At 38.6% G+C, this 52,021-nt stretch overlaps 10 protein-coding genes across 11 annotated transcripts; 5 read left to right on the top strand and 5 right to left on the bottom strand.

The window, feature by feature from the left end:
• Positions 1 to 15,492: 15,492 nt before the first annotated feature.
• On the top strand, positions 15,493 to 21,722 carry thw (thawb). Its single transcript, XM_068297610.1, has 5 exons — positions 15,493 to 15,523; positions 18,189 to 18,235; positions 18,297 to 18,563; positions 18,626 to 21,606; positions 21,647 to 21,722. Exons 1-5 carry the CDS (start codon positions 15,493 to 15,495, stop codon positions 21,720 to 21,722), a joined length of 3,402 nt encoding a protein of 1,133 aa, XP_068153711.1.
• A 2,854-nt stretch (positions 21,723 to 24,576) lies between these two features.
• On the top strand, positions 24,577 to 26,645 carry LOC137582265 (uncharacterized). Its single transcript, XM_068296738.1, has 3 exons — positions 24,577 to 24,613; positions 25,365 to 25,411; positions 25,471 to 26,645. Exons 1-3 carry the CDS (start codon positions 24,577 to 24,579, stop codon positions 26,578 to 26,580), a joined length of 1,194 nt encoding a protein of 397 aa, XP_068152839.1. The 3' UTR covers positions 26,581 to 26,645.
• Positions 26,646 to 26,831: 186 nt separating this feature from the next.
• Noc3 (Nucleolar complex protein 3) lies at positions 26,832 to 29,638 on the bottom strand. The gene is made up of 4 exons (XM_068297227.1): positions 29,507 to 29,638; positions 27,821 to 29,448; positions 27,128 to 27,751; positions 26,832 to 27,067 (listed from the first exon to the last, which is right to left on the bottom strand). The coding sequence occupies exons 1-4, from the start codon at positions 29,513 to 29,515 to the stop codon at positions 26,851 to 26,853; spliced, it is 2,478 nt and encodes an 825-aa protein (XP_068153328.1). The 5' UTR covers positions 29,516 to 29,638; the 3' UTR covers positions 26,832 to 26,850.
• Positions 29,639 to 29,662: 24 nt separating this feature from the next.
• On the top strand, positions 29,663 to 30,698 carry LOC137582618 (G patch domain-containing protein 11). Its single transcript, XM_068297228.1, has 2 exons — positions 29,663 to 29,819; positions 29,879 to 30,698. Exons 1-2 carry the CDS (start codon positions 29,773 to 29,775, stop codon positions 30,624 to 30,626), a joined length of 795 nt encoding a protein of 264 aa, XP_068153329.1. The 5' UTR covers positions 29,663 to 29,772; the 3' UTR covers positions 30,627 to 30,698.
• A 293-nt stretch (positions 30,699 to 30,991) lies between these two features.
• On the top strand, positions 30,992 to 35,146 carry LOC137581667 (PAX3- and PAX7-binding protein 1). Of its 2 annotated transcripts, XM_068295889.1 has the most exons (10): positions 30,992 to 31,199; positions 31,308 to 31,429; positions 31,494 to 31,813; positions 32,291 to 32,531; positions 32,595 to 32,777; positions 32,896 to 33,540; positions 33,599 to 34,147; positions 34,207 to 34,402; positions 34,460 to 34,783; positions 34,847 to 35,146. In XM_068295889.1, the coding sequence occupies exons 1-10, from the start codon at positions 31,087 to 31,089 to the stop codon at positions 34,896 to 34,898; spliced, it is 2,745 nt and encodes a 914-aa protein (XP_068151990.1). In that variant the 5' UTR covers positions 30,992 to 31,086; the 3' UTR covers positions 34,899 to 35,146. The 2 variants fall into 2 exon arrangements, with proteins under 2 accessions (XP_068151990.1, XP_068151991.1); XM_068295890.1 differs by lacking the exons at positions 32,595 to 32,777; positions 32,896 to 33,540; positions 33,599 to 34,147; ... (1 more) ...; positions 34,460 to 34,783; positions 34,847 to 35,146 and having other exon boundaries at positions 31,494 to 31,818; positions 32,291 to 32,472.
• Positions 35,073 to 37,954, bottom strand: Ufl1 (UFM1 specific ligase 1). The gene is made up of 6 exons (XM_068295891.1): positions 37,773 to 37,954; positions 36,704 to 37,707; positions 36,175 to 36,652; positions 35,801 to 36,111; positions 35,396 to 35,743; positions 35,073 to 35,338 (listed from the first exon to the last, which is right to left on the bottom strand). Exons 1-6 carry the CDS (start codon positions 37,847 to 37,849, stop codon positions 35,199 to 35,201), a joined length of 2,358 nt encoding a protein of 785 aa, XP_068151992.1. The 5' UTR covers positions 37,850 to 37,954; the 3' UTR covers positions 35,073 to 35,198.
• Positions 37,955 to 38,802: 848 nt separating this feature from the next.
• Positions 38,803 to 41,803, top strand: LOC137581670 (arrestin domain-containing protein 17). Its single transcript, XM_068295893.1, has 4 exons — positions 38,803 to 38,991; positions 40,262 to 40,417; positions 40,490 to 41,341; positions 41,408 to 41,803. The coding sequence occupies exons 1-4, from the start codon at positions 38,877 to 38,879 to the stop codon at positions 41,560 to 41,562; spliced, it is 1,278 nt and encodes a 425-aa protein (XP_068151994.1). The 5' UTR covers positions 38,803 to 38,876; the 3' UTR covers positions 41,563 to 41,803.
• Positions 41,804 to 41,833: 30 nt separating this feature from the next.
• Positions 41,834 to 44,469, bottom strand: Mst84B (Male-specific transcript 84B). The gene is made up of 2 exons (XM_068295892.1): positions 44,131 to 44,469; positions 41,834 to 44,066 (listed from the first exon to the last, which is right to left on the bottom strand). The coding sequence occupies exons 1-2, from the start codon at positions 44,330 to 44,332 to the stop codon at positions 41,941 to 41,943; spliced, it is 2,328 nt and encodes a 775-aa protein (XP_068151993.1). The 5' UTR covers positions 44,333 to 44,469; the 3' UTR covers positions 41,834 to 41,940.
• A 1,409-nt stretch (positions 44,470 to 45,878) lies between these two features.
• On the bottom strand, positions 45,879 to 49,671 carry LOC137582260 (uncharacterized). The gene is made up of 3 exons (XM_068296727.1): positions 47,210 to 49,671; positions 46,526 to 47,152; positions 45,879 to 46,123 (listed from the first exon to the last, which is right to left on the bottom strand). Exons 1-3 carry the CDS (start codon positions 49,523 to 49,525, stop codon positions 46,067 to 46,069), a joined length of 3,000 nt encoding a protein of 999 aa, XP_068152828.1. The 5' UTR covers positions 49,526 to 49,671; the 3' UTR covers positions 45,879 to 46,066.
• Positions 49,656 to 51,304, bottom strand: Sodh1 (Sorbitol dehydrogenase 1). Its single transcript, XM_068297084.1, has 5 exons — positions 51,167 to 51,304; positions 50,635 to 51,104; positions 50,234 to 50,452; positions 50,053 to 50,174; positions 49,656 to 49,982 (listed from the first exon to the last, which is right to left on the bottom strand). The coding sequence occupies exons 1-5, from the start codon at positions 51,252 to 51,254 to the stop codon at positions 49,799 to 49,801; spliced, it is 1,083 nt and encodes a 360-aa protein (XP_068153185.1). The 5' UTR covers positions 51,255 to 51,304; the 3' UTR covers positions 49,656 to 49,798.
• Positions 51,305 to 52,021: the final 717 nt, after the last annotated feature.

Raw genomic sequence — 52,021 nt, 5'->3', positions numbered from 1 at the left:
TTGGCCTATTCTTTAAATAGAAGTTATTTCAAAAACATTCAAACTCTTAAGATTAATGAAGTCTTAGGTTATATACTGAGGAATTTATCGAGGCTAAGACTGATATATAGATGTCGTCAAATGGAATTTGTCTTTTTATACCATGCGCTCATTGGTTGACATGGTATATTAAAGTCGGCCAAATGTATGTAACAGGCAAACAAAAACTTTTGCCATTTATAAATCAACCTGAATCGATCTAGCCATGTCCGTCTGTATGAACACCTAGATCTCGGAGACTATAAGCGCTGGAGCCACTAAATTTAGTAGGTAGACTCGTGATGTATTTACAGAGATCTATTTTGTTTAAAATGTTTGCCCCGCCTACCTCCGCCCCTGGTATTTGTTATCAAATAATGGTGTCCAAAAGGATCTTCTCTATTAACTTGATTTGTATGTGCGGAAGTTATGATTAGGTACTTATGATTGATTAAATCGAATTAGGAATATTCAAATGACACGCTTAATCGCATTTACTAGGCGTTCCATAAGGGCAGAGGTGGATTCTGGCGGTCGTGTGTTTGTAGTAGTGTGCGAGATACACATACATACATACATGCATACTTAATAGACATTTGGTCTTCCAAATTTGAAATATTTGCCCACTTTGTGCATGGTATACCGAAGTCGGGAGACGACTTACTTACTTAATTTTTGTGTTGTACATAAAATGTTTCAAAATGTTTTGCGATTGCCAAAAACATACATTTATGCTATAAATCAACTTTTTGGTGAATTTATCTTTAACTCAAATCATGACAAATTTGGGTTGGGTAAACGTGAACATTTTTGTGTGCCAAAGGTAGGCAATTCCAATGAACTACTTGTTCAGGAAAGTATGAAAGAGAAAACGATGACATGATTCTAAATATTCAAAAAACAGTTCAAGGATTTTCTTTCGAAAATTGCCATGAAGCACAACTCCAGCTCATGGCCATAACTAATTCTCAATAAAAGAAATCTCTAGTTTAAATTATACGATTTCTGCTGTGTATGGCAACAAATTGGGCAACAACCTTAAAAGGTCGTTTCTGAGATGTTGCCCAAAAAATGCAGCAAGAGCAGCAGCAAAGTGTCAAATCATCGCGAGTATCTCTAAGAAGCCATCTGAACCCTATATTTAACCCAAAACTATCCATCAAAAAAAGAAAAAAATAGAGAAAAATCGCAACAGAAGTAAAGAAGTAACTGCCTTTTGGCCTGAATGAAGTAAAATTGAAAAACCATTTAAATGCCGTTAATTTTATCGCCGCCCGGTTGCTCTATGTGGCCCGATTGCCACACAAGAGTTCGAAAACAAAAGCGAGAAGCCAACCGAAATACGTAATGCAAGCGATAATTATTGCCTACGGGCCACCCCAAAAAGAAAACCCAAAAAACGAAAAATAGATGCCAAAAAAATTACAAAAAGTTTGCCGCCAAGGCATCGTTTGTCGTTGTCGTCGTCAAAGAAGATTTGCATAGAAAACGTGCGAGTTTTGCTTAGCTACTGTTGGTACGAGTATCTTGTAGATACTTTTGTAAGTATCTTTTTTTTTGCACCCACACACACACATACATACATACACACACAGCACGATGGCGCTGTCAACGTGCTCACAGCAGGCATGAGAACAATCAAATTGCTCAGCTAACAATTTGTTAGCTGATTGCTAGTGATATTTTCTATATAAATATATTTTATTATTATTCACTTTTTTTTAACATAGCTATTATTGGCTATGCTATCGATTAAGCCATTCATTATGTTTGCATGCAATGACAACTCGGTGACTCTTAATGAGAACTTTAAAAACTCAATGTCATTTCAAAACTGATCAAAGAGTTTGCCATTAAAATCACCTTAAGCCAGGCACTTTTGCCGCTTCTAATGGAATCCAATCTCAAATTTCGTGGGAATATTTGGTAGGCGAAAACTGCATAACGATGCGCAGATAAAGTAGCCAAGTATTGGGTCGCTTTATGCAATCGACTCCATCGAATCATAGTAAAAATCAAAAACAGCACTGTCCACTGTCCCCTCTCCGTCGATATTTTCAACAGTCTTCTTCCTTTTATTTGCTTTTTAATTCGTTAACCAAGAAACGCCTCAAGTCAATAAGCAGCCTCAGCTGGAATCTTTAATTTCGCCTTCGAGTTCACGATGTAACCAAACGAAAACCCAAATGCTTAATCCTTATTATTAGCTGAGTTAACAAACAAACGAGTCTCTAAGTCAGCCTAAGAAGAATGTGCAATCATCTTCATTTCTAAACAAGTTTCTAATACTACAGAAATAAATATCAATTTAATTAAATACTGCAAATTTGAGCATTGGAAAGGACAATTTAGCGTATTTCCATTCTGTTTAATTGAAACCTTCAAAACCTTTAATGGGATATAGGTAGAACCTAATGATTATTTCTTTAAGTAATGAAACATGTCCCAAGTCGTCCTACTTGAGAGCTACCAACTTATAGTTAAGACACCCAAAAAATTAATACAAAATTCAGTTTATCAACTGCCACTAAATTGAATTGAAGTAAATTGAGTCCAAATTTTGGGGCTTTGCATCAAAAATCCCTTTTCCCAATATTTCATTCAATCATCTCAATAGAATAATCAACTCAAAGTAACAAATAAACATTCTAAAACACTCTTTATTCCAATTTATTTTTGGGCTCGGGCTTTACATTGAATTGTGAATTGAAAATGAGGCCAAAACATTTTTAGTCTAATTTCTTTTTAATATTTACTTGGAATTTAAACCGACTTGAGAAACTTCTACCTTAATCAAGTAAACTTGCAGATTTCTTAAGCTGCTTCACTCCTCAGAAATACGTTACATTTTTGAACTGGCTTCTGTTAACTAACAGAATGTTAACAGACTGGCTGAGTGTCTGCCGAAGATCGGCAACTTTGCCGAGGCTTGCTTTTGATTTCTTCTCTTTTTTGCCTTTTCTTTAGTCTCTGTCTTTGTGCGTTTTCGCTAACAAACAAAACCAAAAGCAACAACAAAAAGAGTTGTTATTTTTGTTGTTTTATTGTTGTCTTTTTTCGTGTGTCTTTGGAGTCTTTGGAGCTGCCATCTCGGCAGCCTCAACTACTAAAGTTGGATGCCGCATTTGCCAATTGAAACATTCAAATGTGAATATCGTACGGGTGAAGACGTCTTCTCTGCTGCTCTTCCGTCTGGCTCTTCAATATTTGTAAAAATCAAAAGGAATTTTATTGTGCTACAAATCCAAATTAAACACAATACACATAAAATAAAATTCAAAGTGTATCAGAGAAAAAAAGAATTTACTTTTTTTGTGTTCAAAAAAAAAAAATAATAATAAAAAAGGGATTCAAGCAAATAACAAAGCAAATAACGGACACTTTAGAATATCTTAAGAGCTGAAGGAGTTTAAATAATAATAATAAACAAAACATGTGTTGAAAACCATTAATGGATTGTTGAAAACAAATTGTGCTCGAAACATCAAAATCACTTTTAGATTTTAGACAAATCTTAAATTCTTTGTTTCCTCAATTTATTTTTATTCCAAAATTGTTTGCTAAACTTAAAGTGATTTTGTATGTTTGGCATAAATCGTGAGTTTTGTGCATTAAAAACCAAAAAAAGTTGCCTCTCTCTCTCTATCCCTGTCTCTGTGTGTAGAAAACAACAACGACAAGTAAAATAAAGATAAAGCAACATTATAACTAATATTCACGATTAGGCACAGCAACAAAACTCAAATAAACTACGAAAACTTCAACTCTCCGAACAACAATTTTGGTTCGCTTCAATCACGAAATTGAAAGCACCCAAAACAAAAATATACAAGTACTGAAAAAAAAGGAAGTTACTTGCCCAGCTGGCTGAATTATAATTGCCAACTTACTGATCCACAAACTGACATTCAATGCGACTGCCTCTGCTTAAAGGTGAGTGAATGTGATCAACAATTCGCGTCTTCATCATCATGATCATCGTTAACATCTTCTCATTGCTCGATGGCCGCCTTAACAAAATGCCAAACGCATTTCATACGCATGAATGAGCAAAAAATTGTGTCTTAGTTGTCGGTTACATGGCGATTTGTTGCCTTTCACAAAAAACACCAACACCAACACCAACAACAACAACAACACCAATAGCTATAGCATCATCGGTTGGCTTGTTAGATTTATTGGCATACCAGCTTCTACATAATTTTATTATCTTACTGTCTTCTGGACATATGCAGGCAAATGCTGGCTTCAGATTTCCATTTTTGAAAGGTTTTTTTAGTTATATTTAAAAATTGTGCAATGTGTTTTATATATGTTTATTGTTTTTGGAGATCTTTACAACTTTGGTTCCAACATGAACGAAGATTCACAACTTGAGGAATGTTTTATTTTTTTTAACTACTTATTGTAAGTAGTCTCAAATTCAATTTAAACTTTAAAGACATCATCAACATAAGTGACGTAATCATCTAAGTTAAATTGCATGTCTAAATATCTATTTTGAATGATAATTATTTTCATTAAACATTTATAATATAATAAATTCCATTTAGTCAAATTTGAAATTAGATAATTTGTCTTCTTTTTAATAGAATCATTATCAAAAGTCTCTCAAAATCAAAAATTTCCACATAACTAAGTAACTGAGTAATTATGAATATATTCTATTGTCCTTTGATTCTCATAGGTTTCTCATTTTAAGCAGACACTTAACGACTTAATTATATTATTTTATATTTTTCATTCGCTTCAAAGCCATTACAATTAAAATGCTAAAGCTCTCGAGATTCATTAACTAACAAAAAACTCAAAATTAATTAACAATTTTGATCAATTTTCGATTCTGAAAAAATTATAAAATTTGCATTCGCCTGAGGAAATTTTCTTATGCTGGCTGGCTGGCTGGCGGCTGCTGCTGCCGTTGATGATTAATTGAAAATTGTCGGTTAGCTTCGATCAAAATTGAGGGTTTCAGAATGGTTCAAGGATTCCGACGAAAATATTTTGAATTGCTGCAGCTGCTTAAACATTTTCTTGGTTAGATAATTTCAAATTGCAATGAATGAAAACAACAGCAACAAGAAGAGAAAAAATCACAGAAAGTAGTGCAGCGAAAAATAAGTTAGGAAATGGCCAAGTTAAATGTCAAGAGGTTGCACATAGTAAGACAAAAGAAAAAGAAGAAAATGAAAAAGTGTGGGAGGGCGGTAGTAAGGGAAGAAAAAAAAGACAAATTTGGGCCAAATGTGTGACTTAACTGTTGTCTTTCACACAAAAAACAAAAAATACGAAACAGAGCCCACAAAAAAGCCGAAGCGAAGGTGTTTTCCTTGTCTAAGTAAAAGGAGGTTAAAGTTTACTGGGCAAAGGAAAAATAAAATGTAACAATATAATTTTTGCTTACTTGTTGTTACTGCTGTTGTTGTTGTTGTGGGTGATGGTGTTGTCTGCAGATGTTCAGGAGAGAGAAAGAGAAAAGTTCAAAATGCTGAAAGAAATGGCAAATAAATTAAAAAGTCATTCAAGCAACAAAAGCAACACAATATACTCACTCCCCCACAAACCAAGAAAGGAGCTTCAACTGTTTGTGACTTGATGTTGCTTTTGCAGATGTATTTGTTGTTGTTGTATCCAGTATTCATTCAAGTGTTGATGCGTTAACTAGCCGCTGCGTGAGCTTCGCTGAAAAGCCAATGAGCCAGAGACATACAAACATAGCCAGAGTCCAAGACAGAGCCCAAAAAGACGTAGCTGGAGCTTAAGTAAAAGTATCTCAAAGATGCGAAAGATACATTTCAGAAAGCCTCAAGTAACCTTACAATTGCTTTGGCTGTTGTCCGATGTTGCTGTCGATGTTGTAGTTGTTGTTGGAGTTGTTTTTGTAACCCATCTTTAGTGATTAATGAAGTGTAAATAATGTACATGTTTTCTGTGTTTTTTTTTTCTCTTCTCGTGTTTTTTTATTCATCATGAAGATTTCATCATATTCTAAGCGTAAGAGCTTAGTTTTCTGTTGTGGCTTGTGTTGTTTGCTTCTGTTTTGTTATTAGCTATGACGACTTTGACAAAGAACTTGCTCAAACTGAACAACACCAAGAACCAGCAACAACAATGACAACATTTAACAAAATCATCACCTTTAGTTTTTCGATTCACTATTTGTGTGTGTTTTTTTTTTGTGGTTTTTAGTTGTCATTTTAGCCAAATGTCAGCTGTGTGCACTTTGGTACTATATAAATCATTTGTCAATTTTTTTTTTTGGTAACCAAAACAAAAGACTTAAGCAACGAACTTGAACTTTATTTACGTTTCCAGTAGTTAAGTTCGCTAAGGTTTCCATGCTAGGTAAATAAATATCAACAATTTCTGCCAAATTTAATGAAAATGCAAAATTACATCAAATAAATATAAAATCATTAAAGTATTTATTGAATTTGAAAATTTTTAATGGGTTTCTTTTAAATTCTCTTAAATTCTCACGATGTATTTGGGAGTCACTCGCATAATATTCTTAATAACCGCGACACAGTTTTCCTCGTTGATGCATCTTTTTATAAAATTTTCGTGCGTTAAACTGTTCAATTAACTCACGATTTAAAATATGATGATTATATTCATTATACAACTAAATGCCATGACTGAGGTTCTACAATTGCAGACAACCACAAGCAAATGCAAAGACAAAAATCATTCATCAAGCCACGTGCGTTGCGAATTGCGCGTAGAGAGGGTTTTCGGACAACCGAAGAGCCAAAACAACTTCATCTTAAAGACTCTAAGACATAAGGCTAAATGTCATGCCAATGTACTGACCTCCATAGCCTCTTCTCTTGATATGTTACCGCCATTTTAGGGCTGACATTTTGATCTTTATTCAATGGTTATTTATATATCCACATGAATGACTAATAATCCACATAAAAAGAATGAACAAATAAATGCCAAGCGGGAAAAACAGAATTAAGCAAACAAATAGTAAAACTAGAGTTTTAAACTCTCAATTATCGATATTCCACAAAAGCGAAAACATTCGTTTAGCAACAAAAGAAAGATAAATAAATAACAACAAAAGACTAAGCTAGAAAACAAGTTTCATATTATTTATTATTTTACAGTTAGTATTTTTTTTTTTTTTAATATTTCGATTCCCAAACTTGTTTGTGAGCATAACTTTTCGTTACGATTTATCAGGATCCAAAATTAAACTGATGATATCATTCTAAAATGGTTTATTAAAGTGTTAGCAAAAGGATCTTAATCATGATATTTAGTTTGTGGATATCAAAAGGGAGTGATTATATTAGGCTACTTCTGGCCTACTTCCTTTTACCCCGCTGTCTATTTGTCAATTCGTGTTTGAACCTGTCAATGACTACTTAAGTAGTCAACAGTTTCAACAAATTATATTTGGCCATATCCCATATCAAAAGTAAGTTTCAACAACACAGCCAATTAGAAACGCCTACCCCACACTCAAAACATCAAAATCAATAAATCAAATGAAGAAATATCAAACAAATAATTCCGCCTTTAATTCCTTGATATGTTCCACTCAGACTTATGGCATTATACTCAACTGAATCAAGCACAATTGAAAGGAAGGCAGCCAAAAGTGAACACAAAGCAGACAGAAAATATTAATATGACAAGAGCTTTTAGCCATCATAACCATGTTTCATTTTTAATTCTTCGTTTTGTTTTTGGTTGTTTTGGGAACTTGTTGCCGCTTACAAACAACAACAAAAAAAAAAAAGGCAAAGCAATCAAATATGTTTATTTATGCCAAAGTCAAGTTCGTTGCTTCAGTCTTTTGTTTTGATAATGTTTCGTTTTGAGCTTTCAGAAAGAAAAAATGTTCAGAATGTAAAATCGTTATATTTAAATAAGATCAGCATCCATGTGAGTCGGATTACTGATATAAGTATAGAATTGTTTATGAAAAGAAACCTAAACTTAAGTAAATGAAAAATCCAAGTACGTTTTGGCAGGATAATTAAAAGTCCAAACATTAATCGTTGTTGATTGTGAGCTTAGTCCCAGAACTGATTAAAATGTGGCCCTTAAAATAGTTGTTCCATTATTAAACAACTTTTAGTTAGAATATGGATAAGGTAATAAAAATATGGCTATAACAATAAAAACAGCGAATCAACGATTATTAATAAACAAACCATCTGCTGAGACTATGGAAAACCCGCAGACAAGTCTAGGGGCTTAAACCCCTCAAATAATCTATATTCCTTTGGCTTATGGAAATGAGACCGGAATTAAAAGCGAATTTTTTAACAAGATCAAGGATAATATTTTATGAACATCATAAAAATTGTATAACAGAATCTAATTAGAAGTTGTTGGAAACAAAACGATATCGAGAAACAAGAGATGAATACTAACATTTCATGAATTTGAAGTTCGTATAGTTAGGAGAGTGCAGTAGCAAAGTGTAAATAATTGATATTTGATGTTTATTTTGTTTAGCCTATTTTCCAATTACTCAATCTTTAACCTACAAAGAAATATTGTTTTTTGAAAACTTAATTTTCCATGTAATTTCCGCTTAGTTTTTGTTATTTTCCGCTACTGACACACACAAATACACAACATAAAATACAAACACAGACAACGAACAATGTGAAACGAAATTGTAACAAAGCAAAAACAAAACAAAAAGAAGAAAAGATGAAAAATCAAGAGTGACTTTCATTTACGTGGGTAACAGCAGCAAAATCCAAACCAACAAGAAACAATTACTTCATACAATAAGCGACTAATTCGCAGCTTCATTTTGATACACAAACACACATACCTACATAGATACATACATTTAGATGTCTGTCTCTATGTGTGTAAGCCAAAAGTGCATAAAAAGATGACTGCAGGCAACGGGAGATACCGGGGAATAATCATAAAAAGGCCATCAAAAGATGAGGATGATGATGATGACGATGTTGAAGACGAGGATGAGGAAAAGTGCCGAAAGAAAAGCCACAAAAGAAACAAAATTTGGTTCATTGTTTGTTGCTTCTAATTATATTATTAATCAACAGTAGCCTGATTATTTAACCAGGTGACATAAATATGCCATAAGTGCGATAAGAAAATATGAAAGAAAAGTTGACCCAAACCGAGACTGAACAATAACAAAAGAAAGAATCAAAATGCAATGGCAAAATGCAACAATTTTCAGACAACTGAGGCAACTCCCAACCGGCAACTGGTAATAGAGTCAACAGCAATTAGTTGTTAATTGCCAGACGTCGGCTTGGTACTCTTTTTGTTGCTGTTGTAGTTGTTGTTGCTAGTTTGGCTTCTGCAATTGTCTGTCGGCCGCGTTAGAGCTTGGTAGAGCAGATTGCCTCATATCAATTGAAACTTGTCTGGATTTTCAACGTTGATATTGCGGCTTTTGTTTGTTATCTCAATAAACAATAAAATTTGCACTTCATAATGCAATAAAATATCATCGAATTCTGACATGTCAAATTGTTTAATGTTCAGTATTTAAGGAATGAATTCTACTAGTATTTCAGAGTAACTTTCAAGTACAATACAAAAACTCGCGATAATAAATCTTAATTAATTTATTTGAAATCTTTATTGAAATATTTCCCGCTTGGATGATATCAAGCGTTAAAAAACTTTAACACACGTAAATTTATGCTAATTTCTTAAATTAATTACCTAAAAGTCAAAACAGCAGTCGCCATTTGGCTAAACTACTCTATTCATACCTAGATATATATATATATTTGCACAAATATATATATCGAGCAGAGAGAGAGAGAGAAAATAACGAAACACACAAGTCCAAATTAAAATGTTAAGCATTTATAAACAAAAGCTCAACGCACAGCAATTTGCGTTTTAACATTTAAAATGAATTGTGCGAAAACTGCCATTAAAAATGCATCAACTCGAGCCAAAACTCTTTTTTTTCCCAGGCTTCGAATTTGTTTGTTTTGAAAGTCCAGTTCCATTGTGGAGTATATTTTGTTTATTTTACTCTACAGTCAAATATTTGGCAATGCACCTAACCAAATGTTCACTGTGTTTAATCTTCTCTGCCAGGAAACAAAAAACAACAAACAATTAAAAGCATATTTCATATTGGCACATACCCAGAGATAAGCATCATCTGTTGAGCTCAGCTCTTAATTGTGACTTTTGCGAGTATTTGCTCAAACTTTCCCAAATTACGAATAAATTGTTTAACTACAAAATGTTTGGGTATTTCTTTGGCATAATTTAATTATGGGTTTTTTAATGATCAAATGGGATTCAGGTAACACGAAAGTTAACCAATTGAAGGGGGAGAAGATTTAAACAAAAATCACTCTCGATAATAGACGATAATAGAAATAATATGGAAAATTGAAAACTTAACTTTAATAAGTTTGCTGGAAGTTGGAATTAAAGTATTTTTGTTGATTTTTTTTTTCGCCAAATTCATAATTAGAACATATAAATCAATTTACCCAAAGACAAAATACAAAAGATTTTATACTTATTCTTAGTTTCCTAGTATTTTTAATTAAAAATTTTAGCATCTTGCATCAAGTAGTTATCTAGCAGAAGACGGCGATGAAGAAGAAGAAGAAGAGGCTTATGAAAAGTTCATGTGAAGAACCTCCAACTAAAGTGTGAATATGCATTAGACAAGCCCAAAAACCACGTAAATTTTGCAATAACAAAACTTTTGTTTTTTTTTTTTTTTTTTTATCTTTCTTAAGTTTTGTTGTTGTTGTTGTTGTTGTTATTGTTGTTGGTGGAACTAGAAGACGGGGAGCAGCGGAGATTGGTGTCTGAAGATACAAGCAAAAGGCACCCAAAAGCCAGACATGATGGCAACTATGCGTTGACCTACGTGCTGAAGATGCAGACGGACAGACAGACAGACACTCAGACAGTTTTTATGGCAGTTATTGTTGTTGTTGTTGTTGCCGTTGCTGCCACTCGTAGTACAACTTTGAGGCAACTTCACAGTTTTTTTTTTTTTTTTTTCGGACATTAAGTACATGCATACGTAGCCCCAAGGGGGGCGGGTAACCAAAACTGATTGCATTTACATAGCCGCCAGAGTTCGACGTGCTAATAGATTTTGAGGTCAAATGCAATAGGCAAACGGTTTTTTTACACAGTTTTGGGTGTTTTAGTTTTTCTGATACAATTTTCGTTAAGAATTCTTGTGCATTTCCGTGGCAATGTTTTTGTTTGTTTCTCTACTCATTTGCAATTTGAATTGGAATTTTTTCGTTGGCTGTTAGGTTTTTGTTTTTGTATTATTTTGGCTTGGTTCTTTAACGCTTCGTGGTAGTCCCGCTGTCAACTGGGTTCACACTTGAATCCATGTCCAACCAAATGAAGATGGAGACCGCCCATTGAGTTATTTTGTCTGGCGATTTGTAAAAGAGCAAACTAAATATTTGGCGTTAAATGTGCAAGATGATTTTGAATTTTTTGTGTGTTTCGTTTTGTTTGCGGCTTTGCGCTTCAGGAATTCTTCATGCAAGAGCTGCCTCGAGGGGGCAGTTCCATTTTCATTTCCATTTTCATTTGTTAACCTCAACCCCTTCCAGCTACCTTATATGCTACTTAATTATAACTTGGATGGGCTTGTTATTTCAGCACTTTGTTTACCAAGCCAGATCACATAAAGGGCTTCAAACTACCATATAGTGCCTGGATAATTATAGTTTTGGTTTGGTCATAACCGAATGCTCCTCAGATGTTTTGGCACCTGTCATCTTTAGCCAGTTCTATTAGAGTTGAGTTAACGGGTATCCCATTTCTCTTATTAATATTTATTCGATTTCGAAAACAGAAATAATGATCCATAAAAAGATCAATGAGCATATAAAGAAACCTGATTTTTTTCTCATATGTATAATCAAAAGACTTAAACAACAAACTTGATTTAATTTGCTGCATTGGAATAAACAAAAGTTGAATGAAAGCATTATCTCATGAGTAAATATAAATTGCCAACTCATTTTTTATGGTTTTTGCAATCAAAATCTAGAAAAACAAATACAGACAATTATTTCTTTCATTATACTTATAAAGATGCTGATTCTCAAGTGTTTGAAATACTTTCTAGAATCGTTCTTTGTAAAGAATTTGATTTTAAATTTCAGCATCTATTAATGAAACGATTTTATAAACTTTATTAACTCATTAAGGTATCAATTAAAATTGGTTTCAAATTCAATTCATAGTCTTTGTAACTGTGTAAACTTTCGTTGAGCTTAACCTTTTGGCCTCTTATCTTCGATCGAAAATTGCCGGCATATCAAGTAAAATTTCTCTCCCACCATTAGGCAAATGGCCAAATATATATATACTTATATACAAAAACAATTTAACAAACAAAAACCGCACCTGCAAAAAAAAACTATCACCAAACCCAAATCAAGTTTCGTTATTTGAAGATGCGGCCACAGTTTTTTTTTTATGCAATTTTTCCTCTGGCAACTGTGGTGATTCCTGTTGCCAATGGACAAGCCAGAGCCAGCTCTGTGTGTGTTTTTGCCATTTCATAATCAAGCAGAGAAGTGCACAAATTTCACATGCATTTTCCATATAAAGGTGAAATTGTTGTGCTTCTTAAGCGGTAAAACTTAACCCAGAAGGCCACACAAAAAGGTTCAACACAAAGACCACGAGAGATAACAAAAGCCAGAAGAAGAGACTCAAGTTAAGTAAATAAATCAAATTTACAAATAACACGTATACGACATGTGGTTGGCATACGGTTTAACAGTGGTATTTTTTTTTTCTCCTATTTTGTGGGTAAGATAAAGCGGTTGCCTTAGTTTTTGTTTCAACACCAACTGAAGCATCCATCGAATGCTTCCTTCATGTAACCGGTAAAGGTTAAGCGGCAACTTGACAAAAAGGTTAAAACGATTTGAGCAGACAGACAGTCAGAGGCAGTCAAGATACATACATACCTCGAGTACGGCGATGAACCAGGCAATCTCTTCAAGCATCCAACCATCGAACTCAACTCTTGTCATCCTGTGCCCATCTTCAGTCCTCTTTCTCGCCCCCCCCTTTCTCTTCCCCATCTGTCTGCCTCCTAGTTGTCGGTATGTGTTAAAGGCGGAACCAAAAAGCGTTTGATGTAGACCCTCTCCAAGGAAAAACTGCAACCTCAGGTCCAACACGTTGACTTGGCGCTAGCTTATTATTATTTGTATTTTTATTGTTGTTGGCGGTTTTTTTTTTCTTGTTGCCAATTGTTTTTGCCACCTGCTGTTAGTGTCGAGCTGTTGCCATGGCCCGTGGCTTGCAGTTGACATTTTTTGTTGATTTTTTTTCACCGTTGCGCCTTTGATAATGATTCAGCAGCATAACTCTTGACTTCCTTATTTGTCATTGTTGAAGTTGATATTTTTCTTTTCGTTTTTGTGTCATCTTTCTTTTACGATTATAATGTTTGAATTTTCTAACTCAAATGATTAATATAATGTCATAGGCATGACCAGATATATATACAAATAATATTGATAATATTAATACACACATTTTCTAGGTAGGAAGCATTTGAATCGTTCAGACAATGCGGAAATTTTAATTATAATGTGTAAACGTTTAACAATTACTAAGCCTAGTAATGGATTAAGGGCATTCTCTGCATAGTTAGTCACTTTATTAATTAGAGTTTCTTACAAGACATGATACCAAATCAAATGTGAACAGAAATCCTTGGCCCACAGTTAAATATTTATTGCCAAATTCACTTTGTTGTGCAGTTTCCTTTATATTGAGTTTAGAAAGTACATAAATTGTATGGACTAATGCATTCGTTCTTAGTTGATCATGTTAAGAATCGTTATTTGTATTAAACACATTGATTATTTATTACTCTTCTCTTTTCATTGTCTTCGTTCGAAGATGCCATCGATTAAGTTTAGTGATCAATTTGCTTATTTGCAAATCGATTTGAATCGCCGCTACAAAAGAACCTTGACAATGACAAAAACTCAAATCGCAAATGGCAAATTGCAAAACGTGAATGAAAAAAGAAACTCAAAGAGCCAGTTAATAGCTCTTGAACTTTAATCCAATGTTTTGCCTAATAATGTTTATTAAAAATTTCCATTTATTCATGAAATTTTGTCTTTTGCTGTTCCATTACAACAGAGTAATTTTTTCCCCCCTTTTTTTCTGATGATGAAATTGAAATTTTGGGTGTGAGAATATTTTAGGCGAAAACTCAATTTAACCAAGGCAATCAACTAATTTAAATAATTCAACAAAACACAAACAACAAATTTCAAGCCATAGAGAAGAACAATGCATAAAAGGAGGCGAAGAAGAAGAAGAAGACGAAATAGCTGCTGTTGAGGCATTATTTGCCACCTCAACACCCCCCGATCCCGTCCGCTCCGGCATCACTTTATTTTAATTTATTTGGACATTAAATAACTTTAGAGTTTTTTTTTTTGTTCGATTTGCATTGTTATTGAAAATGCAAACAAAAGACAAAAATTACGAAACAACTAGAAAATAATTTCAATACCCCGCATCGACTTCATGAAAGTGTATATAGGAGCCATTAAGGATTTACAACCGATCCATTAGAATTAAACGATTTGCTCGAAGTCAAAGATTGTTCGACTTGGCCCTTTTTCTAAGTGTGGCATGTTGGCTGATGTTAAGAATTGCCGTTTACTGGGCCACTGGGTATAAATAGGCCGGTTGTCGGTTGGTGCCAACTTGATATTGTTTGTTTGTCGTTGGACGAAAGAGATAAATTGTCCAAACAATTATATGGAATTATGCAAAATACGCAGAAACTACGGGAACAACAACAACAGCAGCTGCAGTAAACGAACTGACGGAAACGAGGAATATGGCCAAAGTGAATGGAATGCCTGACTGACTGACTGACTGTGTTACTGAATGACTTACTGACTGACTGAAAGCAGCTGCTGCTGCTGCTGCTGCTTTGGTTCCTTTATCAACTTTTACCTCTGGTCTCTTCTTTCGTTTTTGGTCAATTGAATAATTTATTGCTCATACGCCCTGTGGGCACATCTACATATAATATACAAGTAAGAAGACTTGGCTTCCCCCATCTGAGCCATCTGTCGACGTCTTTTCAATTATGTAATTCAATGCGAAGTGCATTGACAACTTGGCGCTCTGCTGTCTTCAATTTATTATTGTTTCTTGTTTTTGTTTTTGTCTTTTCCTCGCTGTATAATTTCTATTACTTAATCTATGTTGAGACTTGCCCTGTACGTGTACTAGAGGTACCTGATGGTGGCTCTGGCTGTGCTGAGTTTTTGGCCATAATTATTGTGTGTTTCTTATTTGTGTGTGTGTGTGTGTGTGTGTTTTTTTTTTCTTGTTCGTTCGTTGTTCATTTTTGGCATCCCACGAGTTTGTGCAATAAATATTCATAATTTTGTTAATCTAAGCAACAACTTTTTCTTTTGTTTACTTTAAGGCAATTTGGGTAACAAAATGCGATGGACACAATTCAGTTTGCTGTGTGGTAAGTTTCAAATTAAATATTTAATTTAGCTAAGTAATTAAAGGAAACTGCCCAAAAAATTGAGAAATATATAATCTAACCGGGGAAGAAACGATTCCCTTTTTTGCTTTTGTTCAACATTTCTTTTTGAGAACTTTTCTATGTAATGTCTATGGAAAACTTTACAGACTGTTGAGTTGACTGAACCATCTTGAGACGAAATTGCTTTTCCTTTGTATGCTTAATGAGCCGCCAATGAAATTTCGCGCAATTAAAGTGATTCTTGTTTAGTTTCTTTGTTTGCTTAGAACCATCAGCACCGTCATTATCTCTTTCGATTCTTGTTCTTTTTACTATTGCTGTGGATTCATTACTTGTGTGGACCTTGACTTTTTCCCCCAACCCTTTCCCCCTCCAGCCCATTTGAAGTGCAAGACGTTGCCAAATTACTTGCCATTGGCAACTCATTGGCAGAGACTTAACTGACAAGTTAACTGACCTCCGGACGGGCCCCAAAACCAAAAACCACTTGCAATAATTAAATTTTAAAACCATAAAGACAATTAAAATGTACAAAGAGCAAGAAAGAAAACTAAGCTCTTGCTGATGAACCACAACTTAAACAGGGGACATTAGATGAAGATGACACCATAGCCACATCCACATCGGCAGACACACTAACATCTATATGAGTATATTCAGAGGAGGTTATTCAATAAACAAATAACCACAAAAAATGCCACTCAAGGTCCACTTGCTGCAGCAGCATAATCACCGTGATTAAATGAATCACCATGGATAACCAGAAATCAAATGAGAAATAAAAAAATTAAATTAAATTAAAAAATCTCAAACGTTATGTAGGACTATGAACACGTTGATACCTTTTACTTTGCTTGGTATGACAAAAACCGTAAAGACAATGAGGTGAATGATTTACCAGACAAAGATGTTACGGCTGTCTTTGTGTCACTTATAACCAATATATGCGGATTCATGTTGGCGTATATAAAATGGTAGCCACCTTTCGTTTACAGGGTACATACAATTCACATGAAGATTCACGCACACATACACAGACACGCACAGGGTGTTGGTGCTTTGTGAAATTAAACAATTGACTATAATTTATAACCGCTGATTGGCAACAGCTTAAAGAAAAGCCATAAGCTGCAATACCAATTTGCCGTTAGGCTCGACCAGACCAGAAACCCACAGATCGTGACCAGATCAACGGGTGGGCTAGGAGCTGGGTGCTGGGACAGGGGCAAGTTAAGTCTGCCAACTTAATTTGTGGCAGCCGCATAATTAGGCTTACAGTTGGGTCAAAAGAAATTTCATTTTTCTGTTGATTTAATTTGATTAATTGAAGTTAACCAATTGACGGCCAATTGCGGTCTCCCATCCAGCCATCCTCCATTAGGCCATAGCCAAAGATTACCCATACAAAAACAAACCCGAAACTTTTGGCCTCACTTTTCTTTCTCGCTTTGTCGCACGCCAAAACTACTCACGCAACCGGCAAAAAGACAAAAACGCAAGAAGAAGAAAAACAAAGGCACATTAACGCCATCTTAAAGCCATTGCGCCCACGCCAATCTGATCCGGCTATCCATACGCATGCGGCGAATGCGTCAACTTGACGCCGTTGGGTTGTCAAGGGGGCGAGCGACTGTGACCCGTTAGATGAGATGGATTATGGGAAAATATCAAATGAAATCTATTATGAATCGGACAAGGTCAAGGGCGAATGAATTTCGTAAATCGTAAATAAATTTATCTATGAGAAATTGTAGCGAATTATTTGAATATTATAAAATAAAGCCAAAAAAAAAGTCTATAGGTTTTGTGAACTTTTTCAAGACTTTCTACAATTTAAACAAGAAGATCCTCAAATGACTCAAATGATTCTTTTACAGTAGCTAAAATGTAAGCCAAATAATTAGCAGTGAAACAAGTTACCTTAGTATTATTATTTAAGTCGAAGCAGAGTGGATGCTTAATAGCCCTGGGTTCATCTGTGTGGGTTCGTTTATGAGGGAGTGAAGAGAGCAAATCTCATCAGTTAGTGATTCATTTACTTACTAGTTCAGTTTTAGCAAATTGTTTTAAAACACTATATTAACTGAAGTCACAGGGTTTTTTTGAGTATTCTCCAAACATGCTCTTATTATTTCTGATTAATTGATTCGTCAGCTTAATCTATAGTGACAAATGCTTTAATCGTTCAAACTGTCAACTACATCTTTTCACAAGTGTATAAGAACCGATCAGGGATCTCACAAAGCAATATAGACAGTGAATTAGTGAGTCTGTGAATTAACTGATCAAGTGAGTCAATGTGTCAACTGATCAAGTGGAGAACTAAATGAACCTTTGGACTCGCTAAGAAGTAAGCCCATCACTAACATCTATGGAAGTTAGTCTTTCAGTTTTTAAGCCGTTTCATTCATAGTTCGAGTTTAGTTGTAATAAGTCAGGTTCTACCCCTACATCCTTTAACATGTAGATGGGAGAAATAGTTATACAACATTTACGTATGTGAATGTGGGTGGGAACAATTTTAAAGAATAATTCAATTCTACAGCACGTTAAGACACAGGATTATAGTAATTGAATGTAATAGGTTACTGACTTCATGGATATAAACATTTCTCACTTATAATTTGTGTTTTAATTTTTCTAGCGATAATCGTACTGGCATTTCTAGGCTATACAAATGCAGAGGGCAAAGTAAGTACTCAATTTAGTTTTTCTTTAATAAATATACTGAAAAAGGATTCGTTTTCTTTAGTATCGCACTCCAGCACGAATATTGGCCAAGCAAACGGGGGCCACACAATTCGAGGAGGAGCGCTACGAGACGCATACGAACTGTAACGAGCACAAACATCATCTGAAGAAACGGGCCTCTGATGAGGATGTGGACTACGAAGTGTATCAAGGTGTTGTGGGACGACCTGGCATAGATTTTCCCATCTATCCGCGCATACCCAAAACATCATTCAGTTGTCGCTCATACGGCAATGGTTATTTTGCTGACATGGAAACAGATTGTCAGGTGACAGATGCACAAGAAGCAAATGAAAATTCCCTCAAATAACTTTACAATTTTTGTTTCAGGTCTTCCACATCTGTGAAGAGGGGCGCAAGATTTCGTTCCTTTGTCCAAATGGTACCATTTTCCAACAAAGCGAACTCACTTGCGATTGGTGGTTCAAAGTGAACTGTCTGGGTTCATCTGGTTACTATGCCGAAAGTGCTGAGATCCTCAATAAGCAACGAGTCCACCGAGTGCGTCCTTCGGTGCCAGTGCAAGGCTTTAATATAGTGGGTGGAGGATTGAATATCAAACCGAAAGTTGCAGGTCAAGGAAGATCCGGCGCGCCGGGTGGTTCTGGGTCACGTGGCAAATCTGATAGACGAATTGATTCCACTGAAGATGTGGTTCCCTCATCGGTAGAGACTGTGGACTTTGATGATGTCTCGGGTGAGAAGCAACGCAAAGTTTTGCCAGTTATCGATAACAATAGCAACGATCAGGAGACTCAAATAACGGCAGAGAGTTCCTCATTTGTCAGTGGTTCGGGCAAGAGGCGACATGGCGGTGCTAGCGGTGGGTCTGGACATAATGCCAACAGTCACGATGAGGGATCTGGTTCGGTGGTGAAGCCTCTGCGTAGCAGAAATTCCCAAGAGCGTATTGGCTTGCCACGAGTTGAGTCCACAGAGCGAGCCCGAAATGGTCAAAGAGGTCAGCAACGTTATAAGGAACTGCCAAATGAAGAGTCTAGTAAGGAGAAGGAGAGGGAGAAGGAAAAAGAGAAAGACAAATTAGAGTTCTTTGAGGCGCATTCTTCCACACGCAGCACTCAACACACCACACCCCGTCGCCTGGAGCCAAGCAAATCCACTCCCTTCTACACGCCCACAGTGCCCAGCGTCAGCAAATCCAAAGCCACCGAGGGGAAACTAAATTATATAAAGGGGGGACAAGCAACCACACCTAATCCCAATCGTTTTGGTGCCTCCGGCTCCAGTTTTCTACTGGAATCTTTGCCGAAGGTGAAGCCCACTGCTTCTGCCAGCTTGGATTTGGATAATACATCATTCAAGCCCGTGGTTATTGGTATGCGTCATCACTACGATGTGGCCAGCTCCGGCGAGTTTCGTAAGCCCACAGAGAGTCGGGAATACTTACCCACCACAGCCGCTCCGGCAACAAGCAGTGGACCCACATATCTGCCCAAGAGCGGCAACGCACCACGCGGAAATCCCGGAGCAGCCGCTGGAGGAGATGTTTTACTGTTTGCCCCTAATCCTGTAAAGGAAGAATCGGTTTACCGCAATGTTCAGGATATGCTTAAGACTATGAATCTACTCAAAGATCAATTCGAAGATGTGGAGCTTAATGGGCAGGCGGCACAGCCAGCCAGGGCGGGCTTGGAAATTCCTCCCTCTTCTGGCCCAGATGCTCTGGTCTCGTTGGCCAAGTATTTTGCCCAGGAGCATAACGACACCGGCAATGCCCTGAAAAATGCGGAAAAGTCTGAAAAGAATGGCCTGAAAACGAAACTCTCGGTGAAACCTCCCACAGTCGCTGCACTTCCTCCCCTGCCCACCGCCAAGCCGTCAGATACCACAGCCATATTAACCACCTCGGAGCAGCCCCCAGCCATCAGTGAGAATGCCGACGACATTAAGCACAGCCTGTTAAGACCTCAAACTGTGCAGAAATATAGTAATCTTTTCGGTCTGAAATCACCGCAGGGCAGAGATCAGGGCAAAGCAGACATCAGTGAAGGATTGCTCTCCAATCAGACACAAAAAGCTGACGGCGCTGGTAACTACCAGCAGTTCCCACAAATTGGCAGCACTGGCTCCACCATAGCATCACTGGCCGAGCAGCCCGAATCACGTAAAATAGCCCAGATCTTCTCGAATGCACTAACCAGTTATCTGGATAATCCCAGCAACTTCCGGGCTGAGCTGGCAGCTCAGGCACGACCAACAGAGCCACCACAAATCACTCCCAATTTCGAAGTGGTGACCACAACAGATTCGTCGCTCTTCAGTGCTGGCACGGCCAAATATTATTTGCCAACCAAATCCCTGCCAGAGTCGACGACTCCATCCAGCATAGCAAAGGAGATAAATCACACATTTGACTCAACCACCACAGCGGAGCCAGACTTTATCACTAGCACCACCGCGAGCAGTGGCAACGATATAACTACAAACCGAGGAAACGAATTGGAGTTGGAACTCTCGGCTGAGTTGTCGCCACCCAGTCCAGATTCGGGTGAGGGCGATGAGTTCCTGCAGCAACAGCAGACGCAATCGTTTATCAAATCACGCAACGATCTGCTGAAGGATGCCAAGCCACAGAAACTGATAACCACCCATAAGCCCACTGAGAATCCTTGGTCCTTGAAATCACAAACTGATTTCTTGGATCCGCTGACTATCAATGATGGTCTAATGAAGGAACAAAGGTTGACGACCTCAACGACAAGCACGCCATTTACATATCAGTCTAGACACAGCCAGGGGCCAAGCACCACAGCTTCCACGCCCTCCAGATACGAGTGGGAGGATATTTTCCGTAGCTATGATATACCCAGAGATGCCTTACCGTCGAGCAGTGGCCTGCAGAGGATAGCCAATAAGCTCTTTGGCGGCTTAAACGAACAGGAGGCACTGCATCTGCGAAATGTGATGGCCAAGGCAGAGCACGATCGTCAGGTATTGAGTCTGCTGCTTCTGCTCATTCAAACCTGTGACGATCACAACGGACAGGCCCTGGAGAGATCAAGGAAACATCTGCTAAATGCTCTGATTGACATCGATAGCAAAGTGCCGAAATCTTCAAGACAAAGATTAGCAACAACGACTACACGTATCCCGGTAACAACATACCGAAGGGGTGGTGATTCCTTTACCACAAGCACTCCCGGCTATATAACCACCACAGAGTTGCCTCTCGTTGGCTCGACCACCATCAGTCCGTCGGGTAGTTTTGAGGAGACAACTAAATTTGAAATTCATGTCCAGGATATCGATGATGACTCCTCCCTCACAACAACTTCCACAGTGGCTTCCCCATCTCGCTCAGGGGGGAGGCTCCAATTCCCTCTCCGCAACCAATTCGGATCGTCGCGCCTTGGAGCTGCTCAAGTCATTATATTCGCTGGCGTCGAAATTCAGCACTAGGCGATAGATAATCCAAATGGGTTCCTAACGGTTCATAACAAAACACAAAGTGCGTAACTTTAAGCTGCAAGGACACGAAGGACACACTCCACGATTTGATAGTGTCACAAAGGCAGCATTCAAGCCTAACTTTTAGTCAACTCTCTTCTCCATCTTCTTCTCCTGCTTCCTGTCTTCCCGTTTGCAGTTGTGTACTTTAATCTAGGTAGATTAAATATCCTTTGACACTTGTACTTCTTGCCGTTTTGCCCTTTTGTTGTAATTGTAATATCTTTTAGCCAATGCAATTTGTTTTGCCACTATTTTAGCTTGTAAATATGTCAAACGAAAAGGAATACTCGATCCCTGCCCCAAAATGAACAAAAATCCAATCCCCTTCACCCCTCCAAGTTACAGTATTGGCTTGGTTGATCTATTATACATACGTATTATATAATCGAGATTGTTTTCAAATTAGTTTCATATTGTTAGTCTTAATACTTTCAGTATCCGACAATTATCATATGGGAGTCCTATATCTCTCTTACTTTGCCACTGAAAAACTACTTTTTACTCTTTTTTTGTAAATATTTATTTAAATTTAAATAAATTACATGAATAAAACATAATTAAATAATAATCTACCTCGAACAGCTGTTTTCCTATTAGAAGCTGCGATTAATTAGACAGTTTTTTGCTATTACATAACATCCATAGCAACTTTACTTTACTTTAACTTTACAGGCTATCCAGATGATCTTGAAATGGCAGTAAAAACTTCAATAGCAAAACGGAGCTTCTGATTTGTTGAAAAGTAGCTCTTTGAACATTTAAAAAGGAAACCTAGACTTTACCCACATAGTTCAACTTAATTGCAGTTTAGTTATCTAAATGCTCTGTTTCATAAATTTCGATAAGTTTTGATGTATTTGGAATTCGGCTTTACTCTGCCTAAACCCGGCTTTAAGGATCAGTCTTTTCTGTGAGTGGTAAAATATTTAAAGTAAAGGATGGAACATTTTCGGGGCGAACGAATTGTCGTTTGGGATAGTTGGAAATACATTTTTTAATTCTTTGTAGAAAGTTAAAAAAAAAGACTGTAAACTTCAAAATAGGCGAAAAAAGGTTTAAGTGAGATGGTTAAAAAGGTTACAAATATTTTGTCAACTGAATAAAATAAAAAAAGTACAACTTTAGTTTTAGGTAGTTGGTTTTTCACTTTTTCACTATCAAGTGCTTAACTACTCACTATCTTCATCGCACTAAAATACACCGGGCCCTTTGTCGAGTTATACAAATATGAAGTTCTACGTCCAAAGACTTCCTCAGAGGCTAAAAATAACTTTTCATTGGTCAAATTTCCAAGTTTTTACATAGCAGTCAATTTCGAAATGCTTTCTTAAGGAGATTAATTCTATTCTAAGTTCTAGGTTCAATTTGATCTTGAATTGGTCGTTAAAGTGTCAGCAAATTTGAATTTGTCGTCGTAAAATCGAACACAGATCTTTCAAGAAATCTTGAACTCATCGATTGTCTGATCTTCGAATCAATCAATGTTAAATACCTTTAAGTAAATGAGCAAATGTTGTTACATCGAGGAGTCCATGTTGTGTGGATCAACATTGAAGGTCCAAAGATTATAGAATGCAAAATGTAAGTAATATCGGAAATTTGAGAACCATTCGAAAATGTATTTTAAGCTAAATCTGCTTAACTGGGGTTTAAGGCGTGGTAAAAGACTCTTGAATCAGGTAAGACCGAGTTAGTGTTAAAGAGGTCCTACTAAGGGATAAGGGAATGGGGTTCATATATGACTAAGTTGGTAAGTGATCTGATTTATTTGTCATTAAATTGTAAATCATAAAATATCTTTTATATTTCATTCTTTTATTAGTTTAAGTGAGTATTTATAATTTTTAGTGGCCCAGGATGCCATTTTTCGAACAATTCATTTTTAGTTTTTATTTGAAAACTACATTTGAGAAATTTGACTTGTCACATAAATATATTTTTAAAACACAAGTCAGAAATTTTGGTTTATAGTCTTGAAAAAAGTCTGAGAAAAATATTATTCTAAAGCGAAGCCATAAATTAAAATTATAATAGAAGTGTTTTTTTTTTTTATTCTTGTGAATTTCATAAACATAAATGGTTGAAGAAATTAACATTTTATTCAAAGTGAATGTGTGATCCGACTGAGACTATTGAGAACCAAGTTTGTCTATCATAAAATCCTTGACACTAAAATGAGTTGTCAAGCTGGATAGCTTCAATCTATAAATCTTTCCAAAACGCCCCATTTGAAGAAGGCCAAAACAAAGAAGAGCCAAATGGCCATAAAATGCACATGTAATCAGGGGAAATTTAAATATTTTTGTCATTTTGCAACCGATAGACAAGAGTTAGAACGTCGTGCTCAAGGGCAAATTACAAAAACAAAATCAGATTGCACTTGAATTGGCCAATAATATTTAATTAAATTACATTCTAGCCATATTGTTTAGGGTGATCCGACGATAGGTTCTCGGCTCTCTCGGTGATATATGCAATTCTGACAATGGGATAATCCAGTGTCATAAATCAGCAAGACAAAACTAACTGACGAAGCCGAAGCTTGTGTTTTCAGTCTGGGACTGGGTCTGGCTCTGGGTCTCTGGTCTCAGCCTCTGGTCCGAACCAGCTGACACATAAATATCGTAAAGATGCAACTGCGCTTTTAGCATCGGCTTGCAATTTTGGTATAAATTTCTATAGCTCATTGAAGTCAGTTTGCAGTTGGTTTCGAATTGTTGACCAGTGGAAATAGTGAAAAGGATTCAAATAGCTTTGTAACCGAGAAAGAAACAACATAGCAAAAGGACTTACTTTCAAAGTTGTTGAAAATGAAGCAATTTCAATATTGCTTTAGTATCTTGGCAGGTGAGTTGCCTTTGTTATTTTCGTTGTTACTGCTGCTGTTGCCCAACAATCATTCAGGGTCGCTTCGAGGTGGGATGAGGGCAGACTCAGAGATATAGAAAGAGAGAAGCCAGTCCAGCGCAACTGCCTCATTATTATTAGGCACTTCCTTTTCTAGGGAGGGCGTCTTGTCTGTCTAAGTTTTTGCTACCTTGCATATTTACGATGCAATGCGTTACTCGATGTTTGCAGTGCGTTAAAATTGTTGCCGATTGCCCCAGCACAGTGGGGCAAAAACGAAGAATAGCAAATCTCCACATCACTTTTGGAAGAGGGCAAAAGTTCTTCTTCTTAGTCATGTTGCATTTATTCAAACATTTGTATATTAAAATATTAATCTTCAGTTTGGTGAACCAAAATGACACCAAATCCCGCACCAGTGTTGGCCCTGTGCATCTTGTGTAGGAAACTGATAAATAAAGATCGCGAATGCAGAACCGTTCGTCCGTCTCCCTTCAAGCCACGCGTGCTATCAGTGCCAAGAATCAAACGTACTCAGACAACAACCACAGAATAGATTTGTGTATGTGTGGGTGTGTGTGTACTTGGCCTTAAAACAATTGTAGGCCCAAGTCTTTTTGCTGTCGATGCGATGAGATTGGTTCATTACGATTCAAATCGTCGAGTAGACCACTTTAGACGGACCAAAGAAATTCTATAGATTTCGGTTGGAAAATTGTTACTTTAATGTGCTCCCAAACGTTTCTTCCAGTGCTGTTCCTGCTGTGGAGCGGAAGTGCAGGTCAAGTACAAGTCCAGGTAAATCCGATGGACTCGACTTGCAAGTATTTTTTTTAAAGCTTTGAATTACTTTTTAGGCACAGTCCGGTTACAACTATGTGCGCCCAGATCTGGCCAACACTGGCGGGGTTACGGCCGGTGGTCGTCTAGCCTCACCAGGCACAGCTCCCATAGCCTATCCAACCGCAGCTGCAGCCACAGGGCCAGATTCGCCAGCCACCACAGCCTATGGGGCGGGCTTATATCCATCACCGGCTGTGGGCTTTACACCCAGCGGTCAGGCCACAACTGCATTTGGAGCACCTGCTTCCATACCAGTTGCAAGTACGAGCCGCAGACCGCAGCCTCCGCCGCCGGCCATTTCTTCAGCATCGCGTGGTGGACCCTATGGACCGCAGCCCAGCCAGTATGGAGCGATAGCACGTAATACTGGAACCACAACAGTTGGCGAACAACCCGACTATTCCGACAACGAGGGCGACTATTCAGCCATTCCCGGTGTACCGGGTGTGGATTACCCCATTTATGCTCAAGTGCCACGAACCAATTTCGATTGCTCACAACAGGCTTTACCGGGATATTATGCTGATATTGAAGCCCAGTGCCAGGTCTTTCATATCTGCGCTCTAAATCGTACTTACTCCTTCCTCTGCCCCAATGGCACAGTATTCAGCCAGGAGACATTGGTCTGCGTCTGGTGGAATCAATATGATTGTATTTCGGCTCCAAATCTGTATGCCAACAATGCATATATCTATGACTATTCAGAACGGGCTACAGGTGGTCAAAACTATAGATCTGGAGCTTCTGTAGTGACTGCCGCGCCGACAGGTTTCATTGGGACACAACTTCCAGCTGTAACAGGCCGCAATTCCTTTGCCTCTCCGACTCCCGCGGCCGCCATACCATCATCGCAATCTCCTTACGGCGCCGCATCTGTAATACGTCCTGGAGCTGTAAATCGGCTGACACCATCAAATTCTGCAGTTGGTCTATTGGCTGCGACGGCAGCCGGTGTCCAACTAAACAATGAACAACAACAGCAACAACGAACAGTCGGAGGATTTGTCCAGCAACCGCAACAGCAATTGCAGCAATCGGTGGTGTCGACTGGCAATCGGGAATATCTGCCACCGGCCAATGCTGGGCAACGTCTTCGAGTAGGCGGCGGCACAACTTCAGCCTAATCCACACAATGAATATTGTTACCCGATCTTAACTCTTGCATCGTCCACGTTAGGAGCTCCAAACACACCGACACACACACTCTTTTCAAGTATTAGTTAGTATATAATTTCCACCAATTCTTCTTTTATATAAATATATGTGTAAACCATTTCGAGTTTAACTTGGAATTAAGTTGGTTTCTTTTTACATCAGTTTGAATATGGACTAAATCTAACTTCTGGAGCTGTCAATTCTATTTATACAAGATGGGTTATTAAAATTTCATAACTTTATTTAAGCGCACTTAGAAAATCCAACTGCAAACCTTGTTTCGATGTCTTAACTTTGGCATCTTTTAACAATTTCTTATATTCCTGTTTGAAGTCAGGCTGCAGATACATTTCTTTACCCCGCTTTAGTTTGGGTTCACCCGATTTAGGTAATGGTATGGTTGGATTAAAGGCCATTTGGGTGCTGTCATATTGAGCGAATAGTTCATGTGCATTTCTGAGGGACGATAAACAGATATAAGACAAGTCAACAATTTTTGAGGGAAACACTACTTACAGTTTGCCAATTTCAGTGGGCAGTGCTCCTTCACCAGATGCTGGGACACCATTAGCAATGTGATTGGCCATTCTGCGCACTGTGGGATGATAGTGACGCATCAGCAGAGACAACTCATACAGAGCCGTACTGGCCGCATTACAATATTCAGGATCGTCCAGTTCAGGATCATAGCGTCCCGACCCAATACTCGCATCCGTATCAAGCAAAGCATCCAAGACTGAGGTAAGCTGAAAGGTTTGCTTGATCGTTCCCAGAGTGGCCAGTGCACCGTGATGAAGTAAATGTAAACTTCCGGTCAGCAGACGCTTGACAAATGCCATCAGCCGTTGTTGGCTCATATTGCGCCTGCGCTTGACCAGAACTTCATCCAAAGTTCGCAGTATAATGGTGAAATCTTCATGATTTTTACCCGCATTCACAACCAACATATTGCGATAAAAGTGCTGATAGAAACGTATGGGATCGATGTTCAAGACTTCACCCTGGCCGGACAGGATAACGAAGATCGTTTGAATGCAATGCAATTGTTCACGATAACCCAATTCAGGCTGATCCTCCAGAATGCGATTTAGAACATCAATAAGATCGGCAAAGAACTCCAAATTAATAACATGGGCAAACCTTTTAAATACAAATAATAACAATAAAAATATTGAAAGCGCGTCAAGGTTATACATAGGTAACACTTACTCGGCCAATCCTTCTAGAATGGCACTCAACACTCGCGATGTGGGATCATTCTTTAGAATGCGAAAATATATGGTAAATACCATTTTAATGATTTCGGTCATCTTATGTAGTTTGGTTTGCTTATTCTCCTCGGCACGAGTCTCCTCCAGCTCTTTGTTAACTTCGGTTAACTTTTTCCGACGTTTTCGCTCCTTTTTGGAGAGACTCAGCAAACGTTGACGATGATTCTCTAATTTCTTTTGCTTCAGTTCATTCTCCTTTTCGGCATCCAAATTTACATCCTTGATCTTCAGACTCATTAGGCAAGTAATACACTCCACGTGGACATTATTCTGTTTGGTCTTGATCAAGTGATTAATCCGACGCACCACAAACAGAGTCATCTCCAGGCGCTTGTCTGTCTTAAAGAGTGAGCGAAATGTCTGATTGACGATGCTTCGTATTGACTGATAGTTGCAATTCAACATATAAACGAGCAATTGGGCAATATTCTGAACGTAGTTGAAATATGGATGAGCCAACAGTAACTCGCTCAGACATTGTACGGCCACAACGGCCAATTTAACCGCTTGTGGAGTTCGTCTGCCTCCGCGCTTATTGACATCAGCCGTAAGTTTCTCTAATTTTTGTAGGAATTTCTTAAATTGCTGGAGCAGAGCATTCTCGAATGTGACTCGCTGTAGGGTGGCTTTTCGTACTGTTTGCATTTTGGTATCCACTTGGCCTACACGATATTCTGGTAAAATATCCTTGAAAATTTCCGTAATGGATACCATAGCTAACTTGCGTACAACTAGAAGATTGACGGAGCCTGCATTCTTTTCATCCATGAGATCGTAGAGGGCATGAAAATTTCGCATTTTATCCTCTGGTTTCTCCATTAGACCAGAACATATGATACCAATCCGATATTTCTGGCGTTCAATCTCCTGTTGACGGGCTATTAGCAAATCTGTAGTAGATATAAGTTTTTTCTTGCTCGGAACAGTTGATCCTGCACCGTCGACATCATTGACCACATCATCATCGCTGTCCTCATAAGCGGATGGCTGGTCCTCATCGTCATCTTGTTCCTCTTCCTCCTCTTCATCTTCCACTCTTTTCCTTTTTGGTTGACTGACATAGTCCACCTCGGTTGATCGTGTTATAATCTCACCCTCTCTGGATTTAATGGGCAAGAGATTCACTCGAATTTTTTGGGTTAGTTCCTCCTGTTTGCTAGCCTTGGCATAATCCATTTCCAAGCCAATCGACCGCTCTTGTTGCACATGATCTTCGACATTTTTGACTTTCCTCTTGCGTTTTCTCTCATTCAACAAAGCTAACTCATCGCCATCCAACATATCGGCCACATTGTCCAGCATTTGTTCACTTCCTCCTCCAAACTCATCATCATCCTCATCGTCCTGGTCTTTTAAACCCAGAGATGCCAATTTATTATATTTCTTCCGCTGTGCCAAATTATCCTTTTTCCTGGCCTTCTGAGAAAATATATTTTGCCCTTGTTCACGCTTCGAGCTCAGTTGATCACGTTTTTGTTTCTGTTTTTGCTGTTGTTGTTTGGTCAGCGGCGTCTTTTTCGACTTTAAATGTGCCGCTCGTTTCACCGCGCTGATTTTCACCTTTTTCTGTAAAGAACAAAATTATTGCATCAACTTACACTTTGATCAATGCTTTAATACTTACTGTACCCATTTTAATTCAAAAATTTATAAACAATTTAATTTAACGCGGAGCACATGGGAACTGAAGAACCAGTGCTGCCAACTGATTGAAATACAAGCAACAGCTGGTCTCCGGTTTGTGAAACTGCCAACATTTCAACCTTTTATATAGCTATTTCTTAGTGGCTTTGGCCCTTTTGTTTTGGCTATAAAACAGCTAAGTCGGCATATTACCTAAAAAAGTAAACAAATTATTCCTCAATTTATCATTACCATTTTTAATTAAAAATGTCTGGTTCTGATGAAGATTACATGTCGGATAAGTTTTTGGCGGGGTAAGTAACACCCAGAGACCTTCTGCAAAATCTCTTGATGAAGCCTTTTTCTACTACAGTTTGGAGGAACAGCGTCCAAGTTTGGTGCACTCTCGTGCAAATAAACGACGAATCGAAGTTGAAAAAACAAAAGAAGATCATCGGAAACGGCAACGCGAACAAGCCTCTATGTCCAAGAACCTTAACAATGAGCGACTGCAAGAGGATTTGAGTCGTCCAATATCCGAGGACAACAAAGGGTTTCAATTGCTGGCAAAAATGGGATATAAGGCGGGTTCCGGTCTTGGGCAACAGGAAAAGAATGCTCGCACCGAACCTATAGGAATAACCATTAAAAACGATCGCGCAGGTCTGGGTAGAGAAAAAGCCATTGCCGATCTTGCTGCCAAAAGACTAGAGCTGAGACGAGCACATCTTTTGGAAAAAGCTGGAATACAGAGTGGTGAGGAAATTACCACCGAAGCATATAGACGAAGGGCCACCCAAAAAGCAGAGGAAAGAAAGCTTATATTTGATGTAAAACGATGTCAGCAAACGTGTGAATCTTTGGATCTGCATGCAGGGATTCAACAGCCAGACTTACCATGTTTTTGGCCACCCAAACCACTAGAAGAGAAGGAATCGGACCAAGAGGAGGACGATACAGAAGACCCGGACGAGGAAACTTACAGTCCAATGGAACAACTGGACATGCTCACCTCTTACCTTCGTACCTCTTATAATTTTTGTTACTGGTGTGGGACCCATTATGAAAGCAGCGAGGATTTAGTTAGCAATTGTCCTGGGACCACAAAGGACGACCACTAGAATTTACATTATTGTTAGAAGGATATATGTAATTATAATGAAATCGATGAAAATACAAAAAAAAAACAGGAAGTAGTCAGTAGTCATTCTAGTAATTTTGTGTCATTGCTATTCAAAAAAAAGTAGCGATGTGGTCAACCTGTGGAACATGTAAATAATAGTTATACGGATAGTGTTACATTTGTATCCTTTACTAATTGATAATATTAATTAATAACAATAAGAAATAAATATTAATAAGTGCTGAAATACATCAAAGAATCAAACCTCCTTACTACACCCTACATTTTAAGCCTGTGTAATCGATTAATTAATCGATATATAACGAATGATTCGATAATCGAAAAAAATTAAGTTCATTTTGGCTGGGCGAATTCAGTGTGGCTGGGCGAATCTTTGTGGCTTGGCGAAAAAAAGAAAAATATAGTAACATTTGCAAAAAATTAATTAAAAAAAATTAATGAAAATGTCGCTATTTCGGAAACCGAAGAAGATACAGCGGCGCGTGTTCTCCAGTAATGTCGACGAAGATGAGGATGAAGCCGCAGCCATTGCGAATTCGGATATTGTTGCGTGAGTTTTATTTTCCGAGCGTGGGACGGCCCGGCGCTTCCTGACCGTGGAGACTATAAAAATGAGCAACACAATAAGGATCCGCTTCAAATTTTCGTTTTATTGCAGCTCAACCGAAGACTATAGAGCCGATAGTGTTACATCCAACAGGCGCGAAAAGGAGAGAACAAGGAACAAAATGAAGAACCAAGAGGATAAGCCAAAGGCTTTGTTAAGTTTTGCAGATGATGGTAAGAAAATGCCGACTCAGTTTTTCCAATAGGACTTCATTGAATCCTCTATCCCAACGTTTAGAAGACGATGGTGATGTGTTTCAGGTGCGAAAATCATCCCATAGCAAAAAAGTGATGCGTATGCTGGATAAGGAGCGGCGGAAGAAGAAACGCGAGGAACGCACAGGTGGAGGCGGTAGTGGTGCAAGCGGTGACGGGCAACAGATGCAGGAAAATGGTAGTACACATCATGCTCAACATTTAGAGTCGTCCGGGGAGAGTGTCAATGTTTTGGGTTCATCTTCGGCGGCGTCTGCAAATTCTTCCTCTAGTAGATATAATAAGAGTAAAAAAAGTGATAATGATATGATCCAAACCGAAATACGCACAGACGACTTTGTGGTAAGGTTATTATTATTCAATTTTTCCTACACCAAAAAAACAAAACCAATCAAAAAAATTAAACGAAAATTAAGAAAATTTCAATGAATTCTCTCATAACTATATGCATATGTGCTGTAGATATATATTGATATATTTGTTCAACTCGTTTGTAGATAAAGTAAAAGTTTACTTCTGGTTTTCATTTTGCGATCTTAAGTGATCCACATTAATATATACTTAAGCATTAAATTTTAATTTGTTTTTCACTAGAATTTAGACTTTAAAACATAAACAACTTTAAATGTATTTAGCGTAGTGTAACAGGGAATGCAACCGAAGCAATAATTTATTATGTACAAATCGTTATTTTGAAGCTTGGATTTGTTTCAATTGTATTCTGTGTATATAGGCATGTTCCATAACCTGTCATAACCGTAACCACATATATGAATGGTTTATATCAACCCCTTCTAATATGTATTTTTCCCACTTTAGTTGGTTGTCAAGAAATCGGAAACACCGGAAGCCATTTTAAATGGACGTGCCGCCCTCTGTGCTGGTCGAGATGATTTAAGTGAAGATGATGAAGAAAGCACTGCTGATGACCAGGATAGATCGACACGACATCGATTCTCCAAACCAGAGCATTTAAAGCAAATGCTTGAAAGCGGTTCCATACCCGATGCAGCTATGATACATGCAGCACGCAAGCGACGCCAACGGGCCAGGGAACAGGGTAAAAAAGAATAGCATTTGCAAGAAGTGAAAGTGGTTGTGAAAACCTTGAGATTACTTTCAGGTGCTGCTGATTATATTCCCGTAGAGGAACCCAAAGAGCCAAGTAAACTCAGCACTCGCCTGCCCTGCGAAGATGTCGAGGGAGATCAATCGGACGATGAGGAACGAATGGATATGAACGATATCACAGGGCGCAAGGAGCGTGAAGAACGCCGCGAACAGTTTTATGCCGTTGAGAATGATTGTATGTAGAGGGGAGGTTGGGGTGGTCGGTTATTCGCAGACGCTGCTCTCAAGCTGACAATACTTAAATAATATTTGCAATCGATTTAGCTAATTTCATATGTTTACTAATTCTTTAGTGACCGAGGAAGATTCCGATCATGAGATGCATGAATGGGAAAATCAACAGATACGCAAAGGAGTCACGGGAGCACAATTGGTACATGCTCAACATGAGACGGTGCTCTCACGGTTTATGATCAAGCCCGCCATGTCGGCAGGCAATTTAGACGACGAGAAGGCAATGGGCCTGCAACCACAGTCCACATCCAGTTTACTGGAACAAGCTTATGCCAAGAGGTCTCTGGAGAAATCTCTACGCTCTGTGAATAAGGTTAGAAACTTGGAAAAGGAGAAGAAGACTGCAGCGTTGCGTACACCACAGGAGATGCGAACGGCTCTGCAGACGCGTCTTCAGGAGCTTAAAGAACGATCCGATGACCACAAGGCCAGCATGGCTAGAATCGAATCGGAGTTGAAATCACTGAAATTACAACAATTGGAATGCCAGCAAAATGCACCCACAGCCGCAGCCAAATATAAATTCTATCAAGAGGTTAAATGCTATGTCAATGATCTAGTCGACTGTCTGGCTGAGAAGACACCGCACATTCAAGATCTGGAGAAGCGTACACTTCAGCAATATGGGAAATATCAACGCTACTTGGTCAATCGTCGGCGACAGGATGTTCGAGATCAGGCTAAAGAAATGGCTGAAGCTTCAAGTGAGTATTTAATTAACTTTACTCTTAGAATTACTCTAATATGTACCTCAAACTTTAGAACCCATTTCATCATCTGCTCGCCGTACACCGGAATATGAGGAGCAAGTTCGTCGAGCAGCAGAACGTGAGGGTCGTCGCACACGCCGACGCTGCGAACGAGAACGTCAGGAATTGCTTTCATCTCATCTCGATGGCATGTCTAGCGATGATGAAGTTCCGGATCAGCAGCAGGAACAACATTTGCAGGCGACTGGACAAATAAAATCACAATCGCTGGAGGCTTTTGACGACGTTAATGATGAGTTTTATAAAATTGAACTGATATTGCTTAAGTTCTATGCCTGGCGCAAGACCGATATGCCTTCGTATCAGGATGCCTTTGTTAGTCTATGCCTACCCAAGATTTTAACTCCGTTGGTGAGACATGAACTGCAGCTTTGGTCACCTCTGCTGGATGAGTATGTCGATCTTGAGACAATGCATTGGTATCAATCCTGCATGCTATATGCCTGCCAAGCGGATGAGAGTATGGAGCAATTGAAAAACGATCCTGATGTAAATCTGGTTCCTGTGCTAATAGAGAGAATTATTTTGCCCAAGGTTACATGTAAGTTTACTTGACTTTTTAAGGAGATTAGATAATATCAGTATATGTAATCTTTCTAGCTCTAGTTACCGAATGTTGGGATCCCCTCTCTACAACACAAACCTTGCGACTGGTAGGCTTTATCAACCGCTTGGGCCGGGAATTTCCATTGAGTGCAGCAACAAACAAGCAGCTCACAAAGCTATTTGAGTCAATTATGGAGCGAATGCGTCTTGCTCTCGAGAATGATGTCTTTATACCAATCTTTCCCAAACAGTAAGTGATTAAAGTGGTGTTTCTTTCAGCTTTACTAATTACTTCTTCCATTTTTAGAGTTCAAGAAGCCAAAACTTCATTTTTTCAGCGCCAGTTCTGTAGCGGTCTAAAACTCTTTCGCAATTTTCTTAGCTGGCAGGGTATACTGGCGGATAAACCATTAAGAGAGTTGGCCATCGGAGCTCTTCTCAATCGCTATCTTCTGATGGCGTTGCGTGTATGTTCGCCAAATGATGCCATTAACAAGGCTTACATCATAGTGAATACTTTGCCAACAGTATGGATATTGCCCAACAGTGAAACGCTGCGAAATCTAGAATTATTCATCAACTATATACGGCAGACTTTGGATAGTTGTGATGCCAACAATCCTATATATATGTAAGCAATGAAGTTAAGGTAAAATACTCAACCGATTATTACCGATTCTATTTTCGTTTTCAGGCAATCTTGTGACAAGGCTAAGGAAATTCTGCAAAGACTACATAGCACTTAAAACAAACACACATCGTTATACAAATATCCGAATTAAGCAATCCAAAATATTACTACATTTTTGTACATATAAATTTTAATACTGCTCAAACTGAAACAAAACAAAGCAAAAAGGGAAAATCATAATGAACTCGATCCTAATTTGTTGTAGACTTTAGGCTTTAAAAGTGATAAATTGTGGAACCTTCAATTTTTTGTAAATTTATTAGTTGATTTCAATGGCAATAAAAATAATTATTTATAAATGAATCAATTTTAACAATTTCGACCATAACCAATTGAAAAGCTTTTCAGAAAATCTTTAATCGGCCTTTGATACGGAAGCACGTGAAAAGTTTTGCGCCAAATAAACAACTTTTGACTGCAGCCCCTGCAATCGTTCATGGGCCAATTTTGATTCGGCACTATCCGGCGAAGCTTGAAGGACTTTGAGAACCAAATCTAGAAACCATAGTTATTAGCATCATATTTTCTTTGATTAGGACAACTTGTACGTACCGTGATAGCTTATAAGCAGGGCATTCTGTTGGTCATCTAGTGATCCACGAATATACTGCAATATTGCCGACACAAATTTGCCCGACGCATGCAATATGCAACCGCTTATGCTGGTAAATAGTATTAAAGCAGCCAAATGAAGGATAAAAGCTGGTTCCTGATTTTCCAGCAGCTGTTGTTGCAGTTTCTGTTTATGATCCGCAATTAGGAGGCGATCCTTTTTCTTATCAACTTTTTTGATAATCATGCTGCAGACTTTTAACACGGATTCCGTAGCCAGCTCAAAGTCATCGATTGATTTGTTCAAAGCTTTATTTTGTTCTACCAACACCGCACGATATTGTACATCTAAGACCGGGATAAAACATTAAATAGGTTAATTAATCAAATTTTTAGACCACTTACCGCATTCTTGAGCTAGCTTATTGCGCTGATCCACATTCAAGTTGTTATTTTTAACAGTCAAATTGCATTCACTGGCCACATAGAGAGCTAGTTCATTGCATATATCATTTCCTAAAGATTTAAGCAGATATTTTACTAATTGCGCTTGTGTATCCTGTGGCAATAGTTTTAGACCCTTCTCGTAGAGACGTATATCAACTAGAAGGGTATTAATACGCTCTTGAATCGAAGCATGTGTTTGACGACGGTTCGTTTGCGGAGTAGCCTCATACAGTTCCTGGGCCTTGGCCAACGCTGACTGATTCAGTTGCCTGTAAAATTGAAAATATAGTTTGGTTTGGAAGCGAAAGCAAGTGGTTGATGGTTTAACTCACTGCAAATAGAGTTTTGCAATTGGTTTGGCTAAATGCTCTATGCCTTCCTCCTCTAAAACTGGAGAAATTAGCTTGACTACATCCTCACACTTCACCAAGTCCAACGGTTTTACTGATTTTTTATTGCTGCCACCTCCACCGCCACGCTGAAAATCATCATCATCGTCATCACTATGCTGTGCAGCAGCTGCTGCGCGTCCACGTTGATGTTTTTTGGTGGATTTGGTTTTAGTTTCACGTCCCTGGGCTCCACCACCTGCCTTGCCGGAAGCTGCCTTCTTGCGACGCTCGTCCCGCTTGTCTGGTTTGCCATCCTCATCGTCGTCAAGCTGATTGGATGCATTGTTGCCTTTCTGAGCCAGCGTCTTGTCCACTATATATTGCTGATAAATGCCACCGTCAATGGCTGACTTGCCCTGAGACAAAGCCAATTCCTGGCAGGGTTGTATCAACTCATTAAGATAAGGCTGGGAAAAGACTTTAACCAGCAATTAAGATGAAAGAATTACAATAAATTCTAATTACTTACCAATGCCATCAAGGTAGACCAAGGTACTAAGATGATTCTGCTTCGGCCCTGACGTTAGAGTGTGAAATACCTCTTCTATATCCTCTACAGACAAATTACTAGGCAAAATGGTTGATAAATCCAGATATTGCTTGGTGGCATTGCATTCGTTAAGGGCAGTGACCACAGTGAGATCAACCAAACGCTGCTGCAAAGCTATCCGTTTCAGGAAATACAATTCCTCCTGCGGCAGTTGTTTTAATATATATGATTTGGGATCCGAGATGCCTAGCTTGTTAATAGCTTCATATTCAATGAATCCGTTTTGTTTGAAAAAAGATTGAACCCACTCCGATTGCGTTTTGGCATAGATATGAGGTACATATTGGGCATTGGATAATTTGGAAGTCACCTGACCGGCAGGGGAGATCTCATCCAGTAGTGAATGGAAAATCTTCTCTTGGACATTGATTTGCTGGAGTATGGTGGCCACATTCGTGGGCCTAGTAATGGCATTAAGAGCACCTCGAATCTTGGCCTTGCAACGCTGTATATACGCCTGAGTAAAGAATACTCTGGGATTTGTGGAGTCTTGACGTCCCTTAATAGTTTTGCCCAAATGCTTTTCCACCACTTGCTGTTGCAGAAAATCTGATGGCAAATCAAACTGGGATGCCAAATCGGATATGGAAATCTCCCCACGAAGAGCCAATTTCTCATTAATCTCCTGCGCAATGTGACTAATATAGTCCTCATCGATCAGTTGGCCCAATATAAGATAAATTTGTGGATTTTCCTCAGCTATACGCTCAGCCAGAGTCTCAATTCTCGACAGATCCACATTCAGAGTTTTGCTAACCTCCACGAGATTAGCACGTCCACCGTTCGTGTAAAGTTCGTCTTGTATTTCCCGCTCCAGATGATCTGGTGTAATGTACTCTTTGCCATCATTGGTAAACACCACATCCAGAAGTTGCTTCTCTAACAAAAGTGCCACAATCTCCACGCAGTTCCGTTCGGACAATCTATTACGGACAGATAGGGGCGAAATGATACAACATTTTTGGATAACCCAAAGAAAAGGACTCACTGCTGGAGCGTTGATGTCAGTTGGGCCTTTTGAAAGTCAGCTGCCAAACGTTTAATCTCATCCCAATCGCTTCCCATTTTATATTTTTGTCAAATCAGGTTTGTAAAATTATTTTGGATTAAAAGAAAATTAAAATGTAAACGTCAACAAAAATAATCAGCTGTGACAATTTGGCTTTTTATGGGAAATATTTGGTAAATGTTTACTATTACTACTCGAGATTTCAGTGTTGAAAAGTGGAAAAATCGGGTAAAGCTAGATTTCAGTGTTGTCAAACGCTATTTTTTATTTGGCGCGCTGTTTGACTGCCCTGGTAGCCAAATATTTTAATCTAAACCCAAAAGTCGAGGAATATTCGGCTGCTCTGGCAGCCGAATATTGTATTCTAAACTATATTTGTTCCATAAAATCAAGAAATATTGTAAACTCAACAATATTTTCGTTTGTTGAGAATAGTGCGAACAAAAGATTCAAAATGCCCGCGTATTCGAGTATCCAAAATTCGGCATTTGGCAACACCATCTCAAAATTGAACAGCTTTTTTTAGCCGGAAAAGGCTACTTTTAGCTATAGTCCCGCTAAAAATATTAATTTTCTTTTGTTAATTACTCAAAAACTACGAAATAAATCGCCAAGGCGCACCTGAAGTCGTGCTCGTGGAATTTTTCTCTTTCGTTTGATATTAAAATTATGTAGTTTAAGGGCGTTTTGGGCCCGAGTAGTAATAGTAAACATTTACCAAATATTTACTTAAGCTACTCGGGGCCAAAGCGCGCTAAAACTACATAAATTTGGGATCAAACGAAAGAGAAAAATTCCACGAGCACGACCTCAAGTGCGCCTTGTCTATTTATTTCGTAGTTTTTGTGTAATTATAAAAAGAAAATGTATGTTTTTAGCGGGATTATAGCTACATACTACATGGCAGCACCATAATCCATTAAAATAGCGTTTGCCAATACTGAAATCTAGCTTTAGCCGATTTTTCTAATTTTCAACACTAAAATCTCAAATATTTACCAACTGTTAGTGTGACCGTACTCCATGCTTAGGAGATTTCGAACTTTATTATTAAAATTATTTATTAAAAGTTAACTCGTTGCCATGGGTCTTAAAGGTTGTGAAGTGCTTTTGGACAATCCCTGGAACACCTACTATGCTGGACAAACAATAAATGGGCAGGTGAAAATCACCTTTGATTCGCCAAAGAAAGTTCGAGGTATAAATTTCAATTATATAGAATTTAAATATAGACAAAGACAACCAAGTCTAAGTAATAATAATTAAACAAACAACAACACCAAACACAGTTCAAAGTTGCATCTTATCGTTAGTCATACAAATGACGACATACAAAGACAACAACAACTGTTGTCAGGTGGGTGGAGTTTTTGCCGGCATAAAGGAAAAATCCACCCACTGGCTGCAGTTTTCTTTAATATTATTTTGTGTAGGTCAGGGTTATTGAACCCGTTGGACAGATAAGAGTAACTTTACCTTTAAAGTGCAAGTGAAACTAATCAATCCAAATTCTATTGTTGCCCCTGGCCTATTAATAGGCCAATCTACTATAAAGGGAAGGGGAAGGTTGATGCTGCCGTTCGATGATGTCATCTGTTGGGCATTCATGTCAAGCGTCAACAGTAGCGTAAATTACCCTCTGTTATGGAGTGTCATAGGCTAAGGTATATTAGTTGGTCATTAGTGTGAATAGGTTAATAAATTATAAGCCAGCCATAACGCATACGCAGGGTGTGCCGCAAAACTTATTACACATATTCATTAATCATCAGTTGAAATTTTTGAAATAAAATTTGTCTACATAAGTTATATATAAGTATAATTTTATAAAAAAATTTATGCTTCGATGTCGAATTGAATTTACTTTCTTACGTAGTTCAAGGAAAAAGGTTCTTGAGTATAAATTAGTGTCGTAAAACGGTCTCGGACAAAAGATTTAAAATGCATACAAAATTTTGAGTTTTAGTTAGCCCCAAAACGATTGCTGGGGATAAATTAGGTCGTATATCAGTTTAACTTAGCAGATCTACAACTTCTTCAAAAAGTTTAGACTTGAACGTGTGTTAAATATTTTATAAAAATGTCTGAAATATTTGCCCAGCTGGGCAGCTGAAGACTAGGGGGCGAAAGTTGACATGGCCATATTTTCGGTTAGGCATCTGAATACAATGACCAAAAAATTAGTTTAAAAAATGTGTCTGAAGTTACTTACTACTGTAAGTATTTGATGTACCGTTAGAAATCCAATCCAATGTAATTAATTTAAAATTTTTTAAACATTTTATATTTGTTAAGGTAAAAATGAAATGCATATCCATTTGTATAGGGTATTTACTGGACGATCAGCTAAATTCAATAATAACTGATCAGGTTTATTTATAGATGCAAATGAGACAGCTGATGGCACAAGTGAACACTTTGAGAACACTTTTTATTTATTTACTGTTCCTATTCGAAAACTATTTCAGGCATTATCATACGGTTTTTGGGCGAGGCCAATACGGAATGGACAGAAGAACGCAATGTCACCACCAGCGAGGGTAAAACCGAGAATGAGATAACGAATTTGAAGGGACATGAGGAGTATTTCAAGATCCAATATTATTTGCTGGGTGGCAAAAATAGTAAGTTTGTCCATAAATTGAATGAAAAGCACCTTTTGAAGTTATCATCATCATCTGAATTGGGTTTTCTAGGCTCTGAAACTGAACTACCACCTGGTACCCATACGTATCCATTCACTTGCGCCTTGCCACCAAATTTGCCTTCATCCTTTGAGGGTGAATTCGGCCATGTGCGGTACACCATTAAGGTGACATTGGATCGGCCATGGAAGTTCGATCAGGATATAAAAATGGCTTTTACAGTAATAGCTCCTGAAGACTTGAATCTCAATCCTCGTGTAAAGGAACCCTTTCGTCTGGAACTGGAGAAATCGTTCTGCTGTTTCTGTTGCCGCAGTGGCCCTTTGGCTGTAATCACTAGTGTACCACAAACGGGCTACGTTTCGGGTCAAATCTTGCCCATCACTTGTGAGGTTGATAATACTAGCAATGTGAATCTCACTGCCGTGAAATTTGAGCTACGCAAACTGGTTACCTTCCATACTAATCAACCAAGGAGCGAGAAACGCGAATCGAAGGTGGTTATAGCTCAACTAAGTGTTGGTCCAGTCAATGGCGGAGAATCTCGAACGTTTAGCCAACAACTGGAGATTCCAGCACTGCCGCCAACCAATCTTCTTAACTGCGGCATCATTGCCTTGGACTATGATGTGCATGTCGAGTGCGAAGTGAGTGGAGCTCATCGTAATCTCTCTGGTAAAATACCCATAACTTTGGGAACTATTCCATTGGCTGGTATTAAGCCACCAACAATGCAACAGACAGATGTTCCTAGCGAGGATCCTTCACTGCTTCCCACTCAACCGGTCAGTCCAGTTAGTCCAGTTGTTGGTGGAGCTGGCGACCCAGGCGTGGGTGGGGCCTTGGGATGGAATGTGGCTGACAGTGCTGCCGGTGGTGCAGGCAGTCTATATCCCAATATACGTAAGACATTTCCAACTAACCAAATTATTGATCTCTCTATTAAAGTTTAACAAATTATACTTACAGCGCCGCCACAATTCGTGGAGACCCAGTACCGGGCGCCAACAATAGCTCGTGGCGATGACTCAGAGCACACACAAATGATCGGTGATGGAGCCTTTGCACCGCGCTATCCTACCTTTCAGTTCAACAATGCTACAGCTCCCTCAATGAACTCTTAGAATGGAATCTCAAAGTCTAAAATCTACAAGTGTGCTACGTCTTATTATAAATGTTTTGTATTTGTTTAATTTAACGCATTTGGTTAATGGATAACAGAAGCCTTACCGTCCGTAAACCGAAAGCTTCCAATTATCTACACATATTTACGCACAACTCAATAGTCAAAATTGTCTTTCTTATTGTCATCAATAATAGTGCCTACGATAATCTTCGTAATAAATTTTATATACTCGTAATAAATGTAACACGTCTATCAATAATATAAAACCATTATGTACTAGGTAATAAGAGTATATTTCATACATCTCTCACATTATATAATTTTGATTTCTCTGTTTTAAAATTCGCGTTAAGATTTGCATGTTCGCACAAAATTTCTAAGACGACTTTGGCTTCTGATTAGAAAGTTTCATGCAGTCTTCTTTAAGCTTTTTCCCCGCTTCTTTCTGCGCCCGTCGTTTGCACATTTCCGAATCTTGATCATTGGCAGTGTTCTTGGTGGCTTTAGCTTTTTCGGCAATTGCCCTACATTTCTCCTCCTCGGCCTCTTTTCTACATTTCTCCTTGTCCGCCAAAGCTTGGCATTGTTTGCGGAGGGCCTTCATTCGTTCCATCTTCGATTCCCGTTTCTTGTTTTTTTGTCCTTTCTTTGCCTTGCCTTTGCCTTTGCCCTTGTTGCACTTTTCCTTTTGGGCCAAAGCTTTGCACTGCTTTTCTAGCTTGGCAGCTTCTTCCTCTTTGGCCATGGCAGCACATTTCTCTTTTTGGGCTAATTCACTACACTGCTTTTTAAGATCGTCTTCTCCGCTTTTTCCCTTACATTTGTCCTTAGCCTTGTCTTTGCCTTTCTTACTCAATTTATCGCACTTTTCCTTCTGAGCCATTTCAGCACATTTCTCCTTTTGGGCCAATTCATCGCACTGTTTCATTAGGTCTTCTTCACCGTTCTTTTTACCCTTGCCTTTCTTACCACTTTCTTTGCACCTTTCTGCCTGCGCTAATTCATCACATTTCTCCTTCTCTGCTAATTCTTTGCATTTCTTTTGCAATTCTTTGTTCCTATTTTTCTTTCCTGCTTCCATCTTGTCCTTTGACTTAGTCTTGTCTTTGCCTTTCTTACTCAACTTATCGCACTTTTCCTTCTGAGCCATTTCAGCACATTTCTCCTTTTGGGCCAATTCATCGCACTGTTTCATAAGCTCGTCTTCACCGTTCTCCCCTTTATATTTGTCGTTCTTTTTACCCTTGCCTTTCTTACCACTTTCTTTGCACTTTTCTGCCTTGGCCAATTCATCACATTTCGCCTTCTCTGCCAATTCTTTGCATTTCTTTTGCAATTCTTTGTTCCTATTCTTTCCTGCTCCCATCTTTTTACACTTCTCCTTTGACTTAGCCTTGTCTTTGCCTTTCTTACTCAACTTATCGCACTTTTCCTTCTGAGCCATTTCAGCACATTTCTTCTTTTGGGCCAATTCATCGCACTGCTTCTGAAGCTGGTCTTCAGAGTTCTTTCCTTTAGATTTCTTGCCATTCTTGCCGTTTTGTTTTCCTTTTTTGCCTTTGCACTTTTCGGCCTGGGCCAGCTTTTCACATTGTTCCTTCTCAGCCAATTCTTTGCACTTCTTTTTCAATTTATCGCCTTTTGCCTTCTTTGACTTCCTCTCGGCCATTTTCAGACAAAACTTTTTCATTTTTTTAAATTCTTCTTCCTTGGCCAATTCAGCGCACTTTTCTCTTTCTGCTAGCTTCTTGCATTTCTTTTTAAGCTTATCGGCTCCATCCTTCTTTGATTTACGTTTCTTGCCTTTGCCCTTCTTGTTTTTGTTGAACTTGTCGCATTCCTCTTTTTCGGCTAGTTCTTTGCATTGTTTTCTAAGTTTATCATCTTTTTTCCCTTCACCTTCTTTCTTATCTTTACTTTCGCCTTTATTGGAACCCTCTTCTTCATCACATTCCTCGCTGCTGGCAGTTTCCCGTTGGTAGTTTTCCTTGTGTTTCTCAGTTACGTCAGGGTCCTTCTCCATCTCCATGAACTTTGTGATCAGTTCCTTACCTCTTTTAGATAGATCCACTTGCCTCTCTTCCTCGAGACGTCTGTTTCTTTGCATTTCAAGCTCTTCGAGGTAATCACTATTTAATTTTTCGGGATTATTGGCGTCAGGATCCTCCTGAACATGCACCAGGACTCTGCCAGTACCATCTGTATGGGTCTCGTGCAATGGATAGTAATTGGTAATGAGCTGCTTAAAAGGAATTCTGTCAGATAAAACTTGAGTATGGCTAAAAACGGAAAAGAGGGCTTGCAGATTTCGGAAAATGGACCTGTGGGCATTGGGTTCACCCATGCCAACGATAATATGTTTCGTAAAATCTGTCAACTCCTGCGAGCAGGCTACCACCCCGGATGTGCCTTGACCATCTTTCAAAACGTTTAGTGCATTGTGCTTAGGGCCATGCTCATCCGCACCAGGTTTTTCCCCACAATCAGCGGCCAACATAACTTCTATAATGAGATGGACGACTCTTTAAGAATCAGAGTCTAGAATCTAGAAAAGTGGAATACATACCAACTGGCGATATAGTCGATAGCAGACGGGACTCCGAAAAGAATGAATTTCTTTGACGCTTAAGTGCTGCCAATTTGGATTCGCCTTGACAACATCGTTCTATATCCGTACAAAGATTGGCCATGGGCTGCATGCAGCAGTTGCAGGCACGGACGTAGGCTTCCGTGTTATTGCTCAAACTTAACGCGGATCTCCGAAACATTTTGATTGCCGAAATGAGTGCTTTTTACTTTTTTACAGATTTTAATTTTTTCGTATTTTTTTAACCAGAAATTTTGTTATTCGTCTAAAAATTAAAACTAAAGGCAGACTGAATTCATGTCTTTATGCCTATTTTTTGCCTACGACTGAGAATTCTAGTTGACAAAGCGAGTACTTTGGATACTTGATAATTTGATGTGTTGTCAAGGCCAACCAGATCGGGAAAAGTTATACAAACTTCATAGAAGAGACATTCATTTCGATACCGATAAGTAGTTACCCCAATGATAGAACAAGTGCTTAAAGGATAAGGAAGGAACCTAAGCATGACCTAGGTATTCTCACGTCATCATACAGAGAGAGTTAGCTTCTACTTTCTGTTTAGGGCCCAAAGATATAAGTGGAAATTGCTCGGCTCTAAGGCTTAGAATGCTAAATTTTCAGAAACTTTGAAGATCACAAAGATCGCCTTGCACTTGGGAAATTCAAATTCCTTTGTCCTGATGTCCTGAAAATGACTTTCACGAATAGCAAACCCAAGTTTAATTTAAAATGTAAGTAACTGGCAGAAGGATCCTAAAAAGTATATTTATTCTTGCTCAGGAGTCGATCTAGACGTCCCAGTATAAAAATCTAAATCTTCGGGACTATAGAAGCTAGACACCGAATTATATTAGAATCGCACCTTTAAATATCCGGATAAACGTTTTTCCCTAGTAATCCATTTGGGTGAAGTTGACCGTGAGCTGCTGGCGGTTGTAAGAGTGAGCGAGACAGCAAAGAAAAGCTTTAAATCCTTAAGGTTTTTCGTCTTTGAATTACTCGTTGAGTTAGTTATTGTATACATATTTCGTAAATTTTGTGTAAATGGAACAAAGTTTCTTAAATTTTAAATATTGACTTTGAATTTTTATACCATACACAAACAGGGCGAAATGATATATTAAAGTCGCCAAAATGTATGTAACAGGCAGAAGGAAGCTTTTCCGAACTTATAAAGTCGAGTCGATCTAGACATGTCCGCCTGTCCGTCTGTATGAACCAGCAGATCTCGGAGACTTTAAAAGATAGAGTCACCAAGTTTGGTATGTAGGTTCGTGTAGTATCTAAATTGGTCGAGTTTATTTCAAATTCTTGTCACACCCCTTTCTGCCCCCGCTAGAGACTTCATATTTGGTATGAATATTTGTTTAGTAACAGCACATTAAGAAAAAATGTTGCCAAGCCCCTTTCTGCCCCCGTAATTTAAAAACTCGATTATCTCCGGTAATTTTCTACCTCGTGCAATGAAATTTGGCACACTATATAATACTAATATCCAGCAAAATACCAAATTTGATCAAAATCGAAGTCGGCGAGACGACTCTTTTGAATATTCTCACTGAGTCAAATTTCAGAGTCTAAATTGTTAAGCTATGTAATTAATCGGTCATCTAGTCTAACTAATGGGTCAAACTAGATAACCGCTAGGTGTAACTTGGACTACGCACAATTGTATTGTATTATTTGTTTAAGTATATATTTATTGTTGTTTTAAAGTGCTAATATTAATTTTAATCTGAAAAAATACACAGACAATTTTTGAAATATTTGCTCTTGATTTTGCCAATATCAGTGCTCAGAGATCTTCTCCTCATCATAATCATCATCATCGGCCGCTATCAGTGATTCGGTTTGACCCTTCCACAAGTGATAGCGCCAACTTGTACAGTTTGCGTTAATGCATTGAGTTCGTCTACTTGGATTTCGTTGTAGGGGCCGCCGCCGTCGCCGCATCTGGAAATATGTAAAACTGTCCCCGAAATCTATTAGAGAGATATGGTCATGACCTACAAATAACCTAAAGTTGCTTCTCACTAATCACATTTGCCGTAGTCAATGTGCTATCAAAGTTAAAGTTTCCACTGAGAACCTTATCAGGCTTCACGGGGTGGTAAAAATAATGTATTTTTTAATTGACGCCAAAAGCAAATTCTTTATTTTTGGGCTCAGAGAGGGAGCTAATCAATACGCACACAGGCAGAAATCTAATAACCTCGATATGACCTTGACTAATCATTCAAGAGTAGTAAAAGTAAATACGTAAAATGCGTTTACCGCCTCATCTCCCGCCCCTTGTCGTTCTCTCACTACCTTACTCATTCCCTGTCTATCAGTTGTGGGCACCTAATTTCAAAGCAGTTCCGATACATACCCAAACCATACGGGTTAAACGCTGCCAAGTGCTGGTGAAGCTTGCTTTTCCACCATCCCCATGTGATTTTGCCATCTCACGGATCTTCTGCTTATCTCTAAGTGATCCACATATAATCGGGCTGTGTTCTCCATTCTCCCGGACACATTTGGTTGTGTCGGTTGAAATTTGGCCGTTTGCTTCAAGGGATGGATCTCTATCGTCCTTTTCTTTGAGGCTAGAGTTTTTCCTTTGGCTGTCGTTGTTTTGCTCAGCAGTTTCGCGCGCCTTAAGAATGTTTTTTGCTCCAAGTCCTTGTTCGTCCAAGGCTGGCGAAATATATACTTCATCCATGAAGGGTTCTTGTTTCAAGTTTTTCGTTTTCGATTCGGTTTTGTCTTTTCCAGTGTCCTTAAAGTGCGAACCACTAAAAGTGGCCATGGTACGTCTACCAGTCTTCTTGCCAACACTGAAGATCTTGTCAAATAAGTACTGAACCAAACCGGACTTCTCTGCTTTTATTGGTGCACTGTCTTCAGGATTTTGAGTAACCAATTTAACGCCCAGTTCACCATCATCGAGTTGAGGGGTAGATTTCTTTGACTTTCCTTCCTTTGCGGCTTTACGATTCTTTTTAGCTTTAATTTCCTCTATGGAGGGGAAGAAAAGTTGCTTATGTTTATTAGTTCTTAATCACAGACTTACCTTCTGTATACAGAGCTTCCTCTGGTATATAAAGTGTATCGGAGGAATCTTCTTTTGCCTCTTCTGAGGCTTCTTCTTTTTGTTCTTGTTTCTTGCTTCATTGCGCATCTTAACAAAATTTGTTGATACTGTTTCAAGATTGAAATGTTCCGTGGTGTCCTCGCTATTAGGATTGTCTTGGCTCGTAGTATTGTCCTCTGGTTTCTCTAGAGAACTCTTAATTTCACTTTGAGACGTTTCTGGTATTGCCTTAAGCAAGTCTTTAGTAGATTTTGATTCTGCCTCTTCTGAGTCTTCTTTCTTGTTTCTCGCTACATTGCGCATCTTAACAAAATTTGTTGATACTGTTTCAAGATTGAAGTGTTTCGTGGTGTCCCCGCTATTAAGATTGTCTTGGCTAGTAGTATTGTCCTCTGGTTTCTCTAGAAAACTCTTAATTTCGCTTGGCTCTTCTGTATTCATATTGAATTTATAATCCTCATTTTGATCAAACATTGCCACAATATCAGCAGTGGCTATATCATTCAGTTCATTGGTTCCAGTAGAGGATGCCATGGATGTGTTGGTGCTTTGGGAAAGGGACTCAGTTGCTGGTGTTTTTATCGGTTTCGATGGATTGGTTTTGAATTGGTTCGCTACGATTGGTTTCGAATCGTTTTCTATTTTTGACCGAGTTTTGTTTTGTGAAGATTCGGGATTCTCTATCATAGCATAGAGTTTTTTAAGTGCATTTGGCGATGCAGATTCGTTGATTTTCGATGCCTTGGTTACTTCAGTAATACTATCTGTGGGTTCAGGGGTCTGCATCTTTGAATAGAGCTTGTCAAGTTCAGAATTTATGTCCGATTCAGCTTTGCTATCTTCAGAACTAGATTCGTTCAACAACTCCGAATAAAGTTTTTTAATATCAGACTTTATCCCCGATCCCACTATCGCACTACCACTGCTATTTTCAGAACTAGATTCCTTCCACAACTTTGAATAAAGTTTTTGAATATCAGACTTTATCACTGATTCCTCATTGCTTGTTGTTGATATATTTTCAGAACTATATTCGTTCTGGATCTTTGAATAAAGCTTTTGAATATCTGATACCACTCTGCTTGTTGCTGCACTTGATTCATTTTCGGATATTTCCGTTTCCGTTTCGTTTACCTCAACATTTTCCTTTTTATTGGAAGTTTTTGCTGCTTTTTCAGCTATTTTCGAGACAGCGTTTTGTAGTTCACAAACTGCTTCGCACATTGGTTGGGTTTTAATCTCAAATTTCTTAGAAACTTTGCTTGGACTAGGAATGATGCTTTCATGTTTTTCTTCATTTTCAGTTATGGAACCAACAAAATGTTCAGATCTTTCGCTTTGCTCTTCGGCTTGGGCAAACACTGTGGTAGCTTCGACGTCAATGGTCTCTTGATCAGGCTTAATGGTACTAGGAGTAGATAGAGTGTATTCGCCAGATCTGAATTTATTCTCAGCCTCGATTTGTCTTTTTAGGACCTCAAAGTTTGCATTTCTTACATCTGTATTTGGCGCTGGCTCAGCATCTGGTTTATCGTCAGATTTGAGTTTTAGTGCTTTTAATTCAGCTCTGAATTTGGTATCAGCCTCGATTTGCTTTTGCAACATCTCAAAACTGGAAAGTCTAAAATCAAAGTTAAGAGCAGGATTGGGAAAATTCGTATACTCAGAGATTAGCTTCATTGTATGCGGATCATTTTCCTCATTTGATAGTTCCGCTTGAATTATATAATAGCTCTGTCCCAACTCTAGTGTTTGGTCCTTTCGAGCTTCGGACGATTCCATTTCATTCGAAGAGTCCGCCGCCTGGCAAGTGACTTTAAGAGGATCTTTGGGTTGAACCTCGACTGGATTCGTTTGACCTGGCAATGGTAATTCTGGCAGGAACTCAAATGGTGACTCATGTTTACGCTCCATTGGTATTTCCGGGATGGTATTAACCTTCGATGGCGATGTCGTATCACACTCAATGAATGAGGTTGTCAGACCACTGGTCTCTGTACCACTTGTTACGGTGGGATCCTCGACATTGGGGTTATTTTTCTTACTGATATTCTGACGTACTTCGATAGGTTTCACTTGCCGCAAACGCGTCGCACGAACCTTGGCCTTTTCGTCAACTGTGGCACCTCCTCGGCCGTCACCTTTACCATCATCAGCATTTGTATCCTGATGCTTCTCACGACGCTGATGCTGTATACTTGAGGCTAGCGATATCGAACCAGGACGATATGAAACATACAAGAACCCCAATGACCTGCGGTACGCAGAATAACGACCAAATAAAATACCAGACATTATTATTGTCTCGTCTCCTAAGTGCAAATTTAGTGTAAAATGTTGCAAGAATCGCAGAAAATTTTGATGTAATTAAATTAGGAAAACCAAAGAAAAGAGAAAAAGCAAAAAACTTTAACAACGAGCAAAATTATTCAGTTTTTGTACATGGTCGAGAATAAAGATTTATTATCTCTATACACCCGAATCACGAGATTGAATGATACTACAATGATTACTACACAAATAAACATACAAGTTTTAGGAGTCCTACAGAAACTACATTAAATACGATTAAAATTTGACAGGGTTGTTGGTATTACGCGGTGTCACATGGATCATGACTTTTATGGCTCCGCCAAGGCCATGTCGGGATGTTTCAAAGGCTTTGGCCGTCTCTTTGATATCAAAATGATGGGTAACCAAACGCTTAACATTCACCTTGCCCGAAGCCACGAGCGCCAAGGCAGCAGAGTAACTACAAGAAAACAATTTTCAATTTCAGATAAGTAAATCTAAAATATGATTCCAATCACTTTGAAACTCACTCATTGCAGTAACGGAATATGCCACGTATGTCAACCTCACGGGACAGCGCATTGATCAATGGCAATTTGACTTCCGGTGCTCCCATTCCAACTACAACAACTACGCCACCCGACCGTGTGGCCTGGATGGAGAAGAAAACTATTGTTAACAAGAGCATAATTGTTTAGACTCTTATCTTACCAAAATGGCCAATCGCACACTGCTCTCTGCTCCACAGCAATCGATGGTCACATCCGGTTGGGCACTCATTTTTTGTGTCACTGTTTTAACCGTATCCTCGGCACTTTGTTCCTTGGTCAATAGCAAAGTATGCGTGGCGCCAAGCTCTTTGGCCACATCTAAACGACTTTGTACCAGATCTGTAATCAATATTTCAGAAGCTCCCATCGATTGGGCAGTCTGAAAGACAGAGAGGAGCAAAGTAAGGATTAAAAAGACATTTCATAATATAAAACAATTGAGAAACTCATAGATTGGTTCATTCAGTAAGACTATAGGCCCCTTGTGATTAGAGTATCTTATCACTTTGGCATAAATGGGTCTGGTTTTGCATTTGATAATTGTAATCTATTTTCACTCACCAGCAACGTCACCAATCCAATAGGTCCGGCGCCCAGAATGGCAACCTTTGATCCCAAGCCCACACCGCCACGACGACAGGCGTGGACACCCACCGAAAGTGGTTCCAGCAATGCTCCCTCCTCCATGCTAACATGATCGGGCAGTTTGAAGCAAAAGTCAGCCGCATGTTTGTAATAGCGTGTGAGATTGCCATCGTAGGGGGGAGTGGCACAGAACACCATATCGGGGCAAAGATGATATCTGCCCTGTTTGCATTGGTCACAATAACGACAGGGTACACCGGGTTCGATGGCCACACGGTCGCCCACTTTCACATTTGTGACCTTCTTGCCGATTTTAGCCACCACACCAGCAGCTTCGTGGCCAATAACCATAGGTTTGGTTAAAACGAAAGGACCAATGCGTCCGTGTTGCAGATAATGAACATCAGAACCGCAAATGCCAACACTATCCATGGCCAGAAGGACCTCTGCAGAGGACACATAGGCGATAGTAAAATGAAAGGCTCAATGTTTTCGATTGTCTGCTTACCATCGTCGGCGATTTCCGGTATCGGACGCTGCTCCAATCGCAGATCCTCAATACCGTGTAGCACTGCTGTCAAATTATCCTTGGCCATTTTGAATTTAGTTTATGCAAAGTTAAACCTTAAGCTCTGAATGCCAATGGGGGACTGAATTCAAATTCCAAAAACGATTTCTCTCAATGCCTATGCCCAGTCAATTGCGGCATTATCAGCAAAGTGTGAGTGCGATTGTTTTTGGGTGAAGCGAGATTAGAGTGGGGCACACCAACACTTCCATAGGTGTCTAGCAAATCACTTTTTATTCACACACCCCCCTTTTGGGTTTTATTAATAAATAGTTCCAACATAAAGCGGTCAAGTCTTATCGCTGCACTTGAGAACAGCTGTTGTAAAGAGTACGATCTGATTTCCCGATCCCAATGTTATAATAGAATAAATCGGTTTATTTGGTTGGTTTGTTTATTTTGTTTTGTTTTTGTTTACTTTGCAGATTATTTGACTTCAACCTTGATTTGTATAAGCTGATAAAGGTGCCAAACTTGTGTGCAATAACTACCCCCAAAGGTTTGATAGTGATAATAAATATTTGATCAAGCTTTTAAAAATAACTACGAAACAAAAGAAATAATAGTTGGTATATTGACGTTTGCAGAAATTCTACGTCAGCCAATTATGGCTGAAATAAAAAACAAATCTCAACCTTAAAAGTTTGAAGTATCTTTCTCTATTTACAAAAAGAAAACATAAACAAAAAGTAATTAATTTATTTAATCTGAACTACAATATTATACTTAGCGGAAAAATTTCATTTTTTCTAAGTAATTTTTTGTATGCCTTACGAAAAAAGAGTAATACAATAA

This window comes from Drosophila tropicalis, unplaced genomic scaffold, assembly GCF_018151085.1.
Source record: "Drosophila tropicalis isolate 14030-0801.00 unplaced genomic scaffold, ASM1815108v1 contig_859, whole genome shotgun sequence".
Classification (NCBI taxonomy): domain Eukaryota; kingdom Metazoa; phylum Arthropoda; class Insecta; order Diptera; family Drosophilidae; genus Drosophila; species Drosophila tropicalis.
Note: the sequence above shows the minus strand (reverse complement) of the source record. Positions and strands in the feature narration are given on the sequence as shown.

Bases quoted from the DNA above. Each gene is read 5' to 3' on its own strand.
- Sodh1 (XM_068297084.1), bottom strand. From the start codon at position 51,254: ATGGCCAAGGATAATTTGACAGCAGTGCTACACGGTATTGAGGATCTG. The intron at 51,105-51,166 runs GTAAGCAGACAA...TGTCCTCTGCAG, and splicing joins ACCGGAAATCGCCGACGATG to AGGTCCTTCTGGCCATGGAT. The intron at 49,983-50,052 runs GTGAGTTTCAAA...GTTTTCTTGTAG, and splicing joins ATATTCCGTTACTGCAATGA to TTACTCTGCTGCCTTGGCGC.
- LOC137582265 (XM_068296738.1), top strand. From the start codon at position 24,577: ATGAAGCAATTTCAATATTGCTTTAGTATCTTGGCAG. The intron at 24,614-25,364 runs GTGAGTTGCCTT...CGTTTCTTCCAG, and splicing joins TTGCTTTAGTATCTTGGCAG to TGCTGTTCCTGCTGTGGAGC. The intron at 25,412-25,470 runs GTAAATCCGATG...ATTACTTTTTAG, and splicing joins CAGGTCAAGTACAAGTCCAG to GCACAGTCCGGTTACAACTA.
- thw (XM_068297610.1), top strand. From the start codon at position 15,493: ATGCGATGGACACAATTCAGTTTGCTGTGTG. The intron at 15,524-18,188 runs GTAAGTTTCAAA...TAATTTTTCTAG, and splicing joins ACAATTCAGTTTGCTGTGTG to CGATAATCGTACTGGCATTT. The intron at 18,564-18,625 runs GTGACAGATGCA...TTTTTGTTTCAG, and splicing joins ACATGGAAACAGATTGTCAG to GTCTTCCACATCTGTGAAGA.
- LOC137581670 (XM_068295893.1), top strand. From the start codon at position 38,877: ATGGGTCTTAAAGGTTGTGAAGTGCTTTTGGACAATCCCTGGAACACC. The intron at 40,418-40,489 runs GTAAGTTTGTCC...TGGGTTTTCTAG, and splicing joins TTTGCTGGGTGGCAAAAATA to GCTCTGAAACTGAACTACCA. The intron at 41,342-41,407 runs GTAAGACATTTC...TTATACTTACAG, and splicing joins CAGTCTATATCCCAATATAC to CGCCGCCACAATTCGTGGAG.
- Ufl1 (XM_068295891.1), bottom strand. From the start codon at position 37,849: ATGGGAAGCGATTGGGATGAGATTAAACGTTTGGCAGCTGACTTTCAA. The intron at 36,112-36,174 runs GTGAGTTAAACC...TCAATTTTACAG, and splicing joins ATTGCAAAACTCTATTTGCA to GCAACTGAATCAGTCAGCGT. The intron at 35,339-35,395 runs GTACGTACAAGT...TATGGTTTCTAG, and splicing joins CCTGCTTATAAGCTATCACG to ATTTGGTTCTCAAAGTCCTT.
- Mst84B (XM_068295892.1), bottom strand. From the start codon at position 44,332: ATGTTTCGGAGATCCGCGTTAAGTTTGAGCAATAACACGGAAGCCTAC. The intron at 44,067-44,130 runs GTATGTATTCCA...ATCTCATTATAG, and splicing joins ATCGACTATATCGCCAGTTG to AAGTTATGTTGGCCGCTGAT.
- Noc3 (XM_068297227.1), bottom strand. The intron at 27,752-27,820 runs GTAAGTGTTACC...TGTATTTAAAAG, and splicing joins ATTCTAGAAGGATTGGCCGA to GTTTGCCCATGTTATTAATT. The intron at 27,068-27,127 runs GTAAGTAGTGTT...ATCGTCCCTCAG, and splicing joins CCCACTGAAATTGGCAAACT to AAATGCACATGAACTATTCG.
- LOC137582618 (XM_068297228.1), top strand. From the start codon at position 29,773: ATGTCTGGTTCTGATGAAGATTACATGTCGGATAAGTTTTTGGCGGG. The intron at 29,820-29,878 runs GTAAGTAACACC...TTTCTACTACAG, and splicing joins TCGGATAAGTTTTTGGCGGG to TTTGGAGGAACAGCGTCCAA.
- LOC137582260 (XM_068296727.1), bottom strand. From the start codon at position 49,525: ATGTCTGGTATTTTATTTGGTCGTTATTCTGCGTACCGCAGGTCATTG. The intron at 47,153-47,209 runs GTAAGTCTGTGA...CCCTCCATAGAG, and splicing joins GGAAGCTCTGTATACAGAAG to GAAATTAAAGCTAAAAAGAA. The intron at 46,124-46,525 runs GTATGTATCGGA...TTTCGGGGACAG, and splicing joins GTTTAACCCGTATGGTTTGG to TTTTACATATTTCCAGATGC.
- LOC137581667 (XM_068295889.1), top strand. From the start codon at position 31,087: ATGAAAATGTCGCTATTTCGGAAACCGAAGAAGATACAGCGGCGCGTG. The intron at 31,430-31,493 runs GTAAGAAAATGC...CCCAACGTTTAG, and splicing joins GTTAAGTTTTGCAGATGATG to AAGACGATGGTGATGTGTTT. The intron at 34,403-34,459 runs GTAAGTGATTAA...TTCCATTTTTAG, and splicing joins ATACCAATCTTTCCCAAACA to AGTTCAAGAAGCCAAAACTT.